Source organism: Adiantum capillus-veneris, chromosome 7 (assembly GCF_014529385.1).
Source record: "Adiantum capillus-veneris isolate H3 chromosome 7, ASM1452938v2, whole genome shotgun sequence".
Lineage (NCBI taxonomy): Eukaryota > Viridiplantae > Streptophyta > Polypodiopsida > Polypodiales > Pteridaceae > Adiantum > Adiantum capillus-veneris.
This window is the reverse complement of record NC_140937.1, coordinates 83761142-83833230: the sequence shown is the minus strand read 5'-3', so window position 1 is coordinate 83833230 and position 72089 is coordinate 83761142. Positions and strand designations below refer to the sequence as shown.

The following is a 72089-nucleotide window of genomic DNA, read 5'->3' as shown; positions in this document are numbered from 1 at the left end:
AGGAAAAGGGCTCGCCCCCCTCTTGTAGGAATGCTTTTGACTTTTAGGTGATCAAGCACCTTACTCACCAAGCATGACAAAGCACTTGAACTAGGGGGGGTTCCCACAAGCATCTCAGGCAAGCTTCTCAAGGCACCTCAAGTACTTTAATCATGCAGCAAGTCAAGCACCTCAAGCACCTCAAGCATGGAGCCAGTCAAGCACCTCAAGCATCTTAATCAAGCACCTCAAGCATGAAAAACACCTCAAGCATGACAAGCACCTCAAGCAGGACAAGCACCTCGAGCTTGGGCCGGGTTCCCACCTCAAGCTCAGCCCTAGCTTACTTAAGGTCAAAAGGACTTTTACACACATTTATTGGAGGTCTTCAATGAAGCTAACCCTAAGGTCTTATGCTCCATTGGTTAGCCTTGCTCTTTGATAGACCATCTCCCTTTTGGGCCCCTTTACATTGGCCCCGTGTTGAGATAGATCTAAAAGCACATACCTATATCTTAACACTTGTTCCCGTTTATTCTCCCACATTAAGTGATCAATTTAATATGAGAAAATCATTTGGGTTAGTTAGATATTAGATTTTATGACAGTTCTTAACCATTTCCCTACGAGTTTCATGATAGATATTGGTGTGTTTTTGTTTTAAACGTAAACCATGTTGCAAATTGAGACCTTAGTGCTATTCACACATAAAATTGAAGGGCTTCCAGTTGTTCCATTATACAATCTTCACGCTAGAGATGTGGCAGCCGACAATGATGGCTTTGAATTTCATAGTGACATGATCCGAGAGCCATTACGAGAGGTGCATAGACGTTAGAGAGCATCAAAGCACCCTTTTGGCCCGAAGTAGAGAAGAGTCAGTTCTTTGCTCGATAAGTTGAGCAGTAGACTCCTTTGCTTGGTAGTTGTCATTGCATTGTCCAGTAATGTATGTGTTCCTCTACACAGGGGGTTGTTGGGTGCCTTCAAAAGGTTGGTGATGCATTTTTGGATTGTCTTATTGGATGCGACAACTTGCCAATGGAGTGTGAGCGTCTACAATGACATTCCATTAGCATGGAGTGAGATCACAAAATGTTTCTGGCACGTGTTCAACCTCAATAGTGGCTTCCTAGTGGTCTATGATTGACTCTTCATGTGGGTGAGATTTCACGTTCAACACAGTCACAACCAGCTCCACCGCCCTTTCCACATCACAAGGAGTCAATGGTGCCATCTCGCCCACCCCGACTGGACCACCAATTGTAGTTCCAAGTTGGGCAAGCCATGGTGAACCGCTCTGTAGGCCACTATTTCCCTCACTACCCATAGCCCCCCCACCATCATGCACCCTAGTAGCACAACCACCTCTACAAGAATTGCGTCCACTAGGAACCTAAAACCCAAAATGTTTTGATTACTTTATATGTACTTATTCTCTATGTAATGGCACATTAAAACTTGGTACTTCTTGTTCTCACTATGTTTTAATTTTTGTTGAGGATCGTGTTGTGATGTTAAAAAATCCTTGATTTGAAGGCAAGTTAACCGAAGATGTTTAATCTTCAAGTGAGATTTTCTTAAATATATTATTTTATTTGAAAAGCATACGGAGGACATGGTGTGAATGGTCTTGGAAGTAAAGTCACCAAGGGTTCTTTACAAATAGCCAAAAAATTACTAGTTCCATTCATTTGCAAGTTTCTCTGTGTTTTTTTTCACAAGCTTCTCCTTTAGTCCTCTCGCATTCACACATTTACCATCCCGAGGCGACACTGTGGACAACACGATCAGCATGGGCAAGTCACACAACGCGGGCATGGCCCTCAGAGTGGTCCATCCCCTTGTACCCCCCCCCCCCCCCCCCCCCCCCCCCCACATGTTGACCCCATCAACAATGTGCACGCTAATCACATTCTTAACAATGTGTATGCAATGAATAATTTATGCACAACACAAAGTACATGCAACTATACAGAGGCTTTCTATGTAGTCAATGATGCCACAATGTTGGAGAGGGGGAATGACGGAACACACCCAACACACACACACAATGTCCTCTCTATAGCTCAAGGCATTCACAACACCCATATCCTCTTGAAAAACACCTTCAAAACTAACAATTCCACGATAAGCCACCGTCTACACACACACACAAACACGCTCACCACACCTACGCACATGCGTTTTGCAGCTCGTTTCAAGCCACACAACATTGTCACACACAAAACCACTCTCTCATTTCTGTTCTGCACATAAAAAAAGGGTTCGGGAGCACACTTGCTCACACACACCGACACCACCACAAACGCAAAAGATGTAGAGAAGCGGGATCAGGGGGAACGACACTCGAGAAACACTATGGAAGCTTTACCATGCTCAAAAACCACCATATACAGCTCAACTACATCAAACGGCACACCCACATGGTCGTCGGGCAAAACTTAACTCACACTTTGGGCTTTGTAGGCACACACCTCTGCACAAAGAAGCCCACCCAAAAACTCATACACTCACTATTGGCTCTTTGCAGTCGGCTCCCCAAAAAGCTTCTTGGCTATAAAGCATTAAAAATGGCTCAAAAATGACTTTTATAGGAGGTCCTCTCTGAATTTGGCCTCTGATTGGCCCATCTAGCACTTTCATTTGGTATCTTTGGGAAGGTGATTGCTTGCTTGCTTGCTTTCACTCCATCTGCTCGCTTGAACTTGGGGGGGGGGGGGGGGGGGGGGCACTAGTGACATCGCTTATGCCCCTAGAATTTTCAAATATGTATTTATTTATTTTCCTTTTACCTCTCTTTTTCACCTTTGGACTGCCTCCTTGACCACCTTGAACTGCCTCCTTTGACGAGCTTTGGAATTGTCCACTTGACCACTTTGAACTAACCCTTTGACTCCACTTTAATCACCTTTGGACTACCCCTAACCTGCCACTTTAGAGCCCTTGGAGTTGACCCTTTTGATGGATGATGGGCCTTTAACCATACGAGATCCCTCTCTGTCTGGCTCACCTTCAACATCCTCTTACATGCCCTCTCCCCGAGGCACTAGCGACATCGCTGGTTGGGGGAGGGGGGGGGGGGGGGGGGCTCCTCCTCTTGAAAAAATTTGTCTGCGAGACCAGGCCCTATTGGGATGGCACGTCAGCAATGCCCACAAACCCCTAGATGCCACTCACATCTGCCAACACCATCATATGGACACCATCGTCCGCCAAAATGCCCAACCAGTGTCGCCCGCTTGCGCTACTCACAAAGCCTAAGGCAGGACGCCATGGCCATGAGAAGAGGCTTCCCTCTCTCCTTCACCTTATATTCTAAGGGATGCACACACTTTGGATCTTATACCATGACTCCTTACCTCTAAGCTTTGTATACGAGACCAAGGTGAGTGCCACATGGCAGACTTTGGGGTAGCCACCCTTTGAACTTAACCAAACCTCTTATAAAACTCATTAAAAGAAACCGTCTTCTTCCCACCACTTTCAAACCACTGCAACTCCCTACTCTCGCATTTTATGGCCAAGTTGCAAGATCCCACCAAGAGCTCTCATTGCCAACTTTGATCCACATCTACCTTGCCCCATTTGAACTTTATCGTGCCTGCCAATTGAGCATCCAAAATTTACCAAAAATCACCTACACCCTCTCCTTCGCACCAGCTCTCAACTTTGACCCGTTCTATCTGGCTGCTCGGGAGTCTGATTGACAAGCCATCACTTTTTGTCAACTCCACATGATGTGTCCTACCTTCCAAAACCCTGTCAAGGCCCAAAACCCACTTGATGGCATGCCCTCCAATGCGACCAAGTGGGCACACACCCGGCCCCCAATAAATATTCCTCTGACTATAACTTGCACTCTATGAGCTCTGATTGGTGATCCAAAAAGATCGGCATGCTCCACAATTTGAGCACTTTGCTTCTATCTACTCATTCTAACTATGGCCACCTATCCCTACTTGCCCTATCCGTCGGCGTTCTTCAAGACCTTCCAACTATAAGCTTCCATAACTTTCACATCATGGCTCCTTCTAAGGAGTCGTCTGGACCGGCTTCTAGCACATCTTAAACACTACATTCCAGGGCACTATCCCCGCACTTTAGACACCTTAGATCTGCCATCCTACTTGACCCACTATGGAGCTCTTTTGGCCTAAAAAACTACCTTAAGCATACACTTTGCTATCCTCTGCTCGCCCAAGACCTTTGTACATGCTTAAACCCTTTGCCCAGCACTTGTATGCACTCATAGCCTTGCATAGCACACTTCCTAGCTCGGACCAACTTTGGTTGCACCAATGACCCTATTCAACGCCCTGTATAAGCTTGATTTAAATGCACATCCAACCGAAGAGGACGTTGAGCAAGTTGTCGTTATTTCCAATAATGCAATCATGTTGTGGGGGAACATGGTTATTGCACTTCATAGGAGTGTGCAGCCTTTGAGAGACATGTGGATGCTTAGGTAGAAGTGTGGATGACATACAGTGCTATGCAAGGACAAGCCAGTGAGTCAACAATGAGAACGATGACAATGACAATGACGATGACACTAGTAATGTGAGGACAACTAGATTTCCCCATTCTAATCTAGTGTTAGAGCAATAAGCAGTTCAAATGAGTGAGACAAAAATAAAAGAGATTTATCAGAGCAAAAGTTGGATTGGATTATTTTGGATTGTAAACCTTTATTGTTGCAAATGATACAGGTGTATGCCTCATTGTCCGATTGGTGGTTCAACTTGTTTCTCAATGTATATCATGACGTTTAAAAAGAGTACATGTGCAATGATTTGAGTATATTTTTGTGCTTGTATATGAATGTACATGAGTGAGGTAGAGAATATCCTCGTGTGTAGCATTGTCCAATTGGTGGCTGAACTTGTTGCTCGACATAGATAATGATGTTTGAAAGAATTTGTGTGTGTGTGTGTACAATGAGATTATGATGTTTGAAAGAGAGTGTGTGTGTGTGTGTGTGCGTGCATGTGCAATGATTCGGTTCTATTTATGTGCTTGTACGAGTGCACATGAGAGAGGCAAAAAAGAGGGAGATTTGTAAATGATGGATGCTTGATTGAAGTGTGTTCGCCAAAAGATAACTTCAATGAGAGAGAGAGAGAGAGAGAGAGAGAGAGAAATCTTTTTGGAATCTGCTTGTTGGATTCCAAAAAAGCGTTCATTGGAAAATGCTCGCCAATAAGTTACGTCCTTATTGGGCGATTTAAGGAAGCCAAACCTTAAGTATTAAAAAATCAATCAAATGAGATCTTTTGGTACTAAACCTTTAGTATTAAGAAAGTAATCAAAGGAGAGCTTTTAAATTCAAACAAGCAAAAAGGCTATTTATCTGAACTCAAATTCTCCCCCCAAAATCAAAATTTCAAATCTAGAGGATAAAACCATATCATTTAGCATATCCATGAAAAGAGATTGCGCATAGATTGTAGATCTATAATCTTCACTCAAATGCTAGATCATATGTAGAAGTTATGCAAGGTCAAAAAAACATAAAATTGTCCACCTCCTTTTTTGGGGGGAAGTGCATCCTTTGACCACTCTTACACCTCTCGTACACACCGACAATTCTTGCACGCATGGCATGCACCTATTTATCAAAATCTTAATCATCTCCATAATCTCATGGCAAATAAAGAGGCCCTCCTATATCCCATCCTCTTCCTAATAAAAATTTCTAATTTGATAGGAAAAATATGTTAGCTTTGTAACATATATCACTATCTAATCATACCTTTCAAATTTTCCTATACGTGGATGATATTCCAAAGGATGGTAAATGACATAATTTGGAGCCCATGTTCTTTATGTCTACTATTTTTTTACCTTTTTATTGTGCCAAATATTTTCATAGGTGGGAGTTATCAAGATTTTGACAAGATTGTGTTGGAAGTAGGGTTGCAAGGAGACACACACAGCTTGGAGAAGATAAAGAAGCTCAGGGTGCACAATAGAGAGTAGTATTTCTTAGTGCACAATGGAAAGATAAGTTAGCCCTAGATTGATGGGCATATATGCAATGCACGGGGGGAAAACCTCCTAGTGAGGGAAAAAATTCCCCAGTGATCCTAAGTGTGTTCACACACATCGCCGCCACATGTATATGGTAACAAATCCCCCCTGGGAGTGATACCGTGTTTGAGAGATGGCACATAGTGTATAGGGAAGTGCCATTCCCTGAGTGCATGATCAATCCACAAAGAAAAGTAAGTCCAAAGCTTTGGAGAGAGATATGAACTTCTCACAAGGCAATACTTTTGTGAACATATATGCAAGGTTGTCCTATGTTGGCACATAAGCCAAGCTTATCTCTCCTGCTAAGAGTCTCTCATGTCATAGTGAGAATGTACCTCAATGTCATTTGTGTGAGCATGAAAAATTGGGTTCCTTGCAGCTGCCAATGCACTCTGACTATCAGTGTAGATGATGTTGGCAGTTTCTTATCCAACACCCTATCAACCATAATGCGTCTGAGCTATACACACGCTTGTACTCAGTCTCACAACTAGAGAAGTAGCCAGTGTAGGTTGGTTCTTACTCAAGCATGATATGCATGAACTACCAAGCATGAAAAAAAAACCACTTGTGGATACTTGCATGTCAAAACAATCAGGCCAATGTGAGTCCGAAAATGCATGTAAATCTAGCGGCAATGATCCCCCCTTGGGATAACACAACCGAAGATGTAAAGTGCCACTCAAGTAGCAAAAAATCCTTTTGACGGCCTACCAATGCTTAGACCCTGGGCTATGCATAAATTTGTTGACCTGTAAGATTGCAAACTGAATATTAGGCCTCATGTTGCATACAAAAATAGGGGCATCCAATAGCAGTTTGGTAAAGAATGACATCAACAGGATCACCACCATCATGAAGACTCATTTTCAAACCTGTTTCCATGGGAGTACAATAGGTTTGTAGTCCTCAAGTCCAAACTTAAGAGAAATGTCTCCATGTAACTTGTTTATACCATTATTGGATATTGCCTTGCCATCATTGTGGTCCTCAAGTCCAAACTTGAGGAGCGATGTATCCATGTAACTTTTTATACCACCATTAAATATTGCCTTTCCATCATTGTGGAGGCTTATACAAACTCATAGATGCTTGAGAATGAGAGTTCTCCTTTAGCACCAAGTGAAAGGCAGTTCATGATGCATTGTCTAACTATAAGCATCCATATGCACCTAGTGAACCTCCTCAACTTTCAGATCACGCATCTCTTAAAGAAAGGAAGAGAATAAAAGAAAGGAGGAGCTTGGTAATGTTGACTTTGGTAGGAAAAACAAACATTACGCACCTAACGATGAAATTTTGGAGGAAGGAGACTATTGTTGAGGGTGAGATGAAAAGGGCAATATTTATTTTTTTACTATTTTGGTATAAGTTTTCTTACTTATTTGAAAAAATTTGAACACATATTTGCATGCTAATTTTGTCTTATAGATTAAAAGCATTGATGAGGATGGATCTTTGTGAAGAGTTGGTGGATCAAGAGATCTAGAACATACAAGATTTGATATTTGCTTATCTCTCAAACCTTAGAATCTTATCAGTGTATCCATGGTTTTGGCATTCAAGTGCAAGCAATTTCTTGTGATATGCATTGGTTGTAAGAAAAGAAACCAACAACAAAGAGCTTATTGGCTAGAAAAGAAACAAGTTCTTGTGAATAGAGTAGTAGTGCTGCCAGGACATAGGTCCTACAACTAAGAGGCTAGGAGCCTATGACAATAGGGTGTATGAGAAGCCCCATTCTAGCAAGTGCACACATGGAAATGTATCCTATATATAGGGGTAGGGGTAGCTTTTATAAGGAGTATGTTGTGTGGAGCTTCCATGTGCTTTTCCTATCCTCTTGGAGGTGGAGGTCGTGCATGGTGGTGTTAGTTTCCTATTAGTGGCATCAGTGAGACATTTGATCCCCTTCTTCGGGTAATAAGATAGTTTTTCGTGCCATCTTTGTATCTCGTGGGTGGATTGAGCTCTTAGGCAATGGAGGATTTATAGCTGGTTGTTAGCTCAAGCCAGACTACCGCTAAACAAGGTTGCCATCCCCTTTAGTACAATTTTTTCTTTAGAGTCCAAGGATGATTTAGCTACATGTGTAAATTGCAAATCCTTCTTTGTCTTTTCTTGTTCTCTGTGCACCATAACAAGCAACTACCACTTTGTTTTCATCAGTAGAAAAGTTTTCCTTTACAAGGGGCGCCTAGTTTTAGGGCCATCCCTATTAAGGAGTTTATCTCATAGTTTCTTTGCTTTAAAATCTTGTTTTGAATATTTTTGGCAACCAAGGGACCTATGGAAATCTAATTTGAGAGCAAGCAACATGATACCTGAGGATTTGAGAGCACACGTAGTCTTCAAAAAGAATTTATGAAGCTCATCCAATTGTTGAGCTTGTAGATATTGCAAGACTAACATAAGCCCTTTGACCCAGATTGAGTGGGGTTTGGTTGATTCTTCTCTCATGTCCATTTTGAATAACAACCTCTTGGCTATTCAAAATGGGATTATAATGGCATCTTGAGCCACTAATTTAGTGTTGTTGCAGCATGAGTCCGAGGCTAAGCATAGCAAGGCTGAGCACCAGGTTTTTGATTTTCTTTAACCTAAAGATTATTGGATGTTGAGTATACAATCTAGGAACTATGCCAGTGAAATATCAAGATTATCTTTTTCTTTTTTTATAGAATTGACCAAAAGTTAACAAAGTTAGATGTAATTATGTGGAAATTTTGAAAGAAACTAGAGCCCAAAATGGGGTCACAACTTTCTTTCAAGTACTTTTAATGTCTCTAAATATGAATATGTACTACACTTCCACCTATGCTTGCCTATTTCACATTTTTATATGAATGGAGGAAAAAGTTGCTAGTTTTCTTCACATAAATTCACGTTAACAATTTACTTGAAGATTTCCACAAGAGAGTGGTTACTTAATGCCTAAGCCAAGGATGGTCTTGTGGATTTAAGGATAAGCTTGTTCACAAGACTTATCTACAAGACATAAGACATTGATCTTCATTGAAGCCAGCATTCTCTCTATCTTTTTAGTACCATACTTCCTACACAATTCCTCAAGTCGCATTGCTCTCTTCCAGCTTCTAGTGTTGTTCGTTCTAATGTGGATTCTGTAATGCTAGCCCTAAATAGTTAATGTTTGGCTTGCATGCATAATCATGCACTACCCCTCGCTCCGCAACCAAGGTCTACCCAACAACATTTTGTAGGCACCTTGCACATATATTACCATAAAGATGGTCGAACTTTTCAGATCCAACTTTTGTTATACTCAACTAGGCAATTGGCTTACACTTCTTTGATTTTCTAGTCTTATTCATAATGGTGCAAGCTTCATTTCAATTATCCCTAATTTTTTATATTCTCACCTAGTATGTTGACTCTGTCTCCTTCATCCAAAATGACTCCACATAGAGATTCCTATTCCTATTTCTTTTGCAACTTTGTAGTCTATTTGAATCTCTAGAACCTTGTCATCCTTAATATCAAACCATGTCACAACCATCGCTTCAGATTCTTTCTACCTTTGTTTTTTTATAAGATTACCTACTTCTAGCAACGTTCTTATGATGTCATCCATTTCAAAAGTGAGCTTTTGAATTCTTTTGCATACTTTGACATAGATCTTGTCCTTCTCATTCCAAAAGACTTACAGTGTGTGAATTGGATACATTCATCACTTCTATGTCATTTAAGTCTTCACCTTATGCACCAAGACTCTATTTTGGCCGTCGAAGGTCTACTTCCTGAGATCTCAGATATCTGCTTAGATAGTTCTTCAATCTTTATACTCTAGGATCCTTTCTTTTTTGCCTTCAATGCATCTTCACATTGCTTCTCATTTGATGAGCTAGAGTTGGTCGATGAATCTTCCAAAGATTCGCTAGAACTAGAACTGTATTTACCTTTTTGGCCCTTCTCTTTCTTAGCCTATTGTTCCAGTTTCAGAGCCCTTTGCACTAGGTTGTTGAATTTCCTTGTAGGGGCTAGGACTTCCTACTCTCTCAGCTTCTTACTCTTAAATCCACTCTGAAACCATGCTTTCATGCATTTCTTTGATGGTGGTTCATCTAATTGTGTGGTTGGTTCTTCGATTTTATCCACATAATGCCTTATTGAGAGCTTATTCTATTTGATTTTATCTAATTCACAAAGGACATCTTCCGCTTGATTCCCATTATACTCTAGAAGAAAATCTTTATTTATCTCCTTGTATGTTCTGAGTCTACATGTTGGATAATGGTGGTATCATTTTTTACTTGGGTCCTTCAGAGTCTATGGAAATTATTTGGTCCAATCCTCTTCATCTTTATCTTTAAGATCAACATACGGCTTGAAATCCAGAATGTGAACATCTAGATTATCTCTTTTTTTGCCTTCAAATATAGGAAATGAAATCTTCATATAATTGGAGCTTTTGTGGTATTTGGTTTTTCCATGATGATTGTCTTCCCTCTCCCAACGTTTGGGTTTAGCATAATGATATGCTTCTCTATCCAAACACCTAAGTATGTCATGATGATGTATTTCCTTCTCTTGATGTTTGGGCTTGTTGTGCTAGTCAGTATCTGCCTCTCATCTATTTGGTATGACATGATAATCATCGTCCATTTTAGTTACTACCTCTGGTTATTTTCCCTTTTAAGGTTTGGTCATCGATTTTGATTGTTTATGCCTTTTTCTTCTTGACCCATTGGCATTTGTTTGGACCTTTGCTTTTCCCTTTCTAGAAAAATGGCAAGAACCATGTGAATGAAAGCATCTTTCAAATCTCTCCAAATGTCTTCTTCGTTAATGTTTGACCTGTTCAAAATTTGTAATCCATTAGTATCTCCAATGTCTAGATTTGGGTCAGTCTCCTCACCTTGAGAACGTGGCTCATATTCTTGTTTTGATTCCTTTGCAAACGTAATTGTGTCTCACTAGTGTGATCTTGGTCCTCAACAACCATTCTAGTGGCTCCCCTTCCATGTGCTTGTACAAGTATGTTAAACCACAAGCTAACTCTCAATCCTAACTTGGGAGATTGGCTCCTGTCAAGAGTTTTGGTTCACCACCATGATTGCCAAAACGGAATGAGTAGTTATTCAAGAGTTAGGCTCAAGTGAGATGGCAGATAATAGATTAAATAAAACGAAAAAAAACCTAAATTCTTGTGACTTAATACTAGAATTCACGCAGACAACTGGATTAAATGAAAGAGACTTCATAATACCAGACACTAAATGAGACAGCTAAGAAAATGTATTCAAATTTAGAATATGGTTCACAGTACAAATGTTTCAGATTCAGAACTCTAGAATGATTGATTTAAACGTACAAATGCCACAAGGAACAACACAGAGTGCTCCTAAGCTCTCCTAGGATTCCAAATGTAAGAGTTACAAGAGACTAGTGTTAGGGATTGTGAGAATCCGGGAAGCCAAAATGAGATTAATGGGTCCTATTTATAGGTGTTGGTAGTGGGCTCTGGCTAGTTGGCACAGTCTAACAAAATGAATATGCAGCATCCACATGTCATCTCGCCACTAACAGTGACTCTAAAAAGCCTCTCAACATGTAGGATATTGGTCCCACCATCTATAAGGTTGGGTCAAGTAGGTGACACACATCTACATTAGCACTGGTTAAGTGATTCTCAAAAAAATTAGGGATGATTCTACTAGCCTTGAAGTGATCTTCAAAATTCAGTGCACATCATCCCCTTCCTAGTGGTATCATATGATCATGCAATTTATCTACTGTGATTGTCTAGATTGGGGATCCAAATGCAAGCATCAATATGAAATCTGAGGAATAATTGAAAAACACTCTCCTCACCATGTACCTATTTTCCCAGTTCTTAATAGCATACATGCTCTAAGCCATGTGGTTAATCAACTCAAGGGATTGCCTCTTTATTTTGATTGTTCAAAATCATATTGACTTGCCAATGAAAGACTCAATTAGACAAGTCTGAGATAATCTGCCACAAACTCGACTCAGACATGGTGTTGTGCCAAAAGCCAATGGAAGTGGATCTGATATTGGGAAGAAGTCTGTTCTCCCTTCAAAGGCCTCAACTACAAGTGTTTTAAGGCACAATCATTGACATGGAAGGATTTGATTTCACTTAAAAAAGAAAGCTCAAGTTTTTTGTCCCCATTATTGTAGCAAGAGTCTTTTAATTAATCCAATATAGAGCCACTCATGTCATACATGTCGGGCTCTCTTGCCCCGAGTGCTTAAGCATGCCCTAGATGGTTCGGAGCCTCCTCTTCTAAATCAATACATTACTCAGTTGAAATGAAGGAGAGGCAATTAATTATCTGATGTGTGGACAACTCAATATTTGAAGGGGTTCTTGCATCCTAACAATGAAGGGTTTTCACTAAATGAGACACCTGTATTACATTTGACTTTACAAAGATGTCACTCGTTGCCCTTGGATATGAAGTAGGTATTGAGAGTTATTCATGCCATGTTGAGATTTCCAAGTGGCTTTTCCATGGCATATGTTTGGATCATCATTGCTTTGGCTAGGAGTTACTGTAAAGACTTGTAAACAATTGCAAGTGCCTTTAAATATTTGGAAAAGCGAGCGAGTTTTGTTGTCCTTAATGTTTACTGATGGCTAGTCTTGATGGTTAATATTAGTTTCTACCTAAGCTAACAAGAAACATGTGGAACAAACCATTACATTCCAATTGCATTAAGCCCATGATGCATGTTCAATTTTCATGCGTAATGCAACATGCCTTCAAGAACCAGGTTTAATAATCACATAGGTGAGAGGGCCTCGATCATTGACTAATGAAAAGAATTCAAAGCTTCTTTCCATGCCCATATTGAACATATCCTACATTAAGTGCACTCGAGTAGACAAAATCTTGAATGGTAAGCTCCTCTATGCCATCAATGATACATTAGCATGTATCCTACTATGCTCTTAGGGATCACAACAACTCTCACTACACTTAAGTCCCCTTCTTGTGCATGTTAAATGTCTCTAGTTGATAGTGGCAAAGGTAAATTGGGTCAAGTTGGGTCAGGGAGTTGAGAAGACAGGGAAAAGTATGGCTTATGTCAAGCTTGGATTGTCCTATTAGTTTAACTTGAAACACACACCTCAGCAAGTGTGCCAATGACTTCATGTTCAAGATGGTTGATTCACAACATGTGTGATCAAGAATTCATGCCATGTCTCCCTTGCATTATTACCTGGCTCACAATTTCAATATCTATAGTTGCCCTAAACAGGTCTAAGAGAAGAACCACACTGAGAGAATATCGTTGTGCATTTGTGAGTGTTGTGTGGTGCGTTGGGAGCATATGTTAGTACGAAATTCTACACCCACTATTAGGCATGGATGACATTAGTGGAGATTAAATACTATGCATGATGAAGTTGATGGTTATATTGTCTTATGGATGACTATCCTTGTGATTCTATAGTTGCACTTTCCTTCAAGGTGAATTTGTGCTATTCATGGATTCATCTAGGTATATGTTTTAGTCGTAGTAGTAGACATGTAGATTTCACATTATGAAGTTTTTGTCCGAGAGACAACTAGTTGATATCATGAAAATTATTTCTATTGTTAGTGGTGCTTATGGCCTATCAAGTACCTTTTTTGTTGCATTAATTATTTCCATCTATTTCCTTTTCATAGTGCTAGAATGTCTCGTGGTTGAGTCTACCCTTGATCTTCGTAGTCATGACAAAAACTCAGTAGGTTGAACCTTGTGTCGATGTATGCTTGTGTGTGTGTGTGTTGTGCTGGGAGCATATGTTAGTACCTAGTTCACCCATTGGGAGATAAGTTGATAGAGTGAGTGTAATTAATTTGGTGTTGAGGGATTTAGGGTGGCTTTTTTAGTAAGGAAAATAGAAATTATTTCTAAAATGAGAAAATGTAAAAGAAATAGGTCACATGTTAAATAAGTTGGTGAATATTTATAGAATGATTGCAAAATTTAGGAAGGAAAACTTTGGCAGTGAATCTATGCATGGTGGTCTTCTCAAGGTAGATCGTGACAAGTCTTAGGTTTTAGGAATATATATGTTCATGCAAAGTATTGTACAAGTCATAGGTAGATTTCTTTGATTATAGGGCCACAAATTACCTCTATAGCCGTGCAGATTGCATCATATAACCACGTAAGTTGTCTCACATATAACCACACGAGTTGCCTTACATATACAACCTTGCAAGTTGCCCCACATATAACTATGTATTTGGTAGCTTTACAAAAAAGGTAATTTCTAGAGAGTTCAAAGTTGTTTTCAATGTTTACAAAATAGTCATAGCAATTGACATATAGACTTAAAAACAATATGTGTAGGGTGTAAGGTGCACAAATACCACAAAGCATGAAAAATTTAACAAAACACACCAAATTCAGAGTGCTATTTTCATAGACAAGCCATCAATGTGGTTAAAAATAGTATGAAACATGTTTAATAAACATCATCATACTTGCTCGCAGTGTTGTGGAAAAATGAGTGGACCCTTCTCTCCCTCCCAACTACGTGTGGAATCGATTGCAATTCTTCCACTTTGTTGCCGTCTCACATCTGTTTGAGATATAGGCTCTTTGAACCATTTCACATCCATTGCAGGGACATGGAATGTGCGGTAGTCAATCTTCATTATATTTGTCAAGACACCACAATATTATTCCATTTCACTGCTTGCGCTCTTGAATATTTCAATAACACCACTATCTTGAGTACTTCTCTGTGCATCAATGTGTTCTATATGGAAGTGCCTTCCACATGACCACATAGCATTATATGATGTGAACTATGAGGGGACAAAAACCCTACAAACATTAATAAAGAAACTACTAACCCAAATGTAGAATAGAGAAATGTAAGAAGTTTACCCTTGGTAGACATCCTCTTGCATGCTCCCATTCTTTCAAAGAAATTGGTGTGCCATTCTTGCATTCTTCATGTTCCATGATCCATCTCATCATGTAACCACTCAGTGGTCCACTCCTTTGGAAGATAAGCAAGCTCAGGTGGAAAGGTGATCCACCTTACTCCTCTTGCACGAGCCGCTCTCTCGTATGCTTGTTGATCCTTTCCCTTTGATTCCTTAATTTGGCATATTGAATTAGCCACTTTTGCATGACTTGTGCATTGCTTAACAAAATGTATCCACAATTTGCTACATACTTTGACTCATAGTAGATTGCTTTCTTTTCCCTCGCAGTATACGAGACACCATACCTTCATCTTCCACATTGCTCCATAGATGTGGCGTGGATGGATCCACTTTATTAAGGTACTCTATAATTTATAAAAAGGACTCTTGTTCGGCGCACAAAAGCCTTCAAAGTCTTCAAGAACCTTTCAAGAAAAAACATCCATCGTGCATGCACTACACCACAAATAGCTATTTATTCTACCAAGTGCACTACCTAATGCATTTGAGTGGTGAGGATGGCTCTTGGAAATGTATCCTCAATCATACACACATCCTCCACTACAACAATTTGTGCTCTCTCAAGAGACGATGTATCAATCTCTTTGGAACTCACAAATCTATACTCATTCATAGCCACACATGATCCCAATAAGGACTACAAAAATGAAATAAATATCAAAAGCAATGCAAAGTAAAATGGACTACAAATTAGGACTATGCACCTCACAACTTCTCCCATTTTGTAAACAGCAACATGGACCTCCTCCCTCCCACACCCACCACTGGAAATAGGTAGAACAAACTATCCACACACAAATAAAGGTTAGGGTTAAACACAATACATATAATGCACAACATCCATATAAGCTTGCTTCAATTTTACCTACATCATTTAGTGGCAATCATGCATCATAAGGCCATACAATTGGTAAGGGCCTCTCTTCTTTGTTCGAGTGAAAGCGCCCTTCAAAGACTGCATGTACAGAGTTGGGGTCCAAAACAATGCAATCTCTGCCTTCACCAACTTGGATTTCAATATCCTTTTGGCAATATTAACAAGACTTTTTCTCCCTCCCTTGGCCATGTGGAAGGGTTGGTTTGACATTCTAATGGTGCACTCTACTTTCTTATTTTAGCAAGTTCTACGAATGATCGAGACTTTATCATCGAGGCATTCAAAGCGGAGGGCTACACTTATAGAGGCACTCCATTTATACGAGCTCGGCTTACTATGCGCGGGCTATCAATAGGCGATGGTAAGTATACCTAACTACATTTCTTTGAACTATGATATTTTACATGCTCTCCCATTTTTAGCCATCTCTTGCAGCTTCTCGACCAAGCTTCCCCTCTTTTCAGTCACACCTATCCTTCACCCAACTCATGACTGGGTATGACCCTAGTCTACTAGCACCCTCTAATGCTGTTAGGGAGGCTTGGGAAAGGTTCACATAAGCCGCACAATAGCTCGTGGACTTAGGATATGGCATGCCCTCTCCCTATGGCACACCCCATGTCACCAACATCCATTTACAACACAAGTGATCCCTCGAGCTTCAAATCTAAACACTAGAGAACCCACCCCACAACCCACCAAGAAACCTAGCCCTCTCCCCACCCCTAGCCATACCCCCTTGCACACGACATCTAGTTCTTGTTGGACCTCTATTGAGATGACTTCCATATTTCATAGTCTCCCCCCTATTCCTCATAGCATGATCAAAGGGTTCTAGCTCTGCTTGATGATCTATGTCGAGTGGAGGAACTGGTTGCAAGCCTTGCTTTGGTAGTGCACACACCCCAGAGGACGATTGGGATGAGGCAGATGAGAACGGCCTTTGATACACACTTTGTGATGAAAACAAGGAGGAGGGGGGGGGGGGGGGGGGGGGGAGCATACTTAGATGGACGAGGCATCTATTTCAAGGCTAGGGTAGAGAGTTAGAAATAGAGGGCATGACATAAGGAGTTGGAGTTAGCCTCACTTGTGTGGGAAACTCCTCTGAGTACAAAAATCTCCCAAAAAAAGCAACATGCCCATGTCAAACAGCTTGAGTCGACACTAATAGCGTACGAGCAAGAAGGAGACACTAATACCCCCCCCCCCCCAAAGAGTTGCTCCAAATTTTTGTAGTTGTGCTTGGTGCACGGCTATTTCTACATCATCTTGCACCTCCTTGATTGCTAGTGCCCACTGCTTTATGTTCACCCCAGCCGGTGGTAAGCATCGTTTTTCATGAGCAAGGATGGAAACCCTCGCCTACTATCTGATAGGGGAGTGCTTTTTATTAAGGAGGGTGAGCACTTTTCACCCTAGCCAATCCTTTAAAAAGTGGTCATCCTTTGGATTGGAAAATCGATCATTTAAAACATTGTGCACATAATCAAAGTTCGTTCTTCTTTTTCCTCCCACGGAAGGAAGTTGTTCTTTTAGGTAGAGTTGACCAAATGGCGAGAGAAAGAGACATCTTTCAGTCACAGTTTGAGTTTCATCGAGAGTCAAAATGAAAATGTCAATATTGTGGTATTCACTACGTGCGGAAGTCCCCCAATATGACAAAAGATGTGTGATGATACATAAGCCTACCTACATGCAGGGGTGTTCCAAGCTCATGGTTCTTAATGTATATTTATACAGATATCAGTATAGTCAGTCACCTCTCTCTCTCTCTCTCTCTCTCTCTCTCTCTCTCTCTCTCTCTCTCTCTCTCTCTCTCTCTCTCTCTCTCTCTCTCTCTCTCTCTCTCTCTCTCTCTCTCTCTCTCTCTCTCTCTCTCTCTCTCTCTCTCTCTCTCTCTCTCTCTCTCTCTCTCTCTCTCTCTCTCTCAAGTCTAGACTCTACTATGATGGCAAGTAGCAGTGAACTTGACTGTATGAGCGCTATATGTGAAGGATTGTTGTGGGTTGTATTGTCATGGTTACTAGGAATAAAGGATATTATTGCAAGTCTAGACTCTACTATGATGGCAAGTAGCAGTGAACTTGACTACATTTTGGCCATTTTGTCAAGTTCACTGCTACTTGCCATCATAGTAGAGTCTAGACTTGCAATAATATCCTAGTAACCATGACAATACAACCCACAACAATCCTTCACATATAGCGCTCATACAATCAAGTTCACTGCTACTTGCCATCATAGTAGAGTCTAGACTTGAGAGAGAGAGAGAGAGAGAGAGAGAGAGAGAGAGAGAGAGAGAGAGAGAGAGAGAGAGGTGACTGACTATACTGATATATGTATAAATATACATTAGGAACCATGAGCTTGGAACACCCCTGCATGTAGGTCTGCTTATGTCTCATCACACATCTTTTGTCATATTGGGGGACTTCCGCACTTCATGGGTATATTTGTACTTGCCATTCACACAAAAAGGATTATTTGATTTTATTATAACATTTAAAGTTTTAATTTATCCTCTCAAATGTGCTTCATAACATCTTTTACTTTGCTTAACATTTAACATATCTTCCATTTAGACCAAAATTATCAAGCAAAATTCTTCTATGTCTTGAAAATCTAGAAATTAATACCACAAGGAAAACCAAGCAAGACTAGTTGTTAATCTAGAAGGTGGAAAGAAGGCAGCCATATAACAGGGGAGCCTGCATGCTTACTTTGCATGCCTTGAGGTAGACAAAGAAGTGGCGAGCTTGAGAGATAATCACCTTGTGTGGGTGGGTGAGGAGGAAGGAAGGCAAGACATGGACTTGTGAAAGAAGGGAGTGAGCAACCGTGCTAACAACAAAAGGGACCTTTGGGAGAAGATACACGATAGGGTGCAAGTAAGAGGAGGTGTACAAAATGTGGGAGAGAGGAATCAGCTCGGAGGGTGCAAACCCAACACTATGTGTGCATGTACCATAGGCTAAGTTAGCTTCTAAGAAGGTATTGCATCGTTGCGATTATGGTATATGTAAATAAATAGAGTTCAACAACATTATTTTGTGCACCCACCTCATGGATGGATGGATATGGACCAGCTTAAATATGATGTAAATCATGGAAGAGGGGATGCTATTTTTTCAATGCCAAAGGATGCATGTTGACACGCAATAATTTGACCTATAGGAGTCCCAACAAATTGTTGCAAGAGCTCTCTCTCTCTCTCTCTCTCTCTCTCTCTCTCTCTCACACACACACACACACACACACACACACACACATACAACACACACACGCACACACAAACACAAACAAACAAACAAAACATTACTTGCATTCTCTCTAGGACCAAAAATTTGAAGTTGGAGAAGGAAGAAAACAAAGCGTGTCGGGTAGTAGCTTCTTTTCCTCTCACGCCTTAGTCCAAAACTCTTTACTACGACATTGAAAAACTTCTCACAACTTCTCTCATGTTTTGGCACACAAGTGCAAGGCATTGAACCCAATACAAGGCCAACTCACACTAAATTAACATTGAACCCAACACAATTCAAGCATAAATATTCCACTCCAGCCATATGAATGTCAGAGTTGCCTTGTGCACGTTGAAGCAAAAGACTAATACTTGCATGTAGGCCATTCCATATGATGGAAAGGTACTCTAAGATTCAATGTAGATGCAAGAAAGTGTGTTTGGATATGCCCACCATGATAACACAAAATATCATATTAGAGAGCAAATTATTAGCTATGATACACGGAGGTAAATTACAACACATCAGTATGTTGGTTCTTTGCAAATAGCCGTAGCCTTCCGTCGAGTGTTCATTAGCTAAAGTGCACTTGCTAGGATTCAATTTTAACTTTTGAAGTGAAATTTTGCAATTTGAAAAACTGGCATAAGTGTAGCTATAATTCTAATAATTAATGCACCTTGCTCACGATATAAATTTTTGTGATATGTCTTTAAATGTCAAGATATAAAAACTTATTTTTAATTATAATGACGCGTGTAATTTCAAGAAATTCCTCGAGCGACTTTCTTTCGTGAGGATGAGCAATCAAGTTCACATTATTGTACAATGCCTTAGTAATCAAAGTATATACAATAGATTGATATGGCAAAGGGGTTTGTGATGTGCTTTTACCGGACCTAGAAGCTCGTTTTGAGATACTATGAATATGTTAACTTGTTAAAGTGTATCAAGCAATGACCTCATACCATGTTCTTATTGCATGATTATTGAAGGTATTGAGAAAGAGTTTATGATTTTAATAAGAGGGAAAAAAGGAAAGGAATTACTCAATACATGCCTTCAACAGAGAGGATATCTTATTTGCTTGAGGCGCATGTGTCCATACACCCATTATCTCTATCTTATGTAGTACAAACCGCTTTGAGGGTAGGCTCTTTGTGAGTTGCCTTGACTAGCTCAATGTGTTCTACGTGTTTTAACTTGGGTGAAACACAGGGTTCTTCCCTAGTGCAATCGCTCTTTGACTATCACAATGCAACACTTGAGTAGCTTCCATTGAGAAAGGCATCACTCAGTGCCATTTCAAATGCTCTTGCATGCATTTCTCAAAGAGTAAATAAGAATGCATACATTTATTGCCAATGTATACATACTATATGCCTTTGTGTTGTATGTTTGTGATGTGGTTCACAATTTAAGCATCAAGCTAGTATGAACAGAGATGAGTTGTCAAAGAAACATGCTTATACACAATTGTGAAGTAGTATCTTTGTATTTACAGTGGCCACTGTATTCAAATTGAGGCTGGCAATTGCTTTGGGTTTCATTTTTCCTTTTAACTAGGGTTGGTAACTGCTTCAAGTTGAATTTTCATTTTTGAAACCATCACTGATGAGTTTGTAGTTATAAGCAGGTGCATTTTCTTTGCGTAATTCGTTTCCCTCTTTCAAGCTTTTGACCCCTATTGAGTACTTTGCAATGCTTTTTTAAAAAAAAACTATGGTGCATGTTATAACTATTACATTGTTAAAAAAATATCAATGCATGGTTCAAACAAAAGCTTACATAGATTCACTTGCAAAGAGTAGCTACAAAGCCATATTATCTGACTTACTGGTTTAACAATTAAAAAAATCCTCTTTGAAGTTTTTGAGCTAGCCTTGTGTTTTTCATTTACTAATTTTATTTGAAGTACAAACAAAGTAGCTTCAATCATAGCACTATAAAATCTCTAATAAGTACCGATCAATTGGAAAATAGAAATACTTACTTAAAATAATTGCTTGGGATTATATTGTGACTAATTTATCGATGTTTCTTAATATTCTCGCTTTTTTCTTCGCTTGATTAATTTTTGCTCGATCTTTGGTAATTCTTAGTAAATTAGGGGATAGTTGGACTTGTTTATACTTCATTGTTGTTATTGTGGTTAGTGGTTTAACTAATGTGGTAATTAATGGATTGCAGATTGGGGAGGTTTAGGGAGTAGCCTTACATTTTCTCAACAATTGCCGTTATGGCCACCACTCAATAATTAAGTTTGTACATAGCCTACCTTAGAATAAGTTTTCCTAGAATAATGTTAATGGAAATAACCTCTTATAAAAATGTGGTTGAGAATGATATGCTTGTAAAAAGATGCTTAAAATTGGCACGAGTTACTTTCTAGCAAATACTCTCAAATACCAGAGTGCAAATTAGAGTCTTGTGCCATGCACTTTGATCCATTTATGCTAATGTGAATGCTACCATAAAACACTCGCAAGAACACTACACTACGCACACAAAGAAACACTACAGGGATCATGTTTTTAAAGAAGGAGATTATGTTATGTTAAAATTTGAAAAGCGTAGGATTCAAAGTGTTAATTCTAATGCTTTTGTTAAACTTGCTCCTTAATTTTATGGACTTTTCCAAATTCCACATGTCATCAATAATGTTTCATTTAGACTTGATTTTCCTCCTCGGTGGCACATACACACTTCTTTTCACATTAGTCTATTGATACTATTTTAAGGACCCCTACCATCTCATCTAGTTTATGGTGAACCACCATTACTTCTGACCAAGAAGAAACACTTCTCCCTAACACTATAGTGAATTATGAAACTAACAATGGAAAAATTTATAATAGATATCTTTTGACATTCAAAGGTCATCCTAGAGAGGATGTACGTTGGATGCCTGAGAAATTCTTTAAGAATTTCATGATCTTCTCTCCACATTTCATCATTCATTAGTTGATTGATTTTCTCTTATAAGAAAGTGAGTATAGCTTAGTTTCTATCCCTTGTGAGAGGGATGGTATGTTTTTTTCCGCTTGGAAAATCAACATATTGGTGTGATTTAGCATTATCTTGTAAATTAGGGGATAACTAGTCTTGTTTACACTTACTTGTTCTTCTTGTGGTTACTAGTTTAACCAACGTGTGAATGAATGAATTGTGGATTGGAGCTGAAGTGTTAGGATCAGGGTTGTAGGAAAACACACACAGCTTGGAGAAGACGAAGGAAGCTCAAGGCACACAACAGAGAGTATATTACTTAGTGTGCAATGGAAAGATAAGAGTGTGGGTGTATATACGATGCACAAGCAAAAAAACCTCCTAGTGAGGGAAAAAATGCCCCGGCAACCCTAAGTGTGTTCACACACATCACTACCATATGTATATGGTAACAAATCCCCCCTCGAGTGATGCGGTGAACGAGAGCTGGCACATAGAGTAAAGGGAAGTGCCATGCCCCGAGGACATGCTCAGTCCACAAAGGGGAGTAAGCCCAAGGCTTTGCGGAAAGCTTCGAACTTCTCATGAGACAATGCCTTTGTGAAAGATCTGCAAGGTTGTCTTGTGTTGGCACATAAGCCAAGTTGATCTCTCCTGCTGAGAGCCTCTCCCTGACATAGTGGTAATGCACCTCAATATGCTTTGTGCGAGCATGAAAAACTGGGTTCCTCGCAATTGCCAATGCGCTATGACTGTCATTGTAGATAGTGCTGGCAATGTCCTGCTCGACACCCAAATCAGCCATAAGGCGTCTGAGCCATACACACTCAACCGTAGCTGTGAAGACTGCCCTGTACTCAACCTCACAACTCGAAGTGGCCACAGTAGGTTGCTTCTTGCTAAACCATGATATGCATGAACTACCAAGCATGAAACAAAAACCACTTGTGGGCACTCACGTGTCAAAACAACCAGCCCAATCTGAGTCTGAAAAAGCATGTAGGTATGGCGGCAATGATCCCCCCTTAGGATAAAACAAGCCAAGATGTAAAGTGCCACTCAAGTAGTGGAAAATCCTTTTGACAGCCTGCCAATGCTTAGATCCTAGGCTATGCATAAATATACTCACCTGTAAGACTGCAAACTGAATATCCGGCCTTGTGTTGCATACATAAATGAGGCATCCAACAATAGTTTGGTAAAGAGTGACATCTGCAGGATCACCAGCATCATGAAGACTCAATTTCAAACCTATTTCCATGGGAGTGGCAATAGGTTTGCAACCCTCGAGTCCAAACTTACATAGCAATGTCTCTATGTAACTTTTTTGACACAAGGCAATACCATTATCACACTGCTTAAATTGTATACCCAAGTAATGATGCAACAACTCCAAATCTTTCATCTTGAAAGTAGCATTCAATTCAGCTTTAAATTCAGCAATATGTCTCTCATTTGGTCCAGTGATCAACAAATCATCCACATAAAGAACAACAATGAGAAGTACATCACCCTCACGCTTTACATACAATGTGCTTTTTGCTGGACTGTTATGAAAGCCTCGCTTGACCAAATGAGTGTCAGCCTTCTCATACCAAGCATGAGGAGATTGCTTCAACCCATAAAAAGCTTTGTTACATTTGCACACCTTATCCTCTTGTCCTTTCTTGACAAAACCGTGAGGCTGCGTTACATAAACTTCCTCAAATATGTCACCATTCAAGAAAGCACTAACAACGTCTGACTGATGTACATCCCAACCAAAATGAGCTGCTAATGCACATAGAAAACGAACAATAGTCATACGATAACTGGGAGAAAAAGTCTCTTCATAATCAATGCCTTTTTGTTGTGCATAACCTTTTGCAACAAGTTGAGCCTTATGGTGATCAATTTTTTCTGAATTATGTGCTTCATCAAAAGACAGATGGTCCTCAACATCATGTAAGCTAGACACAGCCAAAGCATAACAATCTGATGCATAAGATGCATGGTGAGATCCTGAACGAGTACGACTAGACAAAGGTGCATCCAATTTACTGTCACGCAATGTATGCACCAGTCATTTTGGCATATGTCTAGCCTAGTCATTTTTAGCCCTTTCCTCATCAAGTACATCATGTACATATGCATCAGTAATACGCTGATCTGTAACATTTTCAGAAACCCCCATAGGTTGTACATTTGCCTCATTGGAATTTACATTCAAACTTCCACACCTGAAAGGAGGCAACAAAGTGTCATAAATGTCCCGTGAGCTTACATTATTGTCTCTAGTACACGACAGCAAGGGATGAACAAAATCTTCCACAAACACAATATCTCGTGAAACCAGAATATGCGTTGTTTGTGGATGATACAACCTGTAACCTTTGCTTTCAGCAGTATAACCAACAAAAACACATTTGACGGTCTTATCATCCAATTTTTTGCGTTGTGTTTGTGGCACCAAAGCATATGCCAAACAACCAAAAACACGCATGTGCTCAATAGAAGGCTTTCTGTCATGCCATGCTTCATATGGAGTCATAGACTGCAAAGCTTTTGTAGGACACCTGTTAAGCACATAAGTGGCACACATGATGGCCTCAAGCCAAAATGAATGAGGTAAAGCTTGACTTTTGACCATACATCATGCTATTTCCATAAGTGACTTGTTTTTCCTCTCAGCAACACCATTTTGTTGAGGCATATAAGGCACTATACATTGGTGTTTTATCCCACCACTATCCAAAAATGCATTAAATTCATGAGACATATACTTCCCCCCTCGATCGGAACGGAGGGTGCCCATAGTACATTTCGAGACATTTTCAACCATAGCCATAAATTGTTTGAAGCACATAAACACTTCAGACTTTGCTTTAAGCGGATATACCCATGCATGCCTGGGGTGATCATCAATAAAAGTCATGAAGTAAAGGTAATTGCCTAAGGACGTAGTTTGCATGGGCCCACAAACATCACTATGCACAAGCTGCAACCTGCATGTGGCCCTAACTGAACCATCCTTTGGAAACTTAGAACGCTACATCTTACCCAAAATACAGCCTTCACAAACATGTTTGGCAGGTGCTTCAAGAGGCGGCAAAGAAGCAACCATATTAGATTTCTGCAAACGCAGCAAACTGACAAAATTTAGATGACCAAAATGTGCATGCCAAAGTTTTGCACATGAAATAGCCTTTGAATCCACAACTGCATTTGCAAAATTCTGCCCACACTTGTCATACAAAGTGGCTTATACAACCCATGACATAAAATGCCAGATGCAACTTTCATCACCAAAACTGAGATCATGTACTGTACATCTGTCATCCACAAATTTGACTACAAAACCAAGTCTAGCAAGTGCAAATCCAGACAAAAGATTCTTCTTGATCCCAGGTACATTAAGTGCATCAACAAGTGTGAAATAACTGCCATTGCAGTAGTAAGCATAATATTTCCAACTCCCTAAACAGGATAAGAGGCATTGTTGGCACAAGTTACCGAATTCCCATGAGGGATAGACTCAAGAGAGGTGAACAAATCATAATGTGAGGTAATGTGCTTTATAGGACCACTGTCAAAACACCACACATGTGAATCTGCAGCAACTGACATGCATGCATCATGGAAAGCAACATTATAAGTGCACTATGCACTAAAATCCCGTTTTGCATCAGCATCAGCATCACAGTTTCTTTTCATAGAAGACTCAATAATAGCTGCATTTGTAGTGGAACCAACCTCTTTCTTCTTAGTCTCTTTAGCCTTCAACTTAGGACACTGCATGATCAAGTGATCATTAGCTTTACAATAATGGCAATGTATCTTCTTTTTGCCCTTATCACCAGAATTTCCAGTCAAATTGCTGCCAGCAGAAGCATTAGGAACATGTGATTTTCCACTCGCAGAAGAACCATGAGAAGTGGCGGCATTACTGCTACCACCTTTTCTTTGAGCAACAATAAAGGCCTTTTCAACTGCACGTTGTCTAGTCCTATTTTCTTTGGAAAGCGACTCTTGCACAGCAATGTGCATAATGCATCAAACTTGACAACTTCAAGATTTCCTTGGGCCATAAGTCTCCAAGTACTAGCAAAAGTCTGGTAAGAATCTGGCAAGGCATCAAGAATAGTCTGCACAAGGGAACTGTCTGAAATGACTTCGCCTATAGAAATAAGTTGCTCATTGATATCCTTGACATCAACAAGGAAAGCATAATCTTTGACTCCAGGTTTTTACGTAGCAATGTAAGTTTAGCCTCGTTGCGACTTGCATAAAGACTAGCCAGAATATCCCAAGCCTGTTTTGCAGGTTTTGCTGAATGAATGTGAGGAGTAATAGTGTGCTTCATAGACAACGCAATCAATGCGTGAGCGTGTGCATCTTTTACATCCCAACGAGCTTGTTTTGTTGTAGGAAAACAACTCTAATTGCAGCAATCCTTGCATCAAGACCTGCAACATCCTCAACATCGCCTACATCCTCAGAACCAGGACGTACATCAATGCCCTGCACAATATTCCAGACACCTTTGACACAAGAACATGTGCATCATGTAAGCCCACATAGGGTAATTGTCCCCATCCAATCTATCCTCATCAGCAAACATCTTGAACACATCTGTGTTGTTGTCGACCATGAAGAATGCTTGCACCTGATGTAAAAATTGCCCAAAAAGAGGAGAACGAAGCAGGAACAAAACGTGCTATATAGCACAAACCGTAGAAGACTGTAAGGGACTTGTTATGCAGAAAACGACACTGACAAAAGTTTTGCACAAAATGACAAAATAGCATGTGCAGTACTACCCGTAGTGGAAATGGAGGCCGAAATGAGCCCAAATCAAAATTCTGAGCAAACTAAGCTCTTCCACTTCCCTCGAATTTTTTGTCAACCTACGAACGCTCGCCAAAGCTCATAGAAATCGAAGAAAGTGAGCAGGCGTGTGCTGGAGCTGCTGGCGACTTAAGCCCGAGAGGACGCAACCCGCTCTAATACCAATTGTTGGAATTAGGGTTGCAGGAAAACACAAACAGCTTGGAGAAGACAAAGGAAGCTCAAGGCACACGACAGAGAGTATATTACTTAGTGTGCAATGGAAAGATAAGTTAGCCCTAGAGTGATGGGCGTATATACAATGCATGGGGGAGAAAACCTCCTCATGAGGGAAAAAATGCCCCAACGGTCCTAAGTGTGTTCCACACATCACTATCACATGTATATGGTAACATGAAGGAGGTTGGTGATGCAGTCTTATTTTTGCTACATTTGCCATTTTGGCCACCACCCAATAAATTGATTTTGTACATATCCTAGGCTGGAATAAGTTAGTCAAGAATAATGTTCATGTGAAACACCTCTTGTAAAATGTGGATGAGAAGACTTGCCTAAAACTAACAACAGTTACAATGGTCTTTATTTACCACGAATTGAAATATAGTTGCTGTATGGTTGATAGGTGTAAAGCAATCTGTGTCATTGGTATGAAGATCTGATGGTGGATATCAGATGGTCACTGATAAAATCTTAATTTACAAACTATCTTCTATTCTTGTAATACGGGTTGGAATTCATGGGTAGGCTTGCATGGGTTCATTAAGGAACCCATGTGGGGGGGTAGCTTTTGTCCCCATTTGGTATCCTTTCTCTTTTTGTCCTTGGCGGTATGCGTAGCACTCCGCCCTAGGAGTTGTGCATGCGCATGCTTTCATGCTCTCTCTCTTGCACTCTATCTTTCTCCAGATCATTGTGTATTGCATTTGACCTCATATATGTGCGATTCAACACATATGCACGATCATCGATTATGTTGCCCATATGCTATGCTATTTTAGGTATTTTTGTAAGAATGTCGCGCTACAAATTGTAGTACAAGTTAATTTCAATAAAATATACTCAAATACCCCAAGTGCCAAGAATTTTGGGTTGTGCACTTTGGGGGCTAGGATTAAGGCCAATATTGAACAGATTCCTTCGTATCCTATTTATTCTATGCGTTTATGCTATTGATTTTGTCTATATCAATCTAGTATTTTTTAATATTGTGTGTGTAAATTTGTGTTTAACATATCTACATTTGATTTGGAAAGCATGAAAGGGAAGCTTGACGATGTATAGAGCTCCACGATCTAGTCAAGTGGGGATTATCCCCTCCAATCCAACAACAGTCTATAGACCACCCATGCAATTATCCAAAAACCTTTCCACATCCGAGAGAGAGAGAGAGAGAGAGAGAGAGAGAGAGAGAGAGTTAGTCCTCAACATGAATATTAACGCTATGGGAACTCAAGGAAAAAAGGATTCCTTATTAAGAAAATAGTTTGATTAAAAGATACATTTTTGGGGGGTGGGGGGGGGGGGTTAGTTGACTTTGTTAAAACTAAGTGCTTTCCCCCTTCCATCTTCGGGTGCCCCCATGGAGGAGCATCTGATTGCTCATTGGTTGAAAAAAGAAAGCAGTTTCTTAATTGACTCTAACCAAGAAGCACAAAAACAAGCTATTACAAAATAAAATTTGTGGTCCTAGTGAAATGGTTTATTTTGAAAATAGATAACAAGTCTATTACCTAAAACCTATCTCTCTCTCTCTCTCTCTCTCTCTCTCTCTCAAAAGAAAGCGAGCGAATAAAAAATTGGCCACTTGCAATGCAGGGGATTTGCATGATATGAAATCAGATATCATTAATTGAACAAAAATGAAACATATCATTGGATTTGGAATATGTTTAACTTGCACTATAGCATGGCATGCCACATGATGGGACCACTACTTGAATTAAATATCTACACAAAGGAGGAGATGTAAAAAATGCAAACAATGGACCATATTGGTGGACAAATCTACTTGGTCCTATAATCTGAGAAAAGTTGAGCGCATGCCTTGAAAAAAATGGCAAACATGCTCATAGTGGGTAAGTAGGTTTTTGTAAAATCCATGGTATCATTTATCATCTTGTTTCCCTTTTAGTTCTCATGGAGGAAAGTCTAGGGAAAAAGCTTGTATTGTTGCTTTGTCGATTTCAAGAAAGGCTTTTGATATGGTTACTTGGAAGTATTATTTATAGCACATGGAAGAATTTCAAGTACCAAGTGAGGACATGCATGCATTTCACATATATATAAGAGTATTATGCAAAGCAAGCTTGGGGATGAAATTTCATAAAATTTATCAAGCGATATTGGTTTTAAGCAAGGGTGCCCCCTTTCACCAACTCTCTTTGGGCTATGCATTGATGAGTTGCAACATATGGTTCTTGAATATATGCATAAAGAAGGAATTTAAGAAGTTTTTCTCGATAATCTTGTAGTCATGCTTTTGCTCTATGCGGATGATGTAGTGCTTTTGACTTGTACTCAAGAAGATGCGCATGGTGTTGTCGAAAACTTTTGCTTGCATAGTAGTTTTATTGTGAATGCCTTGATGACAAAGGTTATGCTTTGTGAAAACTCTCAACAAGGAGGAAGTATGCATTGATGGAGAGTTACTATTAGCCTTATCCTATCATCCCTAGCCTCATTCTATACGCACACACTTTTGTGCATTTTTGGTATTGCTCCCGAAACATAAAATTCCAATTTTGCTATTGCATTAGAGCCCTTTTCATCCCAATACATTATGCTGAGGTACTTCAAACACAAATCATCATAAAATGGAGCTTCTATTCCCTTTCTTCTTGAGCAACAAAAAAGGAAACTCGAGGTTATTTTTAGATCGTTATTTGCTTTTTTTTTTTTTTGGACAGAACTCTAAAGTAAATCCTAGTAGTTTTTGAATGTCTCAAAGCCCTTTAAACCTCTATGGATTTGGTATTGTAGGTAAGTGCAAACATTTTCTCTCTCTAGCCTAGAGAGAGAAATTAGATTGTCAAGACTCAAACTTTATTTTGATAATTTAAAACCTTAATAAATGATGAAAATAATAAGTCTATTCTTCACAAAGTAATTCGGGCATTACCAAATATTAAATTTGGTGACATCAAGTAATAAACTTCTCAAATCATTTTTGTTTTGAATGAAATTGAGCTTGTAATTAATAGCTGGAGTCATCGAGTGCCGAAGTGACAGACAAGACAAGGTATAATTCGTGCAAATAGGGGAAAAATGCCCAACCACCAAAAATGAAACGGTACCAATAAGTTTGACTTAAAATTAATAATTGGAGCTAGTATAGCCGGCGGCTTCACCGCCTCTCTCCCTCTCTCTCTCTCTCTCTACGGCACTGTGCTCCCGGAGCTGCATGCCACACCCACCGCTTGAAGGAGGTTCTGACGCGTGGTAAGGGGTGGAACCGGAATTCCCTCCCCCTTTATCCTTAGTATAGATTCAAGAGATCTTTTGCCATGAGAATTTCACACACATGCAAATCGTTCAATCTCCTGACTACCCAACGTCCAACACCCTTTGGTCTAGTGCGATTGAACTAAATCAAACACACTCCCAAATTGTTCAATCTCTTTATGTGTGTGAAAAATCCACCTACTGGCAAATCATTCAATCTCTTTATGGACTGCCCAACGTCCAACACCCTTTGGTCTAGTGCGATTGAACTAAATCAAACACACTCCCAAATTGTTCAATCTCTTTATGTGTGAAAAACCCCCTACTGGGCTTGACATTGCTAGTACACAATGACTTCGGAAAAGTTCTCACTTCTAAAGTGTATATGTGAACGCTCCATCCTCCCGCCCATCTTTACATCGCGTTCTCAACTCCATCAGTCAGCCGCGTTTCGAATCAGCATAGCTACTGTGTTGTGGCAGTTCAAGGAGCGTGACAGACATCTTTTGCTTTGCGGAGAGAAGCATAGTCGCAGAGTTGAGAGTCTTTTAGCTTGTCTCTAGCTCGGTCACTGCCATGGGTGCTACGCGCAAGTTACAGGGTGAGATCGACAAGGTTTTGAAGAAGGTTCAGGAAGGAGTCGATGTTTTTGACAGCATTTGGAACAAGGTTTGTCCACACTTATCTGTCCAGGGTCTGCTTGTAAACAACATGCTCTGGACATGGTTTTACAGATTTGTGTCCGCGCACATGCGGAGTGGCTGTGTACATAAACACAATTCCTTCCATTCATGCCCATCCATGCCTCTGCATTTAATAAACTGTCCGAAATGCCCACCCATCGCACATAGTCTTAACATTGAGACCTTCCTAAAACATTGACATCACACCAATAAGAATGTATTCTCTAAATTATGCATATAGATCTTCATGCATGAACATTAGTACTGTGGCATCATGCATGAACATTAGTACTGTGGCATCGCTCGTTTTTGCTTGTGAAGCTAAAATTTACATAATATGAATGTTTTGAGTTTTGCCAGGAACATACTTCTTTGGTCTTCTTCTTGTTATTTTCTGTTGTTGGTTCAGGTCTATGACACCGAAAATGCCAACCAGAAGGAGAAATTTGAGGCAGACCTGAAGAAAGAAATAAAGAAGCTACAAAGATACAGAGACCAGATCAAAACCTGGCTTCAGTCTTCGGAAATTAAGGACAAGAAGGTCGAATCTATTTGTTGTGATAATCTATTCCAGGGTTTACAATCAAAAGTGAAATCTTTATTAACAGCATTGTCGTGGTTTATACATTGTGAACTTAATGGTTTATTGCAACACAATGGCTTTGATTCAGAGTTATTTTACCAGCCTATCTACACCCATCTGTATTTTGACATCAAGCACCATGCAGGCTTTGTTGGATGCTCGGAAGCTAATTGAACGGGAGATGGAACGCTTTAAAGTTTGTGAAAAAGAAACCAAAACCAAAGCTTTTTCCAAAGAGGGACTTGGTCAACAGCCTAAAACTGTAAGCTTTCTTAGCGTGTTTCACCCTAGAAGTCTGACTTACATATACTTATATATATATATATATATATATATATATGTCATGAGAGAGAGAGAGAGAGAGAGAGAGAGAGAGAGAGAGAGAGAGAAGAGGAGAATTTTAACGTCGTAGGAAACTATCACAAGAGACCTTAAAGATCTATCCGACGAGGAGAGTTGAACTCAAGACTTGTTATTCAAGAGGGAAATGGCATAACCAGAGAGAGAGAGAGAGAGAGAGAGAGAGAGAGAGAGAGAGAGAGAGAGAGAGAGAGAGAGAGAGATGATGAAATGAAATGAAATGTAATATTAACATCTTCAAAAGGCCAAAGTGACCTATGAGACCAAAAGGTTACATGTGGCGAATCTAATACCAGGTCTGGGATGTTGCAAATTACTAACGTGTAAAAATTGATGACGTGGCAACTGTATGGATTTTCGCAAAACGCACCGGCAGCTTTTGGCGCTAGTGTTTTTTGGACCAGATGCTTTTGAGTTTGAAGCTTTTAATGTAACAGCTTTTTAGGTCAACAACCTTTAAATATGTGCCATGGGCTCATTCTTTGGCATGCTTCAGTGCGCAGGTGCAGAGGGTGGAGTACCGACAATGTACTGTGTTTAAGTAATATAAAGAAATACTGAAAGGAGCGTCAACGTTTGGGGCCAGTGCTCTCTCTTGGGGTGGAATTCCGTCACTCCGTGTCTTGTGTTGTGCGTCTCTTTCAGTTCAGTTGTTATTTGAAGTGCTTAAAGTTTTTCAGTTTGTTGTTTCCTGTTGGCACGTGGTGCCCGTCCCTGCGACATTCTAGCGGGGGATCTCGACAAGATGGAGTACCGACATCAACTCAGGTTGAAGAGAATGATGAAGTACTCCAAAGACCTGAAATATGTGAAGTTTCTGAAGAGGTCAACTTTAGATGGCGAGAAGCCGTCTACTGAGTAGTCACCTCTCAGGTTGGCCATGAAGACAAAAGCAAAGTTGAGTTGAGAGAAGCTGTACTCGCAAAAAGAGTTTGACGACGCTGTAGAGCAGTAGATCAGTCAATTGATGAAAAGCACAAGAAGAAAAGCAAATTAGAGGATCACCCTGGTTACCTAGGCCGGAAATTGACATTATGGGGTCCTAGGCCGGAAATTGACTCTTAAGATGGCTAGTAGATCCAAGAAGCGTGTTCGTTTCAAGGACGACCCCGATTCTTCTTTGTCTTTGGAGAGTTTCGACGTTTCCTCTCTCTCTACTTCCAGTGAGGATGAGAAAAGGCGGAAGAAGCAGCGAAAGACCAAGAAAAATCTAAAAGAAAGCCTAGAAAGCACAGAAAGCAATCTAGCAATTCAGAGGAAGAAACCTCGTTTTCTTCCGATAATTCAGATAGTGAGAGAAAGGAAAAGAAGACTAACGCATTCAAGGATGAGGGTCAAGCAATAAAGTTTGACACTTTTTCAATCGTCAAGGATGTTCGTCGAGCTCTTGCATTCATACAACATTTTGACATCGCTTTTTCCTCCGAAGCCTCCAAGGTACAAAAGACGTCTTTTTTGAAAGGTAATGCACAGACATGGTGGTTGAGCTTGCTCATGCAAAAGGAAGCACCCAAGAAGTGGGTAAAGTTCAAAAGACACTCCACTTTGACGTGTTTGATGGAGGAGTATGAAGAGGACGTCATCACGACGTGGACTTCAATAGACGATACTTGGGCTACATATTATCAATGGTTTTGGAACATCTTTTTGCTAGTTGCTTCTATTTAGAAGATCCCTTTTTTTGGAGTAGGTTGGGTGGTTTTGTTGTGGCTTATCGAAAGAGATCCGGAGGTATTGTTTGAAGCCAAAATCCAAGAGCATTCATAAGCTCATGGGTAAAACCGGCCCGTAGGGCAGTAGGCTTTGGCTTTCACCCAAAATTCTTTACTTTAGACACACAGAGAGAACGTGCAAAGGAAACCTGTGACGGGAATTAACACTTAAGCGCGCACACGACTCGGAAGCTAGAATGCTCCGAGCAGACGCCGACAACCTGTAGACCTCAAAATTGGCGGCCCTCCGGTATTTCTTTTTACTTCGAGACAAAGTAGAGTCCTGGGAATCCTTTACTTGTATCCCGCTAGATACTACCTGTTTTGGCCAAATTTCGGCAGCATAATAACCCCAAAACTTGCACGAAATCAATTCCCCTGCTGGTACTCACTTCCACTGGCATAAACCCTCTGATTTCTGCCCAAAAACAGTAAATTCAGCTCGCTGTATTTACTGGTTTTTGCACTGTTTTCAGCCCTAAACAGTCCCCGAATTGTCCTCTGCCAGTGGGGCACTGTTCCCAATGGTTCTGGCGTCCGTATGGTTGAAAAACAGTCAATTTACAGCGCATACACAGCGCTGAAAACGCACCATTATGGTGAGGTTATGACCCTCACCGGTGCCTACTTTGGAGTAGCAATTACCTACCCTTGTTCTTGCTCAAGGAGGCTCTTGCCTCAGCACAACAACACAAAAGCACGAAACCACATAGCTGTACATCAGTCAAATGAGGAGCCCTCTTGTGGGGCATCACATAATTGCACGTAGGGGGGAGAGAGAGCAGTGTAGTGTGCAGAGCATCACTCCTAGCACCACACTGTACATAGAAGGGAAAGGAAGGACTCCATAGCTCTTAACCTGTGACCAAAAGCTGAAAAATGAGTCTCCCATCTACAAATTCAGCGCTACTTCTTGATGCAAGAGGAAAGTGCAAAAAAATGTACCACTTGGTGCGTTTATAGGCATTTTTCCGTTTCGGGATTGCTGCCAAAAAACCTCCTGACTGGTTGCCCAGTTGACTTCGCGGCAAAGTTGTAAAATGTTCCCCTTGTCATTTCGAAGGTAACGACGCGAACACATTTTATGGCCCAAAATATTAGTTCCCTAATTTTTAGGAGATGCTTCCGTTGGGCTCCCACTGGTCATCTGACCATCTATCCTCATTGGGTCCGCATCCAAAAGTGCAATGTGGCCCAACTATCGAATACTTTCTGTTGGTGATCCGACCTTGACTTTATGCCTTATGCCTTTATTGAGTTCACTTCCTAGTATCCACCAACTTGCAAAGTGCGAGGGGGGGACCTACATGATCTTGCACTGAGCCTAGACATCCTCTTACTATACGAATTCCAGTGCCGACCAACTTCCCGTCTGCGGGTGAAACTACCGTTCACATTGGCCATACAATGTCCGACCATTTGCAACTTCAAAAAGAGGGTCTCAAAAATAAAACAAAAATCATTGGAAAGAAACCAACAACTAATATGTGATGAGTAACTTATTTCTGCAGCCTGCGCTCGCTGTTGCTGCTCCCCTCGCTGTGCCTTCGCTCCCCCCCTCCCCCCCCCCCCCCCGCTGCCCGCTCCTCCCCCACCCGCTACCCTGCCTACCGCGCCAGTGCCCGCCCACACTACCTGCCCATCCGTGTTGCCTGCCCGCCTCTGCTGCCCCCGCCATCCCCTCCCGCTGCTGTCACCCAGCCCCCCTCCCTCCCGTCCGTTGCTCGCCTGTGTTTCTTCTTCACCCCGACTTATCCTTGCAATTCGGCCCCTCCAGCACCGCGTCAGTCACTGGGGCAGTGCTTTATACGCCTTATTGCAGCATCCTTCCGTCGCCCTCTTCTTTCGCCACAGTAGTAGACACAGATAGAGGCTCTAGCTTCGCCACAGAGGGACTCGTTAGAAGCCCCCTCGTCGGACCCCGTTGAGCCCACCATTCGACTTGCTCTCTCGCCGAGAGAGCAAGCAAGCCTTGCCGGAGAGGTAGAGCGATTGTAGGCGACTTCGGTCATCTGCAAGATTCTCGGCACCCGACCTAGCAGAGGAGAGCTGCGGTGACCTGACAAAGAAGCGGATTCCATTCCATTGGGGGTCTGGACAAAAACAAGCTTTCGAAAAGCTTAAGTATCTACTCAGTCACGGACCTGTTCTCACCGTCCTTGATCTTCGCAAACCTTTCGAGGTATACTGCGATGCATCTGGAGATTGTGTAGGAGCAGTTTTGAACCAAGAGGGTCACGCGATAGCCTATGAGAGTCGGCGCCTTAAAGATGCAGAGTTGCATGCCTCCATATACGAAAAAGAGCTAATGGCAGTAATTCATGCTCTTTCCATTTGGAAACACTATCTATTAGGAGCTGATTTTATAATCAAGACACATCATCAAAGTCTTCGCTACTTTCTCACACAGAGAAAGTTATCAGAAAAGCAGATGAGATGGGCCAACTTTCTTTCAATGTTTCATTTTCAGATTTTACACACTTCTGGAACAAAGAATGCAATTGCAGATGCTCTCTCCAGGCGTCCAAAGATCAATGCACTAACAACAATTTATCATGAGGAACTAGAATCTCTCAGCGAGATGTATCCTCAAGATCCAAACTTCGCCACAATTTGGGCAGATCTTCAAGCTGGTCACTCAAAGCCACCTTATTCTATCAGGGATAATACACTCTATCGTCAACAAGCAATATGCATAGCTCAGTCCTTACGACAAAAGGTGATGGATGAAGCACATAATTCTCCTTATGCCGGGCATCGGGGAATTGCTTCCACCACTAGTGCCCTCGAAAGGTATTTCTTTTGGCCAACACTCCGTGCGGACATTGAAAAATATGTACGTGAGTGTTTAGTTTGCCAAAAGGTAAAATATGACAGACATAAAGTTTATGGCAAGTTTCAGCCGCTCCCTGTGCCTAACACGCCATGGGAAAGTATTGCCATGGATTTTATTACGGATCTTCCTCGATCCAAGAATGGAAATGATGCAATCTGGACTATAGTAGACAGATTCAGTAAGCAAGCCCATTTTCTTCCAGTAAAGAAGACGATCAAAGCTGATCACATGGCTAGAATATTTCTAGCTCAGATTTTTAAACACCATGGATTGCCAAAGACTATTGTCAGCGATAGAGATTCCCGCATGACTAGTCTATTTTGGCAGGCATTGTTGGAAAACTTGGGAACTAAGCTTGATTTTTCATCAGCTTATCACCCTCAAACAGATGGTCAAAGCGAAATCGCTAATGCCACTGTTTTAGATCTCCTCAAGTGCTATGTTTCGGAACGACAATCCGAATGGGAACAGTACTTACCAATAGTTGAGTTTGTGTATAATAATACCATACATTCCTCAACTGGTAAAGCCCCCTTCGAAATTATTTACGGGAAGCAACTCTTACTTCCTATTATGGTGACCAAAGAAAACATCTTCGTCGCAGATGAATTTGTGCGCAATATTGATATTGCCCATCAACAAGTAAAGCAAGTGATTCTTCGTACTCAAGAGCAACAGAAGAGAAAAGCAAACAAGCACAGAAGGAATCTCAATCTTGAAAAAGGACAATATGTCCTGCTTCGGTTTGAGAAAGCTAGATTGAAAAAGCGGGTCGGCAAAGGGAAAGTTGTCAAACTTTCCCATAGATTCTACGGCCCTTTCAAAATTACAGATAAAGTCAATGATGTGACTTTCAGATTGGATTTGCCTTCTCACTGGCGCATCCACAATGCTTTTCATGTCAGTCTCCTCCGACCATATGTTGGACCTCCTCCAGTGGCGCCCGTACAAGAAGATCCTCCAGAAGTCGAAGAGACTGAGGAAATCCTTCAACCTGAACAGATAATACACCACTCGTAGATACAACTCAAGTCGGGGAGTCTACATTGAAAGTATTTAGTCAAGTTCAAGAATTACACTCCTATAGATGCAAAGTGGATGACTGAGTCCAATCTTAAGGACTACCCTGACATCTTGCACAGTTATGTTGACGCTCTACAGTTGAGGTCAACTGTTTAGAACCAAGAGGGATGTAACTAAGTCAGACTTTGTAAATAATTAATTTATTTACGAGAACAGAATCATCTAATTAGTTGTGTGCACACCAGAATAGACCTAGCAGTTCTAAGGCCTCAAGTGAGCCTAAATGCGAGCCACAACACCTCAGAGGGACCTTAGCAGAAATTACCCTGAAGCCCTAGTGATTGGGAAATCGGGTCTTCAGAAAGGGGTAAGCAGTAGCCTCAGATTTTAGGCTCAGGAAAAATACGCGCGTCAGTACAAGCACATGAATGAGATGGGGTCCTTAGAACAGTGACCCTAAGGCTAATAAAGCTAATAAAGCCTTAGGGTAAGTTTCGTTAAATTAAATTTAACGGTCTGTGCCCGGGCAGGCGGCCGGACAAGTGTGAACAGGTAAAGGCGGTGCAGTGCAAGTGCGGCATTGCGCCGGCAGACCTTTGGTATTCTCATAAAAGAATCATTGGTAGCATTTGTTAGTTAGTTGCACATTTTTAATTAATGAGCTAGAAGTTTTTAAAGTCAAAAGTTGAATGGTTTTTAAGTTTTTAAAGTAAGTGTGCCAAGTGGCACACTTACCAATGCAAACTAACTCTCTCTCACTCTCTCTCACCCTCTCTCTCTTCCTAGCGTCCCTTCTCCCTGATGGCTATTTAGGAGCCCCCCTCCCCCATTTTCAGGGTTGGCAGTGCACCTACCCCCCCTAATGTGAGCGTGCTCTACGCGGTGGAGCCCTCCATTGAAGCTTGAGAGCAGCCCCTTGCGACATATGTGGTAGCCTTGTGCTCCCATTGTCAAGAACAAGGGATCTCACAGTCATAGACACCTTCTGGTGAGGTTTCATCGCGAGAAGCTGCCGTAGACGCTCTCTTAGCAGAGTGCGGCTGCTGTAATTCTCTGTTTTCAGCCCCTAATCACCTCGATTAGGGCTGTTTTCAGCAGATCAGCCATAGAAATTCTCTTGAGTATTTGAAGTGCAATTAAACGTCAGTTTACGATTCCGTATTTTTGTGACATTCGGCCAAGATTAGCAGCGTTTTCAGAGGTCTACACCAGCGTTTTTGCATCGCTGTCCCAACGTTTTTCCAGCCCTAAGAAGCAGCGTTTTTCCTCAGCTATCAAGTCTGTAGATCAGCCTAGACTTGGCGCAACAGTGACCGACTCGCAGCATTCGGTTTTCAACCTTAGCATCGTCATCGTCGTCCGCACCGTCGACTTCGACATAGCATCACTTAGACTGACAGCATCAGCACCTTGTATCAGATTTGTGCAATCAATAGCATAGACTTCTCTCGCCATCGAGAGAAGGGCCCTTGGAGGAGGGTTTGACAACTCTTCTGGTGTCATATTCTCTTCTCTCTCTCTCTCTCTCTCAGTCTCAACACCTTCACTCACAGTGTCTGCCACTTTGTTTGTGATCATTTGCACTCTTATCACTTAAGGAACGGGAGGCTCTCCCTTCTGTAGTAAAAGGAACCCTTGAGCACAGTTCGGAGCACTCATCTTGAGCAAAGTTCAACATTCACTTCCGTTGCACCTTACACAACAATACGAGAGCATGGGCACCATAGGGACCACAAATGGTCTGTTGGCAGTGTTCTTGACTCGGGCTTGGGATGGACGCCAGATTCGGTAGATTACTGGTTTTTAGTGGCTCGTTAGCACACAAACGGATTGTAGTGGGGGTTCTTCTTGCATGTGGTGGACACCTCTCGGCTTGCCCTTGGTAAGGTCTAATTTTCAAAGCTAAAAATTAGCCATATAGTGTATGATGTGTAGACATATTTTACCACTTGTATGACCATGTATATAGGATGTATCCGCCTTCTAGACTTCTAAATATTAGGTTTCATATGATCTCTAGAAATATGTGTGTTTCGTATTATGTTTCTTCTTGGCATTTTCGAAACGGATGAAAACAAAATGCCTCGAAACGACGAAACGACTGCTTTTGTCTTGGCTGCTATGTTCCAGTTTTCAGTCTCAGTTTGTTATTGAGTAGATTATTCGTCAGTTGGGTGATTTCAGGCGACCTTGTGTTGAGGGGCTTGTGGGTCATACGAAAGACAATGGTGGTTTACATCATTGATTCAATTGCCATTGGCTCTTTCTCCCCAAAAAACTTTTCCATTCGTTCTTAGTCCATTGTTAGGCTTGTTGTACCAGGAGGTGGGCAGATGTTCTGACAAAAGAAAAAAGAGGGAGAGGCAAGAGGTGCATGCAGCTGAGGCGTCTTGGCATTTCAAGATTAATTCTCAGCCTTTATTAAAAACAAACCTTCTCCTTCTCTTGCCACGCTATGCTCTTCCATGTATGAGTTTTAATTTTTTCTAGATTTGGATACTTTGATGATACTTAATTATATAGTGTTGGATTTACCATTATGATATCCTTCATGATGATTTTTATCTTTTGCAGGATCCTAGAGAGAAAGCTAAAGGTGAATCAAGAGACTGGCTGAACAACATGGTGTGTATCATGTCTTTAAACATTTTTCTTTTTGAAAATTATGAGGACTTTATGTTTGTATGTCTGTGCATGCACTGCTTTGTATTTCTGTCTTATCTTAATAACCTCAAAGGCAATGCCACAAGATGAGAACACCTAATTTTGGCGTCTACAGTGCTTGATACTCTCAAAAGGTTATGTGTGGGTGTGCTTAGTAGGATATCAGCTCAAGTATAATATTCCCAACCTTTGATGTTGCCTCACTTGGCTCAGGTCAGTGAGTTGGAGTCTCAAGTGGATATTTTTGAGGCAGAGTTGGAGGGTCTGACAGTAAAGAAGGGGAAAAGCCGACCAAATAGATTGGTAATTGAGCTCTTTCTTATGATGATGTATGAACTTGCTGCACAAAAGCTTGCTTTGGTTTTTTGGTTTCTCAAATGTTTAAACTTTGATTGGTATTTCAGATACATTTAGAGGAGTCTATCAGTAGGCATAAGCAGCACATTATCAAGCTTGAACAAATTTTAAGGCTTTTGGACAATGATGGTGTGAGCCCCGAACAGGTCAATGAAGTCAAAGACCTTGTTGAAGACTATGTCGAGCGTAATCAGGTGTGTATCTTGCTACAAGCGTTTGGGTAGGTTCATTGTAATAAGATACGTGCTGGTGACAGCTCATTCCTTTGTTATGTCTAGGACGACTTCGATGAATTTGCTGATGTGGATGAGTTTTACTCTTCAATACCTCTTGAAAAGATTGAGGCCTTAGAAAACATGGAGTCGATAGCTAGCGTGACCTCAGTGCTTTTGAACAAAGAAAAGGTCAGTAAGTGTTTTGGTATGGAGTACATGGATTTGCTTGATCTTTGTCCAAGTGCAAATGAAAGAGTGTAAGCTTGTTAGTTATATACTGTACAGCAGGGGTTATACTAGCTTAGGCACTTTATGATTGTTGGTTGTGGAATTTTGAAAGAAGCAGGGCTCTCAACTGTTTAAAAGCTTAGTACAGTATTTCTGAAGCACTTCTATAAAGCACAAGTTAAAAATTGACCAAGATGTGTGCACGTGCACACTGAGAGGGAGGATGGCTAGATTAATGTCGTGTAGAGACAAAAAAAAACTAATCATGCGGCAAAATCGTATAAGAATAGCCTGTATCCTGTGATGTCATAAAAAGTACAGTACAACAAATACAAGTGTAAGTGAGTGGGTGTGAATGATACATGGGTATAGTCATATGTAGGAGAGGGAGGGTGGCTATGGATGGAGCTCTAACATTGTAAAACCCAATGCATACCTATGTGATGGGGTAAGTACAATATGAATGCAATAGTAGTTAGTTTGGTCATGTGGTAACGGATGGGTGTAGGGTATCATAGTTTTGGGACCCCTATGTTAATACTACTAGGATGGGAGTGTGTTGGGGCTAAATGTATAATTTTGGATATTGTTGGGGTTCATTATGGCTGATCTTGCCCTGCATCTCCACATGAGAGCAACTCACCGTGTATTGGGCATGGATGATGTTAGTGGGGATGTTGTAGTATGTAGTCAAGAAAGCTTCATTCCCCGCTGCTTTTTAGTTTTTGGCATTCTTGTATGCTAGTGGTTGGTTCGGGCTGGCCACCCATTGCATTGCATGTAGATCGCATGGATGGAGCCTTCTAGATTCCATCTGGTCATTATTGGGCCAGATGGTGGGATTTCCCTTTTTACTTATATTTAAGGGATTTTAGGTCTTTCCCACGTCTATTATTTTGTTGGACAATTGCCCTTCCTACATTTACTTGTTGTTCTAACGAGCCTCGGTAGCACCATTGACAGTGTGCTCTTCGCACTTTGTGTCTCGGATTGGGCTGGTAACTAGTATTTCTTACACTTGGCTCGGGACCTATTTCATGGAGCAGCAAGCGGCAACTCATGGTTGCGTTTTCATCGACAGAGGGGGAGAACAGGGATTTCTTGACTGTTGCTACAATTCTTTTGTGCTACAATCGGAGTTGCACTGCTCTTGCCTAGAACCCAATGTTTTGCTCAAACCAAACATATAGAGGTTCAATATCACTATGTTTGGGGGTGAATTCGGCAAGAGATCTATCATCCCAAGTATCGTCCTATAGTGGACAATGAACCAGACATCGTCACGTGATATGAAGATTTGTTTCTTAGATGATTGTACCCGTGACTTCTATTTGCTATTTTAGCAACAGGTTTTGAGAGGGGTCTTAGAATTTCTTTCCTTGCTGCTTCATGGTGTTTGGCATTCTTGTATTGCTAGTGAAACCGGCCCGTAGGGTGGTAGACTTTGGCTTTTACCCAAAATTTTACTTTAGACTTTAGGACACAGAGAAACTTTGCAAATAAAATTGGTAACTGGAATTAACACTTCGAACACACACTGCTTGGAAGCTAGTGCGCTCCAAGCAAACATCGACAACCTGTTCACCCCAAAGATTGGCGCCCCTTTCTGTATTTCTTTATTTTTATCAAAAAGGGAATAAAATTTCCTACGAGCTCTCTCTCATAATCCGGGCTGAAAAGGACCTGTTCTGGCCCGATTTCGGTAGCATAACTGTACTAGGAAACTTCAGAGACAAAATCCCCACGCAATGGATGACTGTCCCAGCGCATACGTACACTTTACAAAACCTCGCGAGAATCTGCAGCACGCAAAATCTCTGTTTTCTACCCTTAAATTGTGCCAGATCAGATCTCCTCGCTTCCCCGGATGTCCTGGGGGTATAAGGGACCGATTAGGGCCGAAACCCTAAACATGCAAATTTACACAGCAGGCTGTAATTTTCTGTTTTGGGCTCCGTTTCGCGAGCCGAACGCATGCGTAGCAAGCCCTTGTACTCTTGCACCTGTTGGACTACTTGCCCTCCGAATCGTACAAGATTTCTCGTGAATTTTTTTTCGAATTCACTTGTACCTACAGGGGATTAGCAATTAGCTAATCCAGTACTTGGACAAGAGGCTCTTGCCTTGGCATATGCGCATGAACCCTCATAACTGTACATACAAATGAGTACCCCTCGAGTTGGGCATCACACTACATAGTGCAAGGGAGAAGGCAAGCTTTCCATTAAAGCTTCGTCACCTGCATCAACTAGTCACACACACTCTGTAGTCACACACACTACATAGTGCAAGGGAGAAGGCAAGCTTTCCATTAAAGCTTCGTCACCTGCATCAACTAGTCACAGACACTCTGTAGTCACAATGAGAGAGAGAGGCAGCCCCAAACTTCCCCAAATCGATTCTAGCGCCCAAGATTGGCTGAGGTGGCAAGATTTGACCTTCTGAAGCCTCTAGTATTGCCAAGTGTCCACTATGTCTCTTTTGAGTTAATTTCCTAGTACCCACCAAGTATTAAGTGTTGTGAGGGGCCTAAATGACTTTGAACTGAGCCTAGACATACTTTTATTGCTCAGATTCCAGTGTTGGTCGGCCCGACCAACTTGTGGCGACGAGGCCTTCCTGTCTGCGGGTGAAACTCTCGGCCGTTGACCGTTTCACACTGGCCATACAATATCTGGTCATTTGCAACCTTAAAAAGAGGATCCCATATATTAAATAAAAATCATTGGAAAGAAACCAACAACTAAGGTTAGCAGTTGCCACGCCTTGTGACATACCCCCCTCTGTGTCATACCATGGTACTTAAAGACATTGTACATGAACAACCGTGGCATCTGATCAGATTTTATCTTCTTGATAGGAATGAAATGGGCCTGTTTATTGAACCTGTAGATAATGGTCCACATACCATCATTCTTTGTCGGTGTTCTTGGAAGATCAAAGATAAAATCCATTCCCATGGCTTATTCGGAATCGGCAATGGCTGTAACAACCTTGGTACCTTTTGTCGGTCAAATTTGACCTTTTGGCAAATCACCCATGCTCTCACAAAGGCATCCATATCTCTCCTCAAAGTAGGCTAATAAAATAATTTCTCTACCCCTTTCTCTGTTGCATCAATTCCACGATGCCTTGCATACGGTGGGACATGACTTTCTATCACAAGGCGAGCACCACGTGCCAATAGAAAAGAACAGACTAAACAACCTTTAAGCACTTCAAATAACAACTGAACGGAAATAGAGAGAGACGACACGTGACACGGAGTGGCGGAATTCCACCCCAGAGAGTATTGGCCCCAAACCTTGGCGCCCCTATCGGTATTTCTTTATATTACTGTTGATTCGCAAAGTAGAACAGCCGGGGAGCACCTGCTCTGCAATCTGCGCGCTAAAAAGTGCCAAAGAGGGCCCCCAAGGCTCATATTTAAAGGCCCAAAGCCTAAAAGCATCAAATATGAAAAGCTGACCCCAAAAAATCACTTTTCTAAAATTTCGGGATTTCTCTAAAAATCCGCTGCGAATTTCGGGACGTCCGTACAGGTGCCACATCATCATATTTTGATGTGCAAAGTCTTTTGAGTGTGTTCTGCTTTATTTTTAATGCCTTTGTCACTTGGGCCCCATCGGACGGGGTCCCATAAGTTGGTGGGAACTCTTCTTCAAAAATAGGCCACTCGTCAAGACTTTGTAAGTCTGTAAAACTTCTTCTTCTTCTTCTGCTGCTTCTTCGTAGGGTTTCTGATTTTAGGATTAGGGTTTCAGCAGAATTAGGGTTTTGTGTAGAATTAGGGTTAGGGTTTCAGCAGAATTAGGGTTTCAAGCAGAATTTAGGGTTAAGGTTTCTGCTCTTGGGCAACCACGTCATCACTTTGTGACACTTCTTCTGTTACTTGTTCTTCTTAGGGTTTAGGCTTCGCGGCCACATCTGTAAGTTGGCTCCATTCTTTAGGCTTTGACACGTCAGCAGTTTGTTACATCTCCCGCTCTTGAAAGAGAGTAATCGTCCTCGATTACAGTATATCTGCAAAACAACTCAAGTTAGCTCAAAAATTTCCGAGGGACATTCCCAGGGACAATCAGTTTGCTCTTTTTATTAAGGAGTTAGCTTCTCCTTTCAGCTCTTTTGATCAAGGAGTTAGCTTCTTCTTTCGGCTGTTTTGATCAAGGAGTTAGCTTCTCCTTTCGTCCAAATCGGAACTCTTGATATTCCGGCGTAGTAAAATTAGCTATTGCACCCAGATTGTATTGATCTTCCACGGGTGTCTTGATGCACTAAAATTACATACCTAGGTAATCTCATCCAATTAGGAATATTCAGTAGTTGGCACATCACAATGCAACACAAATGCTTACATATGCATGTTACAAGACATAGAAACATAAAGGCGCCGATGAACACTCCCCCCGCAAATAACCATCCAGGTGCGGGCCATGAGCTGTTCAACCACTCCCTCATCACTCTTCCCGCAAATAACCTAAAAGGTCCGGGCCATGAGATATAGAGGCCTTTTACAACCAAACGCCCCCCAGACCGCAGCCTGCGTCGTTTGGAGGTGCTGAGAGTAACCACTCCTGAGACTTCTTAATACTCCTTCCGCATAACCATCCAGGTCCGGGCCATGAGTAACAAGAACAATACTCCCCCCGTAAATAACCACAAGGGTCCATGCCATGAGTGACAACAAAAATACTCCCCCCGTAAATAACCACAAGGGTCCGGGCCATGAGTAAAAAAGAAACAACACTTTTCAATCATTCAATACTCCCCCCGCAAATAACCACAAGGGTCCGGGCCATGAGTATAAACTAGCATTCTCAAACATCATTTCTCACTTCTCCACCGGGAAGTAAAATCACCAATCATTGAAACCAGTATCAAACGAGAGTCAAACAATTCAAATCGGCACCCAAACAGGTTCAAAACAGATACCATCCATTTCAAACAAATTGCAAACAGGATCACCAAATAAGATCAAACAAAGCAATCTCGACATCAGTCGAGCTCGAAAAGTCGATTGCCTTTCCATCTTGAAACTTGCACCGAAAATTAGGGTTAGGTTCCTTCCATGAGCTCGTAGCCAAGCACAGCATGGTCCGTCAGCTCTTGGACAAACAGTGTTGCTTTGGCGGCGATGGTAGTCTCAAGAGATAGCAATCACATCGAACTTCCAAGGTTATCAACTCAAGAAGAGACATCTATTGAGAGATGTCGAGAAATTTCAAGATATAATCTGATAGGGTGTCCATGGCAAGCATTTCAAGATACCCCTCTCTGCCAGAAGTTGCACTCTGAAGGAAGATGTCAGAAACCATATAACTTTGGGCAATTTTTTTTTTCTTTTTTTCTTGAAAGCTTGCCAAGTACTTGGAGTATGCTGCTTGGTAGCTGTAGACATCAACAGCTGCATGGCACTGCTTCTGAGAAAAACAGTGACTTGAAACAAATCTGGATCCTTCTCTTGCAAGTGATCTTAATTGGCTTATGCCTTGTAAGACATGAGCGGTGAAGATGGGAGCGCGCTCGATGCGCGATGAAGTATGGGTGGGAGTGGCTAATAAGTCCGGGTGAAGATACCTCACATAATAATTCCAATAGCTCTGTCTGCTCTTTTGTAGGACCGGTATGCTTTCAGAAAAGCACACGCCTGATGCTCTGATACCACTATCACAAGGCGGGCACCACGTGCCAACAGAAAAGAACAGACTAAACTACCTTTAAGGACTTCAAATAACAACTAAACTGAAATAGAGAGAGACGACACGCAACACGGAGTGGCGGAATTCCACCCCAGAGAGTATTGGCCCCAAACCTTGGCGCCCCTTTCGGTATTTCTTTATATTACTGTTGATTCGCAAAGTACAACAGTCGGGGAGCACTTGCTCTGCAATCTGCACTCTAAAAAGTGCCAAAGAGGGCCCCCAAGGCTCATATTTAAAGGCCCAAAGTCTAAAAGCATCAAATATGAAAAGTTGACCCCAAGAAATCACTTTCCTAAAATTTCGGGATTTCCCTAAAAATCCGCCGCGAATTTCGGGACGTCCACAGGTGCCACATCATCATATTTTGATGTGCAAAGTCTTTTGAGTGTGTTTTGCGTTATTTTTAATGCCTTTATGTCACTTGGGCCCCATCGAACGGGGTCCCATAAGTTGGTGGGAACTCTTCTTTAAAAATAGGTCACTCGTCAAGACTTTGTAAGTCTGTAAAACTTCTTCTTCTTCTTTTGCTCCTTCTTCGTAGGGTTTCTGATTTTAGGGTTAGGGTTTCAGATAGAATGAGGGTTTTTGATTTTAGGGTTAGGGTTTTGGGTTAGGGTTTCAACAAAATTAGGGTTTCGTGCAAAATTAGGGTTTTTGATTTTAGGGTTAGGGTTTTAGCAGAATTAGGGTTTCGGGCAGAATCATTGGCCTTTTGTTGAGTCTTTGTAATAACGTCCACCCAAGAGGTCGTCATTTCTCTGTGTTGCTCTTCCTCCTCTTTGATGGCTCACACTTGCTCTTTGATCGTGTTGAGCTCTTCTATTACTGAAGGTTGCAGTTCTCCTTCTTGAAGTGTATTTCGTGATTGTGCCTCTGTGAGCTCCCTCTTGAGTGACGCAATCTCTTCGTCTTGGGCTGTCACACGATCTCCCAGTGCAATGATCTTGCTTTCTTGGGCCAGAACACGATCTTCGAGCAGATTTATTGTACCTAAAAGGTGGCGGTTAATCTTGTTAATGGTCTCGACCATTTCTTCTTTGCACTTTTGGACCGTGTCTTCTAGGGGGTTGGGCTTGTCATTCTGCTTCCTCATGGTTGGTCGTTACTAACAGATGGACGAGACGAAATGTTGCGGAGATCTACACGCACCCAGGCTTCCACATTATACATACATGTTCCACATACATGGCATATTCCATTTCTGCAATTTTCTAAAAAACTGCAACTTGTGAGTTTTACTGTATCTGAAATCTGCTACTTCCTGCTATTTTGTGAGAAACTGCAGAAATTGGGAATCTGCTCTGATATTTGAAAGAAACTGCCTGGACACATTTTTGACTGCTGCAGGGGGTTGGACCAGCACGTTTGAGGGGGGGGGGGGGTGCTGGGGCTGGGGAATGTCATGTTGCAGAAACCTGCAGGGGACGGGACCAGTACGTTGAAAAGGGGGGCACGCTGGGGCCGAGTGCAGCTCGGGTACTTCAGCAGGTCACGCGCGCCGGGGCTGAGTACAGCTTGCGTAGCTTCAGCAGGTCAGGCGCGCTGGAGAGAGTGCAGCTTCAGCAGGCTACAGCAGGTCACGTATGCTGGGAGAGAGTGCAGCAGGTCACACGCGCACACACACACACAGAGAGAGAGAGAGAGAGAGAGAGAGAGAGAGAGAGAGAGAGAGAGAGAGAGAGAGAGAGAGAGAGAGAGAGAGAGAGAGAGAGAGAAATGAAATGAAATGTTATATTAACGTCTTCAAAAGGCCATAGTGACCTATGAGACCAGAAAGTTACAAGGTAGTGGATCTGATACAAAGTCAGAGTAACAAAATAACCTAATCAACAGTACAAAACAAAGATATATATTATGGGATTCTAGATTGGTCGATGTGAGCTAAGCCGAAAACTAAACAAAAATGGGCGGCTAGCTGGGATAGCTGAATCACAAAAGATCTAGCATCGGTCGTTGGCGAATCTCATCAATTTTCTCCATGGGTAGTAGTCTGACCGGGCGTCGTGCATGCCTGGCCAGAGTGCTCTGAATCTTTTGACGTAGCCTCCGTCGATGCTGTGTAGTCTTGCGCAATCGTGGGCGCCTGGATTTCCCAAGTTCAATCGCTCGGTCAATCAGTGTGCCTTTGGTGTGAGACGGGGGGGAGCTTTGCTGTGGGAGTGGCTCTTGCGGCTGTCTCGTGTCTGCTCTGAAGAAGTCTGTAATCCGTCTTTGAGACTGGTCAGCCTCGCCATTCATCAGGCTCTCTCTGTGTTTGCGCAGCTCGAGCAAGAACAAACCCAGGCATCTTTGATCTTCGTATCCCATTACTCTTGAGAGTGGTCCAAAACCCTCTCTGAACAAGCAATGGAAGCGGCCTCGTATCTCGTAGTAGACGGGGCAGCGGCATGTGTAATGCAGCTCTGTCTCAGGTTCCATGTTACACAAGGGGCATGTCCTGGCCTCTGCTGGTACTTCGCTGTATCTCCCGGTTTCAATCCGCAGCTGGTGAGATGATGTGCGTAATTGGCCAATAGCACATCGTATCCCATGAGACAGGTGGGTATCCATGTATCTGGGTCCCATCACAAAACCATCTTCCGTAAGCTGGAGAAGGTGGTCTCTGTAGAAAGCCAACTTCGTGCCTAGTTCTTGTGCTGGTTGTATCCATGTCCTCCTGGTGTCTAGCTGGGTCAGGTCTTGGCGGATGAGCTTGGTGATCTCCGACTGTGTAAGAATGAGAGATGGTGCATCCAATGAGAGTATTGGAATGATGGCAGCTTGTCTATGCTGAACCGATGCGCCTGAAACCATGATGTCATCTCCCCATACCAGCATGTTGTATCTCCTTGTATGGCTAACTGTCGAGAGGACTCAAGTGCTATGCGAGCATATCTGTCTCTGGGAAGTTCCCATGTGCGGTTTATGAAGGAGACTGATCTGGTGAGCGTCTCTACCACTAGTGGGGGAGCCGCCAGCTCTTCTCGGATAATGGCCCGTGGTACTGATGCCTTGGCTCTAATGAGCCGCGAGATCATAGAGACGAGAGGTTTCTCCATGTTCCCCCATCCGTCTGTGCGACCCGGCCTCCCGTGGTGATCCAATGAAGGTCCCCATATCTCTGCCCCATAGAGCAATGCTGAGGCCACCAAGGTGTCAAAAAGCCAGAGCTTCGTCCGGGGTTCCTGAAACTGAACCTGCAAACACATCCTCTCTAATCTACCCAATGCTGCGTGGGCTCTATTCAGGCTGGTCTCGGTTGCTCTTCTGAGTGAGAATGTGGGTCCAATAAAAACCACTCCAAGGTAAGTGTAAGTGTCTGTGTACTCCAGAGTCTCCTGGCCGTATGTGAATGTAGGTGCTGATCTCCTGATCCACTGTGGGGTGGTATTAAACACCATAACCTTGGTTTTACCAAGGTTGACAGAAAAACCACTTTCGTGGGCAAACGTATGCAAAGCATCCAATTGGCATTGCATGCCCTTTGGGGATTCGGAGATCAACACAATATCGTCCACATATAACAAAAGTGGAATCCATGTCCCTGCCAACTGTGCACCTTTATCCCCGTCTCTGTCAATGTAGTCAGAAACCTCATCCACATACATACCGAAAAGAGTAGGAGAGAGCGGGCAACCCTGCTTCACCCCAATAGTGGAGTGAAATGGTATTGAGAGTCCCTCCGGGGTGCGTACATGCCCTACTACTGATCTGTATAATGCCATGATCCCCCAAATGAGCTCTATGGGTACTCCCATTTCTTGTAATCTGCGCATCAATCTAGCTCTGGGTACTGTGTCAAAAGCTTTGCGGAAGTCCACAAAGCTACAGTAGATCCGTCTCCTATGAGATCTGCCTTCCTCGATGATGGCCCTGAGCGTCAAGATGTGGTCAAGAGTAGAGAAGCCTCTCCTGAACCCCGCCTGCCCAGTTGCCCGCAGTCCTTCCCTCTCTGCCCATCTACTCAGCTGTTGCTCAAGAATGGATGCATACAATCTTGCCAGTGTGTGCCCAATCATAATAGTGCGATAGTTCCCAGGCTCCATGGGGTCTCCTGATTTGAAGATAGGTACGATCGTAGATAGGCTCCAAGTGTCCGGTAGGCCCTCACACATGGCACGGTTGAACATAACTGCTAGAAGCTCTGCTAGTAAGTCTTTGGCATGCATGAAATGCTTAGCGACTAGGCCCTCATGATCATATGCTCTCCCGGTCTTCATCTTGTCAATAACTTTTTTCACCATCTCAGCGGTGAAAAAGACACATGTGTGTGGGCATGGATCAGGGGGGTTGGGGAGGGGCGGCTGTCTAGGTACTGTGTACAGAGATGATGCGTACTGACCCCAGGTCTCTGTGGAGGAAATAGCGGGGGGGGGGGGGACTGCTCATGAAAGAGCCGCCACGCCTCGCGCGAGTGCTGACTCAAGAATAGCTGATATAGATCTTGCCCGAGTCGAGCCAAAAAAGCCCTCTTCTTTCGCTGCGCCAGGCGTCGGAAGTTCATCTGTGATCGTCTGTGAGTGATGTCCCCCAACAACACCTCCCTCTGAAGTCTGGCTCTAATCTGGCGGCACTCCTCATCGTACCAGCTGTTCTGAGGCATGCTCTCAGATCGGCGGTTCTGCTCAGGCTGGGTGTGTGGGTATGCTTTTGCTGCTGCCTCATGTAATGTCTGTGTCAGTATAGTAGTTAGCTCCTCCAGAGGTCGCCCCGAGTCTTCAGTGCATAGGCGTCGGTAGATTCCGTCCATGTATACAGAGTCCGTCTCCCTTGTGAATGTGTAGCGAGTAGGGGCTGCTACTTGTGGCCTGTGTGCTGCACTGAACTGGAAGGAGATGGTCATTGACACCAGAGCATGATCTACTGCCACCCCGACCGGTCTGGGCCCAACTGTGAGATCCTGGATACTAGAGATGAGGTTCGGTTGTGCCATGACATAGTCCACCGTGCTGGCTCCATGTCTGTGTGGGAAGCATGTAAAACCTCCCGTAGCGGGAAATCTCTGTAGGCCGTTCAAGATGGCCAATCCATGTGCAGTGCCCATGTCTATCAGGTGTCTCTCATACTCAGTATATTCCCTATCGTGTGATAGTCTGGAAAGGCCCGTTTCTGCCACATCTATCTCTCTTAGCATCTCCTCTGAAGTATCATAAAACACTGCTTGGTGATGGGGAATCCTAGCATTGAAGTCCCCGAGGATGATAATGTCGCCGTCTCTAGAGAACTCCCATATGTCATCATCCAAAATAGAGAAAGTGGATTGTCCTCTGGGTGGTGCATAAACTGATGTACTCGGGGGGAAGTAACAAATAGCTAGATAGAGGTATCTGCCTGTCTTTGCTTTCAGTCTTACCCACATGTACCTAGCCTGCTTGTCCCTGTGGGCTATATGTATTAGTGGCTGCAGATCCTCTCTAAATAACACTGCCACTCCTCCCGAGCCCCGCCCTCTGTGCTCTGAGTGTGTCTCCTGTCTGTAGGCTGTCTCCCACCTGTATCCACTGATGTGAGGCATGGATTGCCCAGGGGCCTGGTGTGTCTCAGAGTAGAAGATGATGTCTCTTCCAGTAAAGCTGTCCTCAAAAGCACCCACATCAAGACGCATAGATCCATTGCAGTTCCAGGCAGCTACTTTGAGTGTGGTCCCATAAGACTCGCACCGTCATGTGGAGCGTCGCTCAAGTATTATCACTTTTCCGTCTCGGTAAAAAGCGATCTTGCCTTTTCCCCTTGCCGCTCTAATCTCCGGCATTACTTCCTGCATATGAGCGATTTGCGAGAGGGTGAGATCATCCCCGAGAAAGATGCCAATCTCTTTAAGAGTTGGTCTTTTCTTCAAGAAAGACTTCTTTGCCTCCATGGAGGGAAAACGGAGGATGAGTGCTCTTTCTTTTGAGGTTTCTCCACTGCCTCCGTTTTTCTTTATGTTCTCCACTCTCCATGCCCTTGTGTGTGTCGGCTCATGAATCCCCATCAAGGTTGTGAGTTCTTTTACTTCCTCGTCCACATTGCCTTTGTCTTTAAGACCGCAAATTCTCACATGTAAAGCGCGCACCCTTCTCCTATGCTCCTCCTCTAGTGTCTGGTTAATGATGTTGTTTGGTGTGGACGTGGGCGTTATCTCCTTGTCTTTTCCTTTTTTGGCCACCTTGATCCATTTCTCGGCTTCGTCCTCCTTCTGTTGGGTTTTGGGAAGAACATCCACCCAAGAAGTCGTCATTTCTTTGTTCTTCTCCCTCTTTGATGGCCCGTACTTGTTCCTTGATCGTGTTGATTTCTTCGATTACCGAGGGTTGCAGTTCGCCCTCTTCCAGTGTGTTTCTTGATCGGGCTTCGGCGAGTTCTTTCTTGAGTGATGCGATCTCTTCCTCTTGGGTCGTCACTCGGTCTTCTAGCGTGCTTATTTTGCTCTCTTGGATCAGCACATGTCCTTCGAGTATGTTTATTGTGCCCCAGAGACTACGGTTCATTTTGGTAATGGTCTCCGTCATTTCTTTTTTACATTTTTGAATGGCATTCTCTAGGGGGTCGGCTTTATCGTTTGTCTTCCTCATGCTCGCTCGCCGTCCGCAAGGGGGTGAGGCCGTTGGGCGTGCGGGGGGAGTCGGCCGCACGGTGGGAGAGAAAAAAGGGGGGGGGGGTGGGGGAGTACGGTAGAGAGAGTGAGAGAGAAGGTGGGGGGGGGGGGGGGGGGGGGGATGGTAGATAGAGTGGGGGGGGGGGGGGGGGCTTTAAAAAAATAAAAAAAATTAATTTAATTCCCTACGCGTAGAGGATAAACATCCTACGCGTGAAAGAAAAAAAGGGGGAGGGCAGGGACAATCTACGCGTAGGGGAAGGGGGGAAGGGGGGGGGGGGGGGGACATTCTACGCGTAGGGAATGAAGGCACAAGCTACGCGTAGAGAGTACCGCAGCGCGGGCGCAAGGGGCAGGGGGGACGCAAGGTGGACGGGGGTGCAGGCGGGAACGGGGATGTGGTGCGTCAGAGCAGCAGCAGGGGGGGGAGGCGAGCGGGAGCGCGAGGGGCAGCAGGGCAGCAGCAGCAGCAGCAGGGGGAGGTGAGCGCGGCAGAGCAGCAGCAGAGAGAGAGAGAGAGAGAGAGAGAGAGAGAGAGAGAGAGAGAGAGAGAGAGAGAGAGAGAGAGAGAGAAATGAAATGAAATGTTATATAACGTCTTCAGAAGGCCTGAATGACCTATGAGACCAGAAAGTTACAATGTGATGGATTTGATATAAAGTCAGAGTAACAAAAATGACAAAATAAAATGCTATGGAATCTGAAACAGCTAGGTGTGATCTAAGCAGCTAGCATCGGTTGCTGGGGAGAGAGAGAGAGAGAGAGAGAGAGAGAGAGAGAGAGAGAGAGTCCTTTGCAGGTGTCAAAAGATGGTTTTTTATTGTCTCAACCTGCGGATGATAACAGTACGCAGCAGGGTGGTGGTGACAGTGGGAGCAAAACACCACCCCTGCAGACACAGCAAGACCCACCTGCAGTAGGGTCAGTTTCTGTGCCTGCAGTGAATCCTTCTACCTCACTATTAAATGGTACCAATGGTGTTGGTAGCCCTACTATATTGTCATCGGTTAGGGTCCCAAAGATCAGCAATCAGTCAGTGCCTTCATCGCCTGTTAGTTTTGTAAGTGCTGTGACAGAAGAAGAAGCAGGAAGCTATCTAGGACGCAATCTTAGTCTCACAAGAGGTGGAGGAAGAGGAACTCTGCCATTGAGCGCCAATGCTGGGCAGCCTTCACCGATTGTTTCCATTGGAATGGTTAGCAGCTCCGCTGCAGTGACCCCTTCCAGTGGTCATGGTATTGGATCGTCTATTCCAGATTTGAGTAAAAGAAGTACTTTGGCAGGTGACGAGAGGTTAATGACTGGAGGTTTAACACAACAGCTAAATCCATCTGGATCTCAAAGCAGATTTATGCAGCCTACCTCGAAACTAGCAGACATTGTTGCTGAGACAGGATCGTCTACAGATGGAGGCATCATTGGAGGTAGTAGGATATTCTCTCCTCCCGGAAGTCAATGGAGGTCTCCCTCTGCAATTCCTTTCCAATCACCGGAAACAGTAAGTATGTCGTTTAGGTTATGCATGTATTCACGTCCCTCTAGGTTTATCTGAATGGCATATAGGAGGCACTCTTAAACTTCACGATCTCTTGTCTTACGCACATTCTTTTCTAATGCTCTAGGGTCAATTCTTGACAAGGACAGAGATAGCTCCTGATCAAAAGCAGAAGTTTTTGCAACGTTTGCAGCAGGTCTCCCAGCAGCAGCAGCATAATAATCCTCTCTTGGCAAGTGCACAACAGATGTCACACCTTGCAGCCACAAATCAGAAGCAGGTTAAGCTTGTTTAACAAGTTTTGCACTGAAGATTTGAGATGCATATTAAAAATAGAAGAGAAATAACGAAGGGACTTTTTCTAACTATTGTTTCTCGTTTTTGCTTGTTTGTTCTTTGTATTATTTAATATTGCGAAACTTTCGTACCTGTATCTGCATGTTTCTAATGGGTTTGCGAACTCTGAAAAATTCTTTAAGGAAGAAAGTTTGTTGTGTCCTGCCAAGTTAGGAGGAGGTAGAACTTATTGCTGAAAGAAGTATGCTATGTGCCATTTGGAAGTATGCAATGAGCTGGGAATACTATGCATGATGGAGCTGATGGTTATATTGTCTAAATGGATGACTAGCATGAGTCTAAATGGATGACTAGCATGAGTCTATACGTTGTGCTTTCCTTTAAAGGTGAATTTGGGCTTATTCTGGCTTCATCTATGTATATGCCTGTGTATAAGGAATATCATAGGGATATTTGGAGTGTGTTTCTGCAACCACCCAACTGTTATGTGTCAGAAGATGTGGCTGCTTTGACTCCATTGTGGCATGCCTTTTGAATTGGTATTTGATGAAAAGTTATGCTGTTTCAATGTGAAGTCTGTATTCATACCTTTTTTATTTATTCCCTTTGGCTTAAGGTGAAACTTTGTTTAAAGTGCAGAATTATTGATTCTATATGACAACCATTAATTTGCAAACACAATTCATCACAAGATTGTGCAAGCTAACTCAATGGCAGGTACAGTTGCAGTTATTACAAAATCAACCAGGTTCTTTGTTGCAGAGCGCAGTTTTGCAGCAGCAGCAGCAACAGTCAGGTCTTACTCTTGGAGCGCAAAGTCAAGTTACGTCCACACCCACGACTCCATCTCAAACAGGCCTGCAACAAGGATTACAGGCACAACAACAAGCCACAAGTATGCCTGCTGCTCAGCAGATAGCTCTTTCAACAGGAGGTCTGGGAAAAGAAAATGGTGTGCTTACCATCTTGAGGTTGAATCTCTTTACAGTTCATATTCACTTCTTTCCCATACTGACAGATGCTCCTGCTTGATTTGTAGCAGAGTCCACTTCCACCCGAATGGGAGACCTTTCAGTGTCGAATCCACAACACAAACTTCTGGACGATGTGAAGAATGAGACCGCAACATTAAACACCCCGTACGCCCGGCCTGCTTTCAAAAGTGAGGATGATTTGAAAAATGCAGACACTTTTGATGTACCAGTAAGGTTCTTTTTCTCATTCTATGTTATAGGGGTCGATGTAATGGCTGCAACATGGTATGTAACATGTATCTTGTTCTTTTTTTTGGTAGGGGCTGGACCGGGCTACGCTTGCAGAGCTCAGCCGGTGGTCAGGCCTGCTTTCAAAAGTGAGGATGATTTGAAAAATGCAGACACTTTTGATGTACCAGTAAGGTTCTTTTTCTCATTCTATGTTATAGGGGTCGATGTAATGGCTGCAACATGGTATGTAACATGTATCTTGTTCTTTTTTTTGGTAGGTGGCTGGACCGGGTACGCTTGCAGAGCTCAGCCGGTGGTCTAGTAATGTTGAACCAGGGGGTCAGAATGTGCAGTCAGCTCAAACATCGGCTTCTGGACCTGGTGTGATTGGTCGCCGAAGCGGATCTGACTTAGGAGCTATAGGGGACAATCTAATTAGCACAGCTCCCAATGATCAGCTTTTTAATCTGCAAATGCTTGAGGCAGCCAGTCATAAAATGCCTTTACCCCAGGACTCAGAACAATCCAGAAGTTACACACCTGTAAGCAGCTATGTCATTTTGTGTTCAGTTATTTTCGCATGTATTGGAGTTAGTCTGTGCGTTTTGCTTTTTGAACTCCTATGTATTGACTTTTACGCACGTCAACAATAGGCTTGTGTTTGCTTTAGGAATCAAGTATCTGGTTTTTTTGTGAACGACAGAGACATCCTGCGGTGACTCCTTCGAGCTATCCTCAAACGCCTGCAGAAGTGATAGATAATCCTGCATTTTGGGAGCGTCTGGACACAGATGTTTTGTTTTTTGCTTTCTACTACCAACAGGTTTTATTTTTTCAGTTATTTTTTGTGGTCAATAGCCAATATTTTGGATAGCTTTTTATGTTCTGGTGTTTCCTTAGGGTACATACCAGCAATATTTGGCCGCAAGGGAGCTAAAGAAGCAGTCTTGGAGATATCACAAGAAATACAACACATGGTTCCAGCGACATGAGGAGCCCAAAGTGACAACGGATGAGTATGAGCAGGGGACATACGTCTATTTTGATTTCCATATTCTTCATGATGACTTCGGGCAAGGATGGTGAGTAGTTTGAGTGGATATTCAAAGGTCTGCTGTTGTGTTGTGTTGCTTCTGGTTCCGATTTTTCTTCGTCTTGCAGGTGTCAGCGTATCAAAACGGAGTTTACATTCGAGTACAGCTATCTAGAAGATGAGCTTGTCGTGTAGTGTACTTCTATCTTCTTGAATATGAAAGCCAACCCTTTGTAAGTTGTGTACAAAAAAAAGAGGCAGGGGGGGGCAGGTATAATAATGACAAATGTACGAATTTCCTTTGCTTCTCATATTGCTGTGTTCATCGCTCTGTAAGGAAAATCGTGACTTGCGACATGTTTGGTATCTATTTTGTTGCTGTAATGCAAGTCAAGTTGAAAGCAAGTCAAATTATTTGACAATCCAGATGTGAAGGTTTTTATCAAGTTGATCCAAGTGCATCGAGGCATTTATTAATTTTCTTGAGCATACCATTGTCCTCCCAAGGGTTAGGCTTACTCTACATCAGCAAGGGCTTTCAAAAGTCGCAATTTGTACTCAATTTAAAGTACGCTTGTTGGTGCAAAACATAAAAGTTGATATTGAAACACAATAATTGCAAGTAGGCAGTGAATGGCGAATGTGGGTAATGGGGGGCTTGGTGAAGCAATCTTTCATATTGCATTGATGGCTTATGCAATGCGATTACAAAGTGAGCCATGGGCCATTTAGAGAGCTTTAGTGAATTTCCTTGCCCGTAACACTACAGAATGCTCAGAGCAATGTGGTATTTATGTTGATGTCTGCGATAGTTGAATAATCATAATTTTATCTCATTGTCTTTCTCCCAACTGTGTAGTTGGAAAATAAAGTGATTTGGATATATGCCCATACTTGCATGGCTCTAGCTGGAGAGAGAGAGAGAGAGAGAGAGAGAGAGAGAGAGAGAGAGAGAGAGAGAGAGAGAGAGAGAGAGAGTACAAAGATTAATGGATTTAGGCCTTTGATAGTGTCAAGATTTCCACAAACAATTTATGTTCTAAAAATAAAATATTCATAGAGAATGAAACGATATGTTTTTGCATCGGCCACAAAGTAGTGTGGTGATGCCTGAATGTATAATATGTAGGGTAATTGAATGAATTATGTAATGGAAATGTTATGACCCCGTGTCTGTTTCAGGAGGGTTGAAATTTGTTGGACCTCCACCTCGTGTCGGTTTTCTAAAACATATTGACAGTGTTGTAATAGATGAGATTAATAGTACGTGTCTAATGAAAGAAAACAATTGGCTTGTTTTGGCTCATATTTGCTTTGTATATGAATATTGGAGTGCCCAATGAGTCACAATGTCACTTAATTTCCCTTGACTATGGTAGTCAAGGCACATCCTCGTGACCTTGATTGCTATGCTTCTTTTTTGTTTTGCAATGGGGTTGCTATTGTCAAGAAACTTACTCTTAAACAACTTCCAGCTCTATTCCTTGCACACAACGTTTGGGTTTATTTTTCATTTCATTCAACTAAACTGTAGTTTGTATGAAACCCCCCCCACCCCCCCCCCCCCCCCCCCCCCCGCGCCTTTGTTTGTCGGACATTTGGTTACTTATGAGCTTAGGAACTTAAAAGACTTTGCAAAACTTATTGCTTTGTATTTTTAGCGACGTGACATAATATCTTGACTGGACTCGTTCTGGTGTCATGGGTGGGTACCTTGGTGCTCTAAATAAAACTCTCCATGCACACCTGGCTTGACCAAAGTAAGAAAAGAAGGCTAAAAGTTTATGAAAACATCTTCTAGTAGGACCAATCCGTTTTATCATTGGAGCCCAATTGAAAGAAGCATTCATATTACATTTACACAATGGAAGCAGAGAAGATTTTGATTTGTTCTTTGTATAGAGAGTCCATGTTGGCCTCTTACATAGGCAATCTAAGAGAAGGTTACAATAGCATTATGTATGATGTATGCTTTAGTATCCTCTTGCATTGGGGGTTGGTGGAGGCATCTTCCTAACATAGGGAGCTTAAAGAAGTATGTTGAGGGAAACTTCTTCTACAACACTTGCTTTACCATTGCCTTTGTTGTCTTTATCTTGATTTTCCTTGCTTTGGTGATAATGGTAGCATTTCAAAGAGATAGAAGGTCGTGTGTGTGTGTGTGTGTGTGTGTGATAGTTTGGTTTAGTCATCTTAAATGCTTTGCTATATAATTGATGTTTGAAGTTTTTGTGTGTGCACGTGCAAGCCTGCAAGCATGCACAATTCTATCATGGGCAAAAAGTAAAAATTTGACCATCAAAGGGTTAATTGAAGTGATTAGGGTGTCTTGGAGGTTTGTTCAACAACATTTTTTGTGCTGGTTTCCCAAGCTAAAATTGTGTGCAGAGCTTATTTTGATAGGTACAACTCTCAAGTCCTATTGGTTAGGAAAGGTGCAATGTATATAAGAGCTTTGTTTAATTATTACATCGATTCGTTGGAGCCCACTTGCCTTGTATGTTTATGAGAGGCCAAATAATTGTAATTAAAGACTTAAAACTTGAAGAAAGATCGACTTTAACTAAAAATATTTTGAGTGAAATTTGGTCTTGCTTAGTGAGGACCACATAATTGTAAGCAAAGACTTAAATCTCATGAAGGTGGGGCAGATTTTCGGTGGATCCAATATTTGCTAGTACTATATGGAGAATAATTGAGAGAAGCCTTCATCTTGAACTTTAAGTGGAGGAATCAAATGTTTGTTGTGTTGAGAGTAAATTTTGACCTCTTACATAAAAGGCAAAGTTATGATCACAAACCATGTGTTATGTATGGTTGAGTATATTCATGCATTGTTGCTCACAAGGGCACCTTCCAAAATTAGGGCATTCTCCTTTGCCAAGTGGAATAGGCTTCTATTTTTGTGGGTACATGCTTTATGACTATATACATCACCACTTAACCACTTAAATTGTGTACAATGACCATACATTGTGGAAGTACGAAGGGTATCCATGTCAAAGAGGGCTATCTGAGGGCTCATCCCAACATCTTGCATGATGGAAGCTCAAAGTAATAGTGATACGTTGTCTATGGATGGTAATGGTGATTCTTCAACTTAGTGGCATTTAATTGTACATCTAAATTATTTAAGATGCATGTTTGGAATCAGTGGTTCATTAGCAAATTGTAAACTTAATGGTCTATAGTGTGCTACTCCTATGGGTACAACCAAGCAGTCTAACTAGGTGGTAACAAAACTTACTGGTCTATAGTATGGGTACAACCAAGCATTCTAACTAAGTGGTAACAAAACCACCTATAAGGGATACCATGGTGTTAGAAAAATCTTGAAAAGCCGAGGGGTCTTATCACCTTGTTTAACCTCTTCCTCTTGACAAATCGATTAGCCTATGCTTCCACCAATCTACTCAGGCTTGTAGATGAGTCCGTATAAAAACATGAAATGATTTTGTCTAAAATGAGATTTCATGGTGTGTCAAGTACATCTCCAAACAACAAACAATTGATTTGAAGTTCACTGGCGCATACAATTTTGACAGCCCATACCACAAAAACTGCCCAAACCATTAATGTGAAGTCCAAGCACTTCATAAAACTTCACGTCCCATACACCAAAAATCATGATGAATTCAATGGGAAACATTGATTAATAGCAGGGTTGACACATGTTGCCAACAATTCCATACCTGTAGTAATAGGTTCTCCACCCATGGCTTTTTAACATGAACCAACATAGAAAAGAAACTTGTTTAGGTTGCCCACATCATCTACTTTCCAACAATGAGCATCTTCATTGATCACCACTAGGGTCGCTTCCAGCTCTTGCTGATCGTTGTCAATGACAAGAGCTACATATTGAATTTCACTTAGCTTTGCAAAGACTATATGAGAAGATAAATTTAATAAACATAAAAGATAGGAAAATAAGTTAGTGAATAAATATTTTTGAAGTCTTTAAATCGAAGGACCCTTTATCAGTACTTTACTTCATGGGATCAAACTCCTATGAATACACTTTTTAATCCAAAAAGTTGAATGCGACTTTAGAAAATAGCATTTAAAAGACCATAATTTCTTTCTATTCATAAGACTTTTGAGCCTCCTTGAGATGACTTGTGAAGCAATGAAAATTGAACGACCTTCATCCATAGTGCACTAAGGCCTTTACTGTTCCCTGAAGTGCTTAAAAAATTGCTAGATGCTGGGCACCTTCACGCGTCGAGCAGAAGTGCGGCCTTCCTCGCCTCCCTCCTTCCTAAGTTGGTGCTATTGTAGTGAGTGTGTGTGCATGGGCACACATGCGATACACTAAACAAAACCCAAATGTTTTGTCTTTGTGAAGAGAGGGGGGCTTGACTAATGACAAAACTGAACCAATCGCAACCTAGCTCTAGATGGAACTCAAGTTTGTTGCACGAAGAGAGAGAGAGAGAGAGAGAGAGAGAGAGAGAGAGAGAGAGAGAGATTTTAAAAACAGCTCATATGGAAGTATCCTCCTTTTTTTTTTTTGTAAAAGATCATTAACGGATTTTTTCATGTGACAAAACAGGGAATCGACTGCATGCCACACACACGGTTCATCAAATATGTCCACTACCTAGCCCCTCATATGCTAGGTAGTCAAAGGAGAAACTCATGCAAAAGCTTTTTGATAATAGCAAAGGTCTTTTCTTGGCTAATCCACTAGCAAGGTTCCTAGAACTGACGATTGAAATATTATGTGTTATGCTAACCTAAAAATCCTCATTAATGTTACACGACATATACCAAGGTTACACTTCCTATTTTTAGATCCTACAACAATTGGGCCATGCTAGGATTACAAAAATGTATCACCTCTAAGTCGCTTACTAAAAAATGGACATCAACAATAGCCAATTCAATAGAACAATATAACAACTTGAAGCAACCAACAATTACTTTATATTTCAAGAGGCTTATAAGGATGTGTAAAACATAGTGATGTGGGCGGATCTTTACTGGATTGTCTTTTAAGAGGTTTCAAATGTCATCCCCTCTATTGTTCTGCATGAGATGTCACTAGTGATAGTTTGCTAGAGTTGCTTTATCATAATTTTGAAGGATGATAATGAAGCCCTTGGGAGTATAGTTGGTGCTATCATATCGATTCTTTGCACATATTACCGCATGGGAGGAAAGATGAGGAAAAAAAGTGCCACAAAGTTAAGCCTTTCTTTTTCTTAGCAATTGCAACAAGTCACATACTAGTTTCAATAATGAGAGACATTGACTTGTGAGTGACAAACTCTTTCCCATCTTCTCTGTCTTCTCTATACTATACATAATGAAGCTTAAAATTTTCAAGGAAGGAAAGGACCTCCACATGTCACTCATTGGTTCAGTTCCAAAAAAATCTTACAAAGCATCTAATTGAAACTAAAAAAGTGAAGGCTAACATTTATAATGCCAAAGTGAAGGGTAAGTTTGCTGAAATGAAAATCCTTTTGACAATGTCAAGTTAAAAGGCTTTTTACTCTCTAAGGAGTAAATGTTCCTAACTAAATTCAAGTAACAAAAAAAAAGGTAATTCTAGTAAAGATTTTGTTATTTGATAAACAATTGAATTTTGATGTATATATTTTTTTATTTTTTCAAGGGGCCTTTTCCAAGAACAATATTGATATTTTTTTTAAATTTTTTACAAATTACTATTTTTTTAAAAGAGATTGAGAAAAAAGAAAAAGCTCGCTTATCCATGTGTCGACTTGGGAGCTGTCTTGCTTTGAGGATATGTGCGCAAATGATAGGGTTGCGATCCATGTTAGTGACCATATGAGAGAGAGAGAGAGAGAGAGAGAGAGAGAGAGAGAGAGAGAGAGAGAGAGAGAGAATAATTTGTCACCTACTCTGTCACAATGACAAGTTGTATGTGTAAACAGACACGAGCTCCAGACAAGCTGCTATCCACCCAACACATGTGTGTGTGTGTGTGTGTGTGTGAGAGAGAGAGAGAGAGAGAGAGAGAGAGGAGAGAGAGAGGAGAGAGAGGTTTGGGGGGGGCGGGGGGACATGAGAGAAGCACTAGAACAATAGCAAAAGGCTTCATGTGTGTGTGCGCGCGCACACACACACACACACACACACACACATAGGTTGATGTCACAAGAAAAACCCGTAACTACTCTCAAATATCTATCCATAGAGTCATGAACGCAAGCCCACACTGTGTGTGTGTGTGTGTGTGTGTATGTGTTATTAGTATTATTTAATAGTTTTTTGAAATACAAATTATTATTATTTTAATTTATATTCCATTATTTGAGAGGGTTCTTCTGAATGCCTAATGTCATTGTTCACCAATGTTACAAAAAAGAAATTGGCATTACTGACGCAAAAGAAATTGTCCAATCCACGTGACAAAATAGATCTTACACATTAAAAACCAATAAGAAACCATTATAAGTATAGATATTTTTGTATTCCAAAATAAACTATCCAAAGATAGTGTGCTACAAGTGGTTGAAGCTCATTCCCAAACGAGGCATCCTAAGGTCACTTGGTTTCGCGCCCTAACAATTGACAAGCTTTGAGTCCATAGTGGCCAAGACCACAAATCTTGGCCAAAAGTAAGAAGTGGTATATTGCCATCACTGAGTTCAGAATTTTGCTCCTTGCCCAACTAGTAAGGTATCCACCCTCAAGAAGCTTCTTGGCTGCGTACTTCTAAGTTCACTTGGTTTAGCGCCCTAAAATTTGACAATTTTTGCGCCGCCAAGACCACAAATATTGGCCAAAAGTAAGAAGTGGTATATTGTCATCATCGAGTTCACAATTTCGATCCTTGCCAAACTGGTAAGGTATCCACCCTCAAGAAGCTTCCCGGCCGTGTACTTGATCGCATTCACTACAATCAAAAGGTCACTTACTTGGGACATTGATTGTCATCAAGTTCGGAGTCAAGTTCTCCCAGGTATGTAAGCCCAGTATCACCGTAATTGAAAGATGGGCTATTTCGTCCTTGAAAGATGGGCAACCTTCTCATTCTCCAAGATGGTTTTTATAGAATTGAGTGCATTCTTGACTAGCAAAATAATGGAGCATGATGAATCATGAGGATGATGTCATTGTGTGTGTGTGTGTGTGTGTGTGTGAGAGAGAGAGAGAGAGAGAGAGAGAGAGAGAGAGAGAGAGAGAGAGAGATCTTACCTTATGTGTACCATCTTTGTATCATTCCAATTTTTATTTGATGCTTCAAATATTAGAAATATTTGGGATTATTTTATGATGTTAGAATATGCTATACCTTCTTATATTAAAAGTTTATGAGAATCTTCACATGTCCACATGTAACCCTGCCCTTCTACCCCTACATAGTGCTGATGAGAAATGATGCTCATAGTCTAGTGTATCAACAAAGAGCGGCGGCCTCGTGTGTGTCTCCATTGTGTTCCCATTGTTGAAATTGATTCTATAATCCACTCCATTTTCAAACAAAGGTTTATGATTACATTGACTTCTCTTAGCTTTCATCTCTTCGCACCATGCTACATAATCTGGTCTGTATAATCAAGCTTGGTAGCATTGCTAGACCAAGATAGACCAAAAGGAGATCTCTCTGTCTCTCTCTCTCTCTCTCTCTCTCTCTCTCTCTCTCCAATAAAGGTAAAGCAGTCCTACTTTTGTTGAACAAGGGCTAGCACCTCATGAAAAATAATTTCTATAAGAAACCCCCAAGATTGGTATCAAAGAATGCTTTGGAGAATCTTACATATATTCATCTTTGTTAGAATCTGTTACGAGATTGTGTCATGCATTACCTTGTTTTTTTTGAAATGCTCATTTGAGCTAGGTACGTATATAGCCACCTCATTTGGGTGAGTGTGTGTGTAAGCAAGGTTATCCTCAAGTGAATTATGTTCCAAGATAGAATTAGCTTGGACTTATAAACACAATCTTGAGTATTGACTTAGCTTAGCACAAGCTCACCATAGACAAACATGTAGTACAAAATAGAGTTGTGCGTATTCATTCATGAAATGAGCTTTAAGTAGCTCTACAGCCTTGCTCCACAGCATGTGGGATAATTCCACTCTTCTCTCCTTGACTCACACTTTAGGACAAAGCTCACAGACAAAGCTCACACTTTACAATCCTCCCCTTGAGGTTTGGAATATGATAAAATCTTGAAGATGCATGATCCACACAGGATGATAAGCTGGCATCCACATAGGATGGTATTATCCCCACAGGCTGACAAAATCCACATAAGATGATAATATCCACACAAGAAAATAAAAGTCCTCCCCTACAAGTAGAGAGGCTGCATCTTCAAAGTACGCATTCATAAAGACAAGGTTGGTCTCTCCTTTGTCTTCTACTATGTGAGCTGATCCTTTGTTAGGTCTCTTGCCTTCGCAGCTTCTGCTGTTGCTTCTGCTACTGCTACTTTCTCCACTGGTACTGCCTCCATTTGAGTAGCATCGAGAAGGTGGGTGTCCCTTCTTACCACATTTTTTGCAAGGATTGTTTGTGTAACAGTATTTTGCTACGTGTCCCATTCTTCCACATTCATAACACTTTCTTCCGGTTGATGATGTTGATGGTGAATGTCTTTCCCTTGAGGATGTTGTGATAAAGGCCCCTCCTGATGGAGTTAATGAACCTCTTTGCTTTGTTTCTTCTGTTTGGACTAAGTTGATGACATCTTGAAAAGGTGGAGTTGGTTCTTTTTCTTCAAGAATTGTGACTAAGTGGTCATAAGAAGATGGAAGTGCACTTAATAGTATGGCCACTTTGTCGTCTTCTGGTACTTCAACCTGGATGTAAGTGAGTTGTGTGACAATGCTTTTAAGCCTATTTACTAGGCTAGCAATGTCCTCCCCTTCAATCATGGCGATCTTGTAAAGTTGTCTTTTGAGACTAACTTTACTTCTTTTGGCCCTGGCTCCAAAGTTTCTTTCTAAAACATGCTATGCATCATGTGCATGCGTACATTCGTCTATGAAATGCACATAATTGTCATGCAAGGAGGTGATGATGATTCCTAACGCTTGTTCGTCTTTGGCCAAATTCTGTGCACTTGCTATGAGTGTAGATGCCCTAGTGTGCCCTCCATCGGGTTCTGCTTGTTGCTCTAAGGAAGTGCTGATGACAGACCACAAACATTTTTTCATAAGATATCCTCTTAATTTCGTTGGCCAGGTGTGAAAACCTTCCCCGTTGAATTTTTCTATTCCCTTGTCCCCCATTTGTGCTAATAGAGGGGTCTTAGCTTAGGAGACTCTCCTAGCCAGTGTCTACTACCTCTTTACACGAGCACAGTTGATGATATAAAATTTATTTACAAAATTTTGTGCTTGGTTGCAAATTTTAAGATTTATTGCATGAGAGAGAGAGAGAGAGAGAGAGAGAGAGAGAGAGAGAGAGAGAGAGAGAGAGAGAGAGATTTCTTTAAGTTTTTTGTGAAGCTCCTCTTCACCAAAAAAAACTGTTCTTTGACTTCTTGGAAGTCCTGGCTTGAAGCTCGATGAAAAACCGCCTTTGAATGCTTCCGAAAGCCCTTTTGAATCTCTTAGGTTCAATATAGCTTTGATGACTTGGCTTTAAAAAAAAAACTGCTGCCGAATACTCTGTTTCTGCTGTAGGTGGGAAAGGGCTCCACTTGTGGTGGTCGGGGTTGTGTGAAGCTTTGGGGAAAAGGGGGGACAAGATTTCCTTTGGGAGTTTAAGAGCTTCAGGGGCGTGGGAAGGGGGTTTTAAACGGCTTCGGGCACCTCGAGCAGGCCGGGTCAGGCTGGGCGGGCTCCAGTCGGACAAGCGGGGCAGAGTCGGGCATGCACGGGCAACAGGACAGCCAGTCGGGCCATGCGCGCGGGCAGTCGCCGTTCGGAGGGAAGTTACTTGCTGTGCGGCCGTTCGCCAGTGGGGTGCAGGCAACAAGGCCACCGGATGTTAGTTTTGACTCGCAGCCGGCCGGTGGTGGACCTGAAATCTGCTGCAATGTGATTTACCGCACCGCTTGCGGTCTACGAGTGGGTGCCCAAGCCTTTTGTGGTATGGCCCCTCAAAAAGGGTGGTCAAGTCCCAAAAAAATAGGAGGTTCACACGGTTTGTAGGCATATTTGCCTTCTCAAGACAAAAAAAAAGGAAGAATTTCCTCTTTGGCATTAAATGCACCACACACACTAAACAAGACCTCTGAAAATTATTCTGCATAAAATCCAGAGAGTGGGAGTGTTCAAGAGAAAAATCAATCAAGCTCTAGAATGTGCAAATGAAGGGCGATTTGAGCATGGATCGGCTTGATGGAAAGCACTTGAATGGGGCTACGCACACATACCAATGGTGAATGCCAATTTTGCTCAAATGAGGAGCAGATTTTAAATGCAAAATGCAAGTTTCTAATGGCTAAATTAACGTACTCTAATGCTAATTAGGCTTCCAATTGGCAAGTGAGTAGTGGCCCAAGAGTCTTTAGCTCAAGAACATGCTCATGCTAGCCAATGGAATAGTAATTGGGCATGTGTTATGTAATTAAAGAGCAAACCTAATTGATCTAGCTAATGATGATTAATTAATGCTAATTGTACAAACATGCAAATACATAATAGAGAACCTAGCTAGCATACCCAAGCTCTGATACCTATTGTTGGGAATGGGATCATGCTAGCTATGGTGGATGAAAGAGAAACATAGCGTCAATGTGTGAGTGTGTGTGTAAGCAAGGTTATCACTCAAGTGAATTAGGTTCCAAGATAGAATTAGCTTGGACTCATAAACACAATCTTGAGTATTGACTTAGCTTAGCACAAGCTCACCATAGACAAGTATGTAGTGCAAAATAGAGTTGTGTTTATTAATTCATGAAATGAGCTTTAAGTAGCTCTAGATCCTTGCTCCACAACATATGGGATAATTCCACTCTTCCGTCCTTGACTCACACTTTAGGACAAAGCTCACACTTTACAAGAATTTTTGCTCATTTTTGCATTCAGAGTGCAAAATGTTTTCCAACACCTGGCTCCATTTAAACATGCTCCACTTTTTGGACCAAGTTTTGTTGAGATGTCCAACCCAGTACTTAAAGAAAGCTAGTTTCTCATAAATGCTCTTTGTTGAGGGAGAATAAAATGACTTTTCCTCGGGCCACGTCCACGCCTTCCGCTTCACTCCCGTAGAGAAAAGTGGGAGAAAGATGTGGGATAGGAAATCCAAGAGTCTACAACAAGGACCTCTTCATGTAGAGTAAGGCTATTGACCTCTTTCAATTGTTTGAGAGAGTGTCATCCTCCTTCATAATGATTCAATAAAGCGGCCAAGGTGCCAAACCCTTTGTTGTTGAGTCATCTTGCAATCTCAGTCCAATGGTGATTGAGAACAAGATCTTGTAGGATAAGCCCCCAAGGATATAGATGCAGAGCAGTGTTTTTCCAGTATCTAGTCTCTTCATCCCCCCATATAAGTGTGGAGGCTGCTTTGCAACATTTTCCTACAAATTTACTGTTGAAGGCCCCTAGCTCTAACTACATTCCTTTGAGGGGAAAAAGTCTGTTTTGCAAATTGAAAATTCAACCACTTACCCCTCTAGATCTCAGATTTGCACTTATTACCATTTCCCTAGCCATACAGGCCCAACTCTCATCAGATTCAGTCCGAGTTCAAAATAATTTTGCACAAAGGGCCTCACTGTGAATGGAAGGTTTGAGGATGCCCAAATCTCCCTCATTCTTTGGATTTGCCATGTTTTCCCAGTTACCCCATTTCCACGGCCTACTTTCAATTACTGTGTTTCTCCTTAGGAACTCCTTGATGGGCTTGAATAATGCCTTCTAATTCTGTTAAGATAATTTGAGGAAAGGAGAGGCAAAGGTAATGTATGATACGAGGAAGATGTTAAAGATTCTTTCTGGACAATGAAACGGAAATAAGATAAATTCTGATCTTTTCATCTTGTGTTTAAGGCAATTCTAAAACCAATCGAAGTCTTGTTTGAAGATCATCCCCTCTCCCATAGATACTGCCAAGTGTCTAAAGATATTTCCGCTCTTAACAATCTTTCTAGTCCATCCAGCATAGTTAAAATTGTCATCTTTAAAGAGATCTATTAATCTCGACTTCTCAATGATACATCGAGAACTAGATGCTGCTGCAAAACTTTGGACTAGTTCCAATGCCTGCCTGACATCGTTTTGTTCAGCTTGCAAAAACAGTAATGAGTTCTCTGCAAACATCTTTATGAGAATTTGGTTTCTTTATTGGATTTTCAATCCTTGGATCTTTCCCCTTGCTATTACCTGCTCCAACAAAGCTATTAGAGGGTGAGTGCATGCAACAAACCAAAGAGGAGCCAAGGGACAACTTTGACAAATGGATCTCTTGACATGAAAGGAGCTGAACAATCTTGAGTTGAAGAGAAGCTTGGACGAGCTACCTTTGCCAAGGGTGAGCATTGTTTAGCATATTTGTGTGAACCCCAAGTGGCTCAATGTTTCTTACACAAAGGATGATGCTATTCTATCGTAAGCCTTATCCAAATCTAGATGAATCAATATACATTCTTGTTTAGAGAATTTGGAATAATCCATTCCAACCATATCAAAAGATAGGTGATGTGAAACTCTTTAAGTAAAAAATCTCTAACTCATCAAGCATTTAGGTCTATATCTACTCTATATATTGAGGAGCTTAAAAACTTCAAGGAAGGAGAGGACCTCCACTTGTCATGCATTGGTTCACTTCAAAGAAAGCCTTACAAAATATCTAATTTAAGATACAAAATTAAAGGATAAGATTTAAAATGCAAACGTGAAGGTTAATATCGTATGAAATTAAAAGTCTTTTCACAATGGAAATTCAACAGACTTTTTAGTCTACATGGAATAAATGTAGAGTCTAAGTGCACCTAATAAAAAATGATAATTTTGGTGAAGATTTTGTAATTTAATGAAAATCCGATTTCTAAGTATATTTGGCTTTGTCTTTTCAAGGGGGATTTTGGCTTGTTAAAGGACTAAGGGCACTATGGGTGAAGTCGTTTAATTTTCATTGCTTGACAAGTGACCCCAAGGAGGCTTAAAAGTTTGTGATTGAAAAGAAATCTAAGTCTTTCAAATGCTATTTTCTAAAGTTGCATTCACCTTTTTGGTATGTTTTAATTTTTAATTTTATTTCCTTCTCATTTTATGTTGTCTCAAAATGTTGATGTGAAATGTGCACCTTTCACATTATTTAAGTGGGACCCTTTGTGATATACAAACCATTTGTGATTATATATGTATAATAGATAATACTATTTTATATTAAAACACAATAAAAATTTCATATGATTGTAAGTACATATTTAAACTTACTTTTTTTCATCTCCCTTAACTTAGCAGGCCTTCGTGCCTGCTCACTTTGTTTCAAAACCAATATTGGTATGTTTTTAAAAAATTGTACAAATTTGTATTTTTTTGAAGAGGTTGAGAAAAAGGAGAAGGCTTGCATGTCCATGCGTTGACATGGGACTATCTCGGCTTGAGGACATGCATGCAAACGAAGGGGCTGCTATGCATGTTAGTGACCATGAAAGAGAGAAAGAAATCACATTGCCTATATGTGTATGAGAGAGAGAGAGAGAGAGAGAGAGAGAGAGAGAGAGAGAGAGAGAGAATCTCGGCTCGAGGACATGCACACAAACGAAGGGATTGTTATCCATGTTAGTGACCATGAGAGAGAGAAAGACCATCACATTGCCAATATGTGTATGAGAGAGAGAGAGAGAGAGAGAGAGAGAGAGATTTCTGTCGAGCTCATGGGGACTTCAACACACTAGGGACACCATTGTCCTTCAAATTTCCAAGATATTATGGTTTTCTTGGCATTATAGTGTATTTTTTGAAGGGTAACTAAAATTTTTTATCCGAGAAAACTAAAAAAATGCCTTGAAATGGGTAAAATGTTCGGCAAAAGCCAACCTGACATTTTCACTTTGAATACAGAGAGACATTACGTAGTTAACGGGCCTGTCACCAGTCCTGGGGTATTTTCTCCTTTATATTTTTAGGAGTCACTATAAGAGGAAAATTCCAAAACTGCTAGCATTGCCGCAGATTAATAAAGAAAAATAGAAAGAGAAAATATTGCATGTGCGACAATAATAGCGGCAAAGGACGCGGTAATGGTTTAACAACAATATACGCGCCAATAGATGTGGTAACGTAGTCACGATTATTACCGTGCATGTTACCACGCATATTGCCGCACATATTACCTCATATATTACCGTGCATATTACTTGTATATTATCGTGCATATTATTGCCATATGGAGTTTAAAAAATAAAGATGCTCATATGGTCCATCCAATTTTGATGGCCCAGATGAGCATCTTGAGAGCATTTGGTCCATCCAATTTGGATGGCATAGATGAGCATCTTTATTGTTGACCTGCATAAAGTCATGTGGTCTATGCCTATCTTATTCAAGCACATAGTTCACATCATCAAAATATTGGTCGCTTCTTCTTAATACTCTGCTCTCACAAGCTCCATTTATTTCAAGGGGTTTGACACTTTGTAGCATTGTCATTTCCATTGCCATGTTTGTGCCAATTGACTCATACAAGCTCATTTTCTCCTTAATACATGCATGCATTTCAACATGTTTGGTCTCAGACAAGTTTGAACACATGTGGCTGCTCCTTGCCTCCAAGCTGCCTAGGGAAAATAATAGTTTGAACACTTTGGTGGATTGCATATGGGACCTACTTCTCTACCTCGCTAGGATATTTTCTCTGTGCGTGTTAGTTTCCATTTGGTATTCTCAATGATTATGCATTCTGCTCATTATGACATCTATGATAGGTAGATATAGATAGACAAAATACATTGAATTA

The 72089-nt window shown here is 41.7% G+C and overlaps 1 protein-coding gene across 6 annotated transcripts; it reads left to right on the top strand.

The window, feature by feature from the left end:
* The first annotated feature begins 30680 nt into the window (after nucleotides 1-30680).
* On the top strand, nucleotides 30681-57676 carry LOC147454140 (transcription regulator NOT2/NOT3/NOT5 family protein). Of its 6 annotated transcripts, none has more exons than XM_086516166.1 (15): nucleotides 30681-30968; nucleotides 31392-31523; nucleotides 31711-31827; nucleotides 40071-40121; nucleotides 40374-40463; nucleotides 40565-40711; nucleotides 40796-40921; nucleotides 54018-54716; nucleotides 54841-54993; nucleotides 55773-55962; nucleotides 56053-56213; nucleotides 56494-56757; nucleotides 56886-57038; nucleotides 57116-57297; nucleotides 57377-57676. In XM_086516166.1, the coding sequence occupies exons 1-15, from the start codon at nucleotides 30876-30878 to the stop codon at nucleotides 57441-57443; spliced, it is 2625 nt and encodes an 874-aa protein (XP_086372292.1). In that variant the 5' UTR covers nucleotides 30681-30875; the 3' UTR covers nucleotides 57444-57676. The 6 variants fall into 6 exon arrangements, with proteins under 6 accessions (XP_086372292.1, XP_086372288.1, XP_086372289.1 ...); XM_086516162.1 differs by having other exon boundaries at nucleotides 55728-55962; XM_086516163.1 differs by having other exon boundaries at nucleotides 30682-30968; nucleotides 55734-55962.
* The last annotated feature ends 14413 nt before the right edge of the window (nucleotides 57677-72089 follow it).

What these genes read in the sequence shown, in the direction of transcription:
- LOC147454140 (XM_086516162.1), top strand. Translation starts at nt 30,876, where the DNA reads ATGGGTGCTACGCGCAAGTTACAGGGTGAGATCGACAAGGTTTTGAAG. An exon ending in TGCTTTTGAACAAAGAAAAG is followed by an intron (nt 40,922 to 54,017) that starts GTCAGTAAGTGT and finishes AGTCCTTTGCAG; the next exon opens with GTGTCAAAAGATGGTTTTTT. An exon ending in GATGACTTCGGGCAAGGATG is followed by an intron (nt 57,298 to 57,376) that starts GTGAGTAGTTTG and finishes TTCGTCTTGCAG; the next exon opens with GTGTCAGCGTATCAAAACGG.